The 70,570-nt window shown below is 42.1% G+C and overlaps 2 protein-coding genes and 1 non-coding gene across 10 annotated transcripts in view; all 3 read left to right on the top strand.

Moving 5' to 3' along the window:
• Positions 1-28,301: 28,301 nt before the first annotated feature.
• RBMX (RNA binding motif protein X-linked) lies at positions 28,302-35,655 on the top strand. 4 transcript variants are annotated; one of them, XM_043973908.1, is made up of 9 exons: positions 28,302-28,573; positions 29,524-29,649; positions 29,861-29,967; positions 30,664-30,844; positions 31,524-31,679; positions 34,000-34,114; positions 34,191-34,316; positions 34,463-34,548; positions 35,209-35,655. In XM_043973908.1, the coding sequence occupies exons 1-9, from the start codon at positions 28,534-28,536 to the stop codon at positions 35,511-35,513; spliced, it is 1,242 nt and encodes a 413-aa protein (XP_043829843.1). In that variant the 5' UTR covers positions 28,302-28,533; the 3' UTR covers positions 35,514-35,655. The 4 variants fall into 4 exon arrangements, with proteins under 4 accessions (XP_043829843.1, XP_043829847.1, XP_043829845.1 ...); XM_043973910.1 differs by having other exon boundaries at positions 28,303-28,522; XM_043973911.1 differs by lacking the exon at positions 28,302-28,573 and adding an exon at positions 28,705-28,770.
• On the top strand, positions 29,703-29,770 carry LOC122734241. The gene has a single exon (XR_006354042.1). It is a non-coding gene; the product is annotated as a small nucleolar RNA SNORD61 (small nucleolar RNA).
• A 32,712-nt stretch (positions 35,656-68,367) lies between the features above and the next one.
• Positions 68,368-70,570, top strand: part of ARHGEF6 (Rac/Cdc42 guanine nucleotide exchange factor 6) — a 121,455-nt gene continuing 119,252 nt past the window's right edge. For all 5 annotated transcript variants that reach the window (XM_043974317.1, XM_043974314.1, XM_043974313.1 and 2 more), the window contains exons 1-2: positions 68,368-68,644; positions 70,491-70,570. The exon at positions 70,491-70,570 is cut by the window's right edge and continues 4 nt beyond it. In XM_043974317.1, coding sequence (XP_043830252.1) covers positions 68,480-68,644; positions 70,491-70,570 — 245 coding nt within the window. In that variant the 5' untranslated portion in view covers positions 68,368-68,479. The remainder of the gene's footprint in view (positions 68,645-70,490) is intronic.

The following is a 70,570-nucleotide window of genomic DNA, read 5'->3' as shown; positions in this document are numbered from 1 at the left end:
GTTATACATGTGCAATTATGTAAAACATTTCCATATTAGTCATTTTGTATTAGAAGACTTGAATAAACATAGGGGGGGAGGGGGGGAGAAATAGCATGCTTCAGTTCACCATTTTTTAGAGCACAATAATCCATTAGATTCATGTCCTATAGTTTCTTCAGATGTTCCCCCATCAATGGGGAATCTATTGTTTCCAGTTCTATGCTACTACAAAAGTGCTGCTATTAATATTCTGCTCTGAAAGTTAAGTATGGGCCTTTTCTTTCTGTGGTGGACCTCCTTGGAGTATGTACCTATCAATGGGATCTCTGGGTCAAAGGGTATTTCAGGCATGATCTGTCCTTGAGACAGCTGGTTCTTTGGTCATTGATTATTTTCTTGATTCCTGTTGTCTCTGATCTGTTCTAGAATTGTCCTAAGAACTGAAGTCAAACACATATATAACCTCTATTGAGTTGTTTGCCTCTTCCATGAAGGGGCCTGGGGAGGGAGGAAAGGAGAGAATTTGGAACCCAAAGTTTTAAAAGCGAATTTTAAAATTGTTTTTACATGTCACTAGGGAACAAATAAAACACTAATTTTTTTAAGAGAAAGAAAAGGGGCAGCTAGGTGGCGCGGTGGATAAAGCATGGGCCCTGGATTCAGGAGGACCTGAGTTAAAAATCTGGCCTCAGACACTTGACACTTACTAGCTGTGTGACCCTGGGCAAGTCACTTAACCCTCATTGCCAGAAAGAAAGAAAGAAAGAAAGAAAGAAAGAAAGAAAGAAAGAAAGAAAGAAAGAAAGAAAGAGAAAGAAAGAGAAAGAAAGGAAGGAAGGAAGGAAGGAAGGAAGGAAGGAAGGAAGGAAGGAAGGAAGGAAGGAAGGAAGGAAGGAAGGAAGGAAGGAAGGAAGGAAGGAAGGAAGGAAGGAAGAGAGAAAGAAAGAAAGAAAAGAGTGAGGGAAGGGGAAGGAAGGAAGGGAAAGGAAAGGAAAGAATTGAAGTCAAACATTGGTATGTCGTGTGTAGCTTTTGTTATTCTCATTTTTGAAAATCAGAACAGGATTCCCCCTTCTCCATTCCTGTTGCCCTTCTCTTCTCTCTTTTCCTTTATTTCTTTCTCCACCTAACTGCCAAGTCTAACCCTCACTCTAATTCCTAAAGAATAGACCTAATCATGTCACTGCCCTTCTCAAAAAGCCTCAGAGCCTCCTTCTTTCCTCTAGGATAAAATGCAACTCCTCCTGGGGCAGCTAGGTGGCGCAGTGGATAAAGCACCAGCCCTGGATTCAGGAGGACCTGAGTTCAAATATGGCCTCAGACACTTGACACTTAGCTGTGTGACTCTGGGCAAGTCACTTAACCCCCATAGCAAAAAAAAAAAAAAAAGAAAGAAAAGGAAGGAAGGAAGGAAGGAAGGAAGGAAGGAAGGAAGGAAGGAAGGAAGGAAAGAAGAAAGGAAGGAAGAAAGAAAGAAAGAAAATGCAACTCCTCCAGCACTGAGAATCTGGCATCCATCTATCTTTCCAGGCCTTGTCTCTCATCACTCCCATTGGTACACTCTAAATTCCAGCCAAACTGGCTTACTTGCTGTTCCTTACAGGTGACATTCCATCTCCTAGCACCATGTCCTTGTATGAGCTGTCCCTTGTGTGGAATGTGCACCTATTTCACCTCCCATCAAGGTTAGCTCAAATGCCATGTCCTATAAGAGGCCTCTCTTAAATCTCAAAGTTAGTGCTCTCTATCCCCCCACCCCCGCCACCTCCACCAAACTACAGTACTGAGTATTCACCTACCTTTATATGTTCTTTCCTGCCAGGAAAATGAAGGATTGTTTGGATTTTGTTTTTGTATCCCTAACACAGTGCTTGTCACCTATGACAAGGGGCTTAGGACAGGACAGACATATCAAAGAGTCAAGGGACTATTAAAGGGACAGACACACCTAAAAAGTAAGGGGAGGGGGCATAAGATCCACTAAGTCTGTGATATAGGGGCAGCTAGGTGGCGCAGTGGATAGAGCACCAGCCCCGGATTGAGGAGGACCTGAGTTCAAATCTGACCTCAGACACTTGATACTTACTAGCTGTGTGACCCTGGGCAAGTCACAACCCCAATTGCCTCACCAAAAAACCAAAAAGTCTGTGATATTGGGGGCGGCTAGGTGGCGCAGTGGATAGAGCACCAGCCCCGGATTGAGGAGGACCTGAGTTCAAATCCAGCCTCAGACACTTGACACTTACCAGCTGTGTGACCCTAGGCAAGTCACTTAACCCCCATTGCCCCGCAAAAAAAAAAAAAAAAAAAGTCTGTGATATACTCCCCCATAAATACACATTGAATCCAGGGGAAAGTTGGCTCAAGCTTAGAGGGCACAAGTAGCGAAAACAAACTTATGGAAGTCTAGTCCTCCCATTTGTGGGGGTACTCAAGAAGTTCTACCGTGTAGAATTTGGTGTATTTTCTTTACTAGGCTCCTTGTAGAGCAATGAATCTACAGCCTATCTGGCAGTAACTCCCATTGCCATTGCCATTGCCGGCAGCTCATCTGGGAACACAGATGGAAAGATCTAAATCCTCCAAACCCTTTGAACTTCACAAGATCTTCCTTTGGCCAAAGGGGAATAAGATAGAAGGTGACCTAGAGCAAGGCCAAACCAAAAGTGGCTTCTTCCCCCTCACACAGTTCCTCCTCAAGGGTTTGATATCATTTCTGAAATGACTCAGGTTCTAAATTAGCTTGATAATTTAGAGACAATCCCTGGCATGTGATTGAATTTCCTTGGACCATCCAAACCCTTCTTTCAATGCAAGTCTTAGTCTAAAGCCTGTGATGGAATTTACTTGATTGGGTATTTTATCACCTAGTTTAAGTGGGGTAAGTAGATTGAATAAGTCAATAGACCTGGGGCAGCTAGATGGTGCAGTGGTTAAAGCACTGGCCCACGATTCAGGAGTACCTGAGTTCAAATCCGGCCTCAGACACTTGACACTTGCTAGCTGTGTGACCATGGGCAAGTCACTTAACCCCCATTGCCTAAAAAAAAAAAAAAAGTCAATAGACCCCCACATTTATATGTGTGTGTGCATGTGTTCATACATACATATGTGTATATAAGACAGAAAACAAAGTCGGAGACATTGAAGCTTCTGATGAATCTGAAAGGGGATCCAGAAGAAGATCATTTTATTTTGGTTTGCTTCATTTATTCTGCCTTGTTACATCTTAGGCGTTTCATATAAGATTTTACTCATGATTTTATATGTTCGATTTTTTGGTGAAAGTTATCGATCATATAATACTCTAAAAGAACTTTTTTAAGACTAGGTCTCAGGGTAGCTAGGTGGTGCAGTGGATAAAGCACTGGCCTTGGATTCAGGAGGAACTGAGTTCAAATCCAGCCTCAGACACTTGATGCTTACTAACTGTGTGACCCTGGGCAAGTCACTTAACCCTTGTTGCCCTGCAAAAAAAAAAGACCAGGTCTCCCCATCTTGCCCAGACCGGGAGTGCAGGGGCTAATCACTGACTGATCTTAATAAATTAATTGGCACAGACATTTTTGCCTGTTCTGTTTCTGACCTGGGCTCCTTCTTAGGCAACCTGGTGAGTCCCCAGGATCCCAGCTAAACTGAGGTCTTCCCCCATTCCTGGGGGTTTGCCGTCTTGATGCCAGGCAATGCAGATTCTGGATTGGCTTAGCCCATTACAGCTCAGAACTCCTAGGCTGAAGAGATCCACTAGCCTTAACTTCCCTTTCAGCTGGGATTGCAGGCATGTGCCACCACTCCTAGCTATACTTTTTTTTTTTAAAGGAAAAGAGCAAGATAAGAAGAGGGCACAGCAAGTAGTCTGGTTTTTTGGAAAGCAAAGTACAAGAAGCAGGCAGGATGCTATAAATCTGGGAAAGTAGGTTAGAAGAAGATGGTAGGAGAACCCTAAATCCCAGGCTTTTGTTCCAGTGTCTAGTAGAATGCCTTGAATAGAGTCAGTACTTAATGATTGTTTAATTGAATTCTTTTATTTGGAAATAATGAGGAAACCCTAAAAGTTTCTGAGAGGATCATCTTGTAATTAGGCCAGTGCATTCATTAACAAAATCACTGCTGCACTGGTGAGAAAGAAGGATTGGAGGAAGGGAGACACTGGAGCTGGGAGACCTATTAGGCCTCTATTACAATGGGCTAGGCAAGAGGTAATGGAAACCTGACCTAGGATGATGGTTGTTGTTGTTTGTCCTTCATTCTCTCTCTCTCTCTTTTTAAAAGAAAATTAATTAATTTTGTTTTGTTTTGTGGGGCAATGAAGGTTAAGTGACTTGCCCAGGGTCACACAGCTAGTAAGTGTTAAATGTCTGAGGCTGGATTTGAACTCAGGTCCTCCTGAATCCAGGGCCTGTGCTCTATCCACTGTGCCACATAGCTGCCCCTCCTGTCCTTCATTCTCAAAGAAGAGGACCATGGCATCAGCAAGGTGATATCTTCAGTTGTAGTGAATTGGATGTAAGTGAGGCAGGGGCTGTACAAAGTCACCTGCCTCACTCTCCTTGATCCATTTGGGTCCAGGGGCAAAGTATACATCAGGACCACTGGCAGTGGCCCCCAAGGTGATGATGGTGAGAGTGGGAAGAAAGGTTCTGATGTGGAAGAAATTGTAGCAATAGAATCAACAGAATGTGGCAACTGTTAGATGAGAGGACTAAGGGAAAGGAAGATTGAAATGATCTTAGGAGTTTCCAAGTCTGGGTGAGGAGGAGGATGTCTGTTTTGGGTTGGTTTTTTAAAAAGGTGGAAATTAGGATTTCTTCATAGCTGCAGAGTAACTTGTCAGTCAGGAAGGACCTTCCTCAAATTGGCCTATTTTTTATTTACATCAATTTAAACCTAAATGCTTTGGGAGAGGAGGAAGGAATGTAATTATCTAGCTTCAGAGCTGATAATATGGAGTTCAGGGCCTAGAACCGAGGAGAAAAGCAAAGATACCTACTTTTCTTAGGCTTTTCAAAAATGCTCACATTGTACAAATTTCTATTTGGTCAATCAACTAGAATTTATTAAATGCTTACTATGTACCAGGCATTGTGCAAAGTTGCTTTGGATACAAAAAAAGACAAAAACAGTCCCTCCCTTCAAGGAACCCACATTCTAAAGGGAGAGATAGGCATAAAAATAACTTGGTACATACAAGATATGGACAAAGTAGCTGGAAGGTAATCTCAGAAGAGAATACACCAGCAGCTTGGGAAACTGGGATAGGTTTCCTGTAGAAGTAGTCTTTTATTTTCGACATATGTTTTTGAGTTTCAATTTCTCTCTCCCTCCTTCCCACCCATCCATCCCATGCCCCACCCATTGAGAAGGGAGTATTTTTTACCGCATTATTTGGGGAGTGAGTGGATAGATTTATCTGGGGTTTGTGGGAGTCACAGCCTCTCCTCCACCATCTTAAGAAGGGGAGTGTTAAAGGAATCCAGGAAAAAGAAGAGGCTGAAGTAAGGAGGGCATACCAGGCATGAGGGACAGCCAGTGCAAAGAGGGGCCCAGGGGTGAGAAATGGGGTGTCATGTGCAAGGAACAAGAAATAGACCAGTATGTCTGGATCACAGAATGTGTGGAAGGAGGAAAAAGTGTAATAATGACTATGAAGGCAAAAAGGGGCCAGCATGTAAAGGGCTTTAAATGCCAAACAGAGCAGGGAGACAAACCAGGAGCCTATTGCAATAGACCAGATGAGATGAGAGATGATGGTTTGGCAATGCATTAGATCTGTGGGATGAATGGGAATGAAAGAAGTTTGCCATTAAAAATCCTAACCCAATCTGGCTGCAACCTGTTTTACGAGATGATTACACATTACCTCTCACACATTCTACAACTCTCCAGTCCAGACAACCTGGTCTACCTCCTATTCCCCAGATACACCTCCATGCCTTTGTACAGGCTGCTTCACAAGACGCTCTCCTTCTTCCCCAACATCTGTTGGAACCTCTAGCTCCCTTAAAGGCTCAACTGATGCCTTCTTCAAGAAGCCTTGCCTGATTCTTCCCTGCTTCCCCTGCTATCGCAGTTTTGGTTTTTTTACATATATACTTATCCATGACAACCCTGAGGGCAGAGATGGTCTTATTTTGGTTTTGTATTCCCAACACCGGGCACATAGTGGGTACGTACATAATAAACAAATGTTTTGAAGCTTCATTGATTGATGCAAATGTAAAATTGTAGGTTTTACTCAGAGGAGGCAAGGGAAATTAGGAGAAACAGGTTTGCGGAGGAACATGTGAAATCACTTTGGCACAGAATTGTGTTGAGGTGACAGCAGAAGATCCAGGTGAAGGAAACATTCAGTAGGCAGTTGAAAATGAGGGGGCTGGAGTTCAAAGGGAACATCAATTCTGCAATCATCTGCATAGAGACCACAAGCTGAGCTTGGGGTGTAGATCAGGTTGACAAGTGAGAGGGTCAAGAAGAAAGAAAAGAGTTTGGAGGAAAAGAGAGAGACAGGAACAGTTAGGGGAAAGAGGAAGGAGCTAGAAAAGGAGCCATCAAAGAGGTAGAAAGCCAGGCAGGGCAGCACAGAGCTGAGGAGCACCACAGCTGCTGAAGAGCTTGGAGCTGGGGCCGGGGCTGGGGCCTAAGGGCCAGTGTGAACACTCCACCTCTTTTGAATAGGACACTCTCACTCTACTAGACTAGGAGAGGCACTTCTCCCATAGATATATGTTCCAAGAGTCTCAGGAACTTGAGGCCTTTTCACTTTGGCAAGAGTACATCTTGGGGCAGCTAGGTAGCACAGTGGATAGAGCACTGGCCCTGGATTCAGGAGGACTTGAGTTCAAATCCGGTCTCAAACACTTAACACTTACTAGCTGCGTGACCCTGGGCAAGTCACTTAACCCCAATTGCCTCACCAAAAAAAAAAAAAAAAAAAAGAGTACATCTTGACAGATTGGACACCACCCACATCCCTCACAGGTCTGCCTTTGAAAATCAGATCATAAATAGCATGCCCAAGGAAATTGATCCTATCAGGAACATTTTAGTTCAAAGACAAGTATGCAAACTGTTCTTCCTCCAAACAGGAATTAGCTCAATCAGATAATGGCTTTGTACAAGGAACTAAGTTCTAAGGGCATACAACAATTATTCAGTCAGAGAAAACACGTGGGAGCAAGATGAACTGAGCTAAGGGGATTGAGAGAGATAGGATGTAGGCACACAAAATAGTAGGGAGGGACAGAAATGAAGGCTCCAATTTGTAGGGAAAGGATTTACCAGAAGACATGGCCAAACAGCCATGATACCTTTCCCAGGGTTACATCCATGTTCTTTGACAGAAAGCAAGCAAGAAAAAAAAATAATTAGTCCAAGGGGCAGCTAGATGGCGCAGTGGATAAAGCACTGGCCCTGGATTCAGGAGGACCTGAGTTCAAATCCGACTTCAGACACTTGACACTTACTAGCTGTGTGACCCTGGGCAAGTCACTTAACCCCAATTGTCTTACCAAAAAAAAAAAAAAGAAGACAGAAAGCAAGAAAATCTCGGAGCCTCTCAGCCCAGGAAGAACTCAAGAGAGAGAATGTGTGTACTTCAAGAGAAGTCCAGAGAGGGAGAGTCCTCCCAAGTCTATCTGCAAGTGCCTTTAGGGAGAGAGAAGGAGAGCAGGTGACCTCTGAGTTAATTTCCAAACCACAGAAAACCCAGTTCCTCCCCGCAAAAAAGAAGCCAGAGAGAGAATCAAACCTCCCTCTTTCATTACTTGTTCTCTTCAAACTCTAAAATACGTCGGCACCTCCTACTGTCTCATAGTAAGGATATACAAAAAGAATCCTTTGTGCTCTCATATCTCTGCTCCAATTTTGGCTACCCTTGCCAGCATTTGTTTCCTTTTTACTTATGCAGGAAAGCTAGCAACACAAATATTCAGTGTCGAGTAACTGAGTATCTTTTCTTCAAGGATCCTAAGAAAGTTTCTGCGGAAGGAAAAGGTTTTGCTTGTAGAGACATTTTTTTTGTTTTGTTTTATTTTTAATGTATAAGGTATTTTATTTTTTCCGTTACATGTAAAGATAGTTCTCAACTTTTGTTTATACAAGCTTTACAATTTCAGATTTTTCTCCCTCCCTCCCCTCCCTCCCCCCCTCCCCTAGACAGCAGGTAATCTGATATAGGTTATATCTATATCTGATATAGGTTATATCTATATCTGATATAGGTTATATCTATATCTGATATAGGTTATATCTATACATATACATATAGATATAGATATATACACACACACACACATATATATATATATATACACATAATAACATTAATCCTATTTCTGCATTAATCCTGTTACAAGAGAAAAAATCAGAGCAGTGATGCAAAACCTCAAAATAGAAAAAAAAAAACAACGGCACCCAAAACCAAAGAAATAATATGGTTCAATCAGCATCTATACTCCACAGTTCTTTCTTTCTTTTTTTTCTTGGATTTGGAGATCCTCTTCTATCATGAGTTCCCTGGATCTCTTCTGTACCATTGCATTGGTGAGAAGAGTGCAGTCCATCACAGTAGATCAACACTCAATGTTGATGATACTGTGTACAATGTTCTTCTGGTTCTGCTCATCTCACTCATCATCAGCTCATGCAAGACCCTCCAGGTTTCTCTGAACTCTTCCTGCTCATCATTTCTTACAGCACAATAGTATTCCATTGTATTCATATACCACAACTTGTCCAGCCATTCCCCAATTGATGGGCACCCCCTCAACTTCCAATTCCTTGCTACCACGTAAAGAGCAGCTATAAATATTTTTGTACATGTGGGTCCCTTTCCCTGTAGAGACATTTTTTGTCACAAATAGGTGGTGGGGGTCCTTAGGTATTCCTCTTTAAGGAATTACACCCTCTAGTACACAAATCCAATTAGAATAAAATAGACTTTTCTTTAGGAACTAGAGAAAAGGCCCAAGGCAGAAGTCAGAGACTTCTCTTAAGGGGAGAAAATGGACTCTTCAAAGTCCAGTGGCAAGGCAAACCTCAAGACAACTGGCCATCACTGGGGATGCAATGGGTGACCTTGGCCTTTCTAAATTAAGGTCTTTCCCAGGCCTCAGGTTGTCTGAGGCAACACCCTTTCAATGACTAAGGGTTAGCTAAGAATTGAGTCAAAAGGTGGTCATATTTTTTTTAATTTTTTTTGTTTTGTTTGGGTTTTTTTTTGTTTGGTTGGGTTTTTTGCAGGGCAATGGGGGTTAGGTGACTTGCCCAGGGTCACACAGCTAGTAAGTGTCAAGTGTCTGAGGTCGGATTTGAACTCAGGTACTCCTGAATTCAGGGCCGCTGCTCTATCCACTGCACCACCTAGCTGCCCCGGTCATATTTTTTTTAAATGGCCATAGCTGCTAGGTCAAGTTGAGGAGTCATAAATCCCAATCATTTGATAATCCAAAATTCACAAGGTCACCCTCAGGTCCAGGAGGGAGGAGAAAAAAGTGCTCTTCTCCCCACCCTTCGGAGATGCCCTCTGGGGGATGGATGGGACCTCTAATACCCCATAACCAAACAATGGAGCATACTAGCTTATTGGTTTTAGATGAGGTGTGGCTCAGTGTTCTCAATCAATCTTAAAGTACCTCTTATCACATAGTTAAAATGTCTTTGGTTGATCCATTGATACAATAGATTTACTCTCTTCTACCTAGTAGATTGATTCTATTCCCATACCCTTCTTACCACCAAGCCCCTTACACCCTAACTTCTTAAACTGTGGGCCAGCTAAATGTGGGCTTAGTGAAAATGTTGGTAACAGTAAAAGGTTATACATACCTATTTTATATACCTATATGCCTGGGGTCGTGTAAAAATTTCTCTGGTGAAAAGGGGTCGAGAGTGGGAAAAGTTTAAGAAGCCCTGCCTTTTACTAGTATGGGAATTATAGACTGCCTTTGCTGACTTTTTGTTGGGCCGGGTTTCTTTTAACACTGCTTTGATCCTAAGTAGAATCTTATTCTAAAATTCATTCACTCTGTCTTCATGCTACCTAAGGGATATGATATTTAGCCCTGTGGTGGTGTCCATTTCAAGGAAGGAAAAGAATTGCAATCTTCTGAAAAGTTCTGCCACAACATCTGTGAAGGCTGCTCCCCCAATCTTTTTTTTTCCTAATTTTTTTCTGTTTATTTAGAATTTTATTTTCCTCAATTACATATAAAAATTTTTGTTTGTTTGTTTTGCAAGGCTATGGGGGTTAAGTGACTTGCCCAGGGTCACACAGCTAGTAAGTGTCAAGTGTCTGAGGTCAGATTTGAACTCAGGTCCTCCTGAATCCAGGGCCGGTGCTTTATCCACTGCGCTACCTAGCTGCCCCCTTCAATTACATATAACAATTTTTAATTGTCCATTTTAAAAACTTCGTGCTCCAAATTCTCTTCCTTCCTCCCTGCCCCCCCCTTAAGAAGGCAAGCTATTCAATATAAGTTATACATGTGTAGTCATGCAAAACATTTCCAGATTAGTCAGGTTGTGAAAGAAAAGAGGCCAAAAGAAGCAAGAAAAATAAACTTAAAAAAAATATTCTTCAATCTGTATTCAGACACCATCAGTTCTTTCTCTAGAGATGGATTGCATTTTTCATCCTAAGTCCTTCAGAGTTGTCTTGGATCATTGTATTGTTGAGAGTAGCCAAGTCATTCGCAGGAGTGGTCTGGTTACTGAGCTGTTTCACCTATGGTCACACTGTCAGTGTGAATCACAGGCAACACTTGAACCCAGATCTCCCTGAGGCCAGAGGTCTATCTACCTCATCATTCTGCTTCTCACCTGGGCAGTGTACAGCATTTAGTTTGGGAAACTCCTCCTGAAGAGTGTCACCCCCTGCTGGCAGCCCAAGCAGAGTCATTCCTCCCTCCCTTTTCTCAGAGTAGTTAAATGATCTTTTTAAAATGACCCCCCTCAAATTACTTGTCTAAAAAAATGACCCCCTTGGAAGCAGCTAGGTGGCGCAGTGGATAAAGCACCAGCCCTGGATTGAGGAGGACCTGAGTTCAAATCCGACCTCAGACACTTGACACTTAGTAGCTGTGTGACCCTGGGCAAGTCACTTAACCCTCATTGCCCTGCAAAAAAAAAAATGACCCTCTTGACTAGGATCTCCACCCCCCCCACCCGGGGGGGAACATATCTTTGAGGTGCTGAGACAAGACCAAAAAATCACAAGTGGCCCAGAGGATGAAAAAGATAGCATAGCTAGCCCTAGTTTGCCTGCTCCTCCTAGTTGTGGCAAGTATTAAACATTTTTTTAAATGTTGCATTATAAATTTATAAACACTCTAAGTAAATGTTAATGAACAGGACATGAGATTGACGACCCCCCCCATAACCATTGAATCAGAATTCCTTCTATTTTCATTTCTAAAATTATGCTATTAAAAGCCCTCCTCTGAAAGCTCACTACAGTATATAGGTACCCCCAAGCTCTCAAAAGCTGTGCCAGCAGAGCTCCAGTACTGCCAAGGTAGAAAGGCTTCTTGTCCAGTCCCAGGGACGAACCACATCTCTTTCTTGAGGACCAGCTGAGCAAGAGAACTGACAGGAGAACTCTGCACAGTTTAGTGAAAATATAGGATTCCAGGACCCTAGGTCTAGAGCCAGAAGGGACCTCAGAGGCCTTCAAGTCCAACCCCTTGGTTTGACAGATGAGGAAACTGAGGCCCAGATGGTTTCAATTACTAATAAGTGGGACAGAATTTGAATCTGAGTCTTCCTGATTCTAAGTCCAGTGTCCTATCCATTGTGCCATGCTGCCTATACTTGAAGTTAGGAAGACCGAAATTCAGATTTAACAAAGTAAGTCAGACTACTATAAAACATAGATAACATTATATTTTAAAACTAAGTCAATGTGCAGCCCACAGGGATCCTTAGGTATAGTTTAGTGGCCCCATTTCTATTTGAGTGTGACCCCACTGGGCTAGTCTAGAGAACCCGTGCAGTTCTACGATTGGTCCTAGGCCTTTAATTAGGTCTGGCCAAGAGCCTGTTATAATGATAGACCAGTGAGTTTGACTTCAGTTGCTGTTAAAATGTCTTATTAAAGAGATGATTATTAATTGTCTAGAAAAGGAGGCAATGATCCCAAAGAGCCAGCATAGACCCCTCCAGATCAGGTCATATCCCATAAACCTTCTGTGTGTGTGTGTGTGTGTGTGTGTGTGTGTGTGTGTGTCCCCATCTCCTCTCTCTGTCTCTCTGTCTCTATCTCTCCTTTTGACAGGGTTATTAGACTGTTAAAACAGGGGGTGTGGGGCAGCTAGGTGGCACAGTGGATAGAGCACTGGATAGAGCACTGGCCCTGGATAAAGGAGGATCTGAGTTCAAATCCGGCCTCAGACACTTGACATTTACTAGCTGTGTGACCCTAGGCAAGTCACTTAACCCCAATTGCCTCACTAAAAAAAACAAAAACAAAACAGGGGGTGCTATAGATGGAGATTACCTAGATTTCAGCTACACCCAAGTATATATTTTAAATCAATGACTTACATAAAGGCATTGGGGCACATTTATCTAATTTGCAGCTAGGAGGGGTAACTAACACAATTAGTCAAGAGAATCAGGCAGGGCAAAGGGCAGCTAGGTAGCTCTGCAGTGGATAGGGTGCTGGGCCTGGAGTCAGGAACACTCAGCTTCCTGAGTTCAAATCTGGCCTCAGACACTAGCTGTCACTTCAGCTTGTCTGCCCCAGTTTCCTCATCTGTAAAATGAGCTGGAGAAGGAAATGGCAAATCACTTCAGCATCTCCGTCAAGATAATCCTAAATGGGGTCAGAGAGTCAGACACAACTCAGTAACAACAGCAGCAACAATGGTGACAGAATCAGGATCCCAGAACATCTAGAATGCTGTGCTGCCTTCATATGGGATCGCAACAAAAAGAGCTTTTCCTTCCTCTGATAACAAGTGAATGCAGGCCTGCTCAGCCCAGTGTGTGAGAAGGTAGAGGGGGAAGACACATGAGTTGATGGTTTGAATTATAATATATTTGCTGTATTACCTTGATGCAATTTGCCAAATCTGATACTGTGAAAAAAAATTGATAACTTTTCTATCTTATGACAGACTGCTCATTCATTTTTTTAAATTAATAAAGTATTTTATTTTTTCCCCGTTACATGTAAAGATAGTTCTCAACTTTTGTTTATACAAGCTTTCCAATTTCAGATTTTTCTTCCTCCCTCCCCTCCCTCCCCCCTCCCCTAGACAGCAGGCAATCTGATATAGATTTTATATATATATATATATATATATATATATATATATATATATATATATATATATATATACACACATAATAACATTAAACATATTTCTGCATTAGTCATGTTATAAGAGAAAAATCAGAGCAATGAGGAAAAACCTCAAAATAGAAAACATCAGCACCAAAAACAAAAGAAATAGTATGGTTCATTCACCATCTACTCCACGGTTCTTTTTTTTTTTTCCTGGATTTGGAGATCCTCTCCTATCATGAGTTCCCTGTAACTCTTCTGTACCATTGCATTGGTACAGCTCATTCTTTTTTTTTTTTTTTAGTGAGGCAATTGGGATTAAGTGACTTGCCCAGGGTCACACAGCTAGTAAGTGTCAAGTGTCTGAGGTCAGATTTGAACTCAGGTACTCCTGACTCCAGGGCCAGTGCTCTATCCACTGCGCCATCTAGCTGCCCCAACAGCTCATTCATTTTTTTTGTTTGTTTGTTTTGTTTTGTTTTGCAGGGCAATGGGGTTTAAGTGACTTGCCCAGGTTCACACAGCTAGTAAGTGTCTGAGGCTGGGTTTGAACTCAGGTCCTCCTGAATCCAAGGCTAGTGCCTTATCCATTGCACCACCTAGCTGCCCCCTCATTCATTTTTAAAACATGTTAATTCTTTTAAAATCATAAGTACTTTTGTTTCATGAACTTGCTCAACCCAAATCCAAAGGATCTGAGACAAAAACTGTGTTATTCTCTTTCTCACTATCCGATTAAAAAAGTAGAACGATGTTTTGTTTTAATGGGATGAGTTATATTCTTATTGATTGATATAGTAGTAACCTCTAGATGACTTCACTAATTTCACAAAATAAAGCTTTGTAAATTTTACCAATTTTTAGTTCAGAAGTTACTTAAAACTTTTACAAAATTTTCTAGAACTTCTGCCAGCCATGTCAGATAATTTCTGATACAACTTTTTCATTAGTTCTAACTTCCTTTGCTTTTGACTTTTAAAAGAATGTTAGAAATTAGCATCATTTGCATACAAAGGCTCAACTATATATCCGTTTAAGCTTCCTAAATTGTGAAGTTCAAACAGTTGGCCTTGTGTAATAGTTGAAGCAATTTGTGCACAAAGCTGAATTCTAAATAATTGAGTGATTATTCATTTTTTAACAAATCAGTACCAGATGTGGCAAATTATCAAGTGACTTTGTGTTCCCCAATTTATCAACTCATTCCTTCTTACATACCTTCACAGCTTTGAAGTCAAAGGTCAGCAGTAAAGCTCAGTAAGTACCTCCATGGTGACTTCATCCATCACCTTGTCTCAAACTTGGAAATGATTTTTAGTTTATTTACTATGCAATAGACATTCATCCCTTTATGTTCAGCTAGCTTTTGTTTAACGTGCCATTGCTTTGTCTTCCTGTTACATATGCAGTATTTTGATTTCCTTACAATATATGCTGTGCCATTTTGATTTTGATTTTGGTTGCTTGAATAAACCCACAACACTCAAACATTTGAGGAGAGATTTGCTAAAATGATACCAGTATTTGTTCCAGTTTCATCTCGACTATGATAAACCTGGACATTTTAGATGTTTATCAAAGTTCTTTTATTGGGAAGAAAGTAAGTGTATCAAATAAATATGTGACATTTATGAGTAATGTTTGCTCTAAACAAACTTTTGAAAATTTAGTTGACAAAATTTTGGATCAACTAAAAAGAAGTATGACTTTTGAAATCTCTGAATGCCTTGGTTCTCAGTATTATCATTCTTTATTTAATTTATTTCTTATTAAAATATGTAGTTTTAAAACTTTTTTCCGACAGTATTATGTAATTTTTTTAGAGTGGGTAGATGGGAGTGTCGCTTGTATGCTACTGTACAGCTGACATGTATTTTGTCTATTCTTTATTATCTTAGTAGTTTCATGCTATGTATATACCATAACCAACCTATTGCCTATGAGAAACATGTAAGATAATGTATTTACAGCCATTGTTATAAGTTTATAATGTATTTTTCTATCTTGTTTTATATGTATGTTATATAACATTCAAAAAAAGAATTTTTTTCCTGATTGAGAAAAGGATACAAAATGCAAAACCCACAATTTTAATAACTGAAAATTGCCAATTGTTTTGCAGTAAAAAAAAAAAGAGCTTTTTTTTCATTCTTCTTCCTTAACTTTCTCTTGCCCTTTAACAATCTTGGCATTGTGCCAGTGACTGGGGATGATAAAGTTGAATGAAAAATAGTTCCTTCGGGGCAGCTAGGTGGCGCAGTGGATAGAGCACCAGCCCTGGATTCAGGAGGACCTGAGTTCAAATCCAGCCTCAGACACTTGACACTTACTAGCTGTGTGACCCTGGGCAAGTCACTTAACTCCAATTGCCTTACTAAAAAAATAGTTTCTGCCTTCCAGGAGCATACATTCAAATGGGGGAATACATCACGTAAACACATACATGTGTATGTGTGTACACAATTCTGTTCCAGGAATTGTCCTACATCATTATTTTGTGTACACAATTCTGAGGTCTCTTTCTGCTCTATCTATGGCTGAAAAGGGAGAAAGCACAAAGAACTAGGGTTAGAAAAAGCTTCTCCTTAATGAGGGAAGCACATGAGCTGAGCCTTGAAATGTCTGCCCTCCAGACCACTGGGCCTGCTTCCAGCCCAGCTCTTGGGGAATAAAATGTGGAGTAAGGGCTTCTTCCTCGGCCACCATCTATGCCAACTGCCTATCTATGGCTGTCAATGGGGCAGGTGAATCTGACTAGCTGGAACCTCTCTCCCTGGAGAGAGAGATGGAAGGCAGCATGGGCCAAGAAGGGCAAAACACCCCTAAGACCTCAGAAAAAACAGTCAGGCCCATTTATCCAAGAGCTCTGGGAAAAGCATCAGACCCCAGGCCATCAGCTCGGCTTCCAACCTGCCCTTTCAAGGGCAACTAGCTCCTTTCCATCTTCCAAGGGAGCAATTGACTGGTAGGGCTCCTTTGGGCTCTAGATCTATGTTTTAGACATATAGAGATTCAGTTGCCCAAAGGATGTGCAGGTAAAGATGCCCAACAGGCAGTTGGTAAGATGGGTCTAGAGTTCAGGAGACAGATTAGGGTCAGAATTTTAAGCTATTAAAGGCTAAAACTGCACTAAGACTTTTAGGACACCCTGTATATAGATCTAGGGTGTCATTTACACAGGGATGATCATTGACATCATGGCAAATGATGAGATTCCCTCAAGGAAAAGAGGTTGAAGAGAGAAAAGAGAAATCACGAGACAGAGTCTTGGGGGCCAGGATAAGTAAGGATTTATTAAGCACCTATTATGTGCCCTGGCTAAGAGCTTTACACAAATTTGCAATACGCAGGTTTGACTTTAGTAAAGAATTTTGGAAGAAATTCATTTTACTTTACAGTACTGTGCTCTTTTCCTGCTTCTTCTCCATGTTGCTCTGCGACCTCCCACCCACCCCACCCCAAAACCTTAAAAACCAAACAAAAAAACAACCCTCCAAGTGAAAGCAGAAGAACTGAGGCAGAGGCCAGAGAGACAGCCACCACTGCTGCCTCTGTAGGACAGGGGGCTTAGCCCACCCATGCATGTGTCTGGCTCCCAAGTGTCTACCCCCTGCATGTTTTTCCTCCAGTTCTTGCTTCTCTGTATATAGCTCCACCTCATCCTTGAACTGTGTGACGGCCTCCTCCCTCCACAGGGCACTTCCCCCTTCCTGCCTCCCTCCCTCCCTCCTTCCTTTCAACTCCTTCTCCTGGCAAATTCCCATGATGTAAAAATCACTTTACATAGAGGTCTGCAGAATAGTCAGACCACTTACTTAAAGTGAAAACTGTCTGTATTATCTCATTTGATACTCACAACAACCCTGGAAGGTGCTATTCTAATCTCCATTTTACAGAGAAGGAAACTGAGACAGACAGAGGTTAAAGTGACTTGCCCAGGGTCAAACAGCTAAGAAGTATCTGAGGCTAGGTTTAAAGCTCAAGTCTTTCTAACTGCAGGCCTGGAATGGTTTTAGTTGAGTCACTTACTCAGATGCCAAGTTGCAAAGAGTTGAAAAGTGAGTGGGAGGGGAAGTGGAGGTAAGGATTATGGACATCTTATTCTAGGATTTTGAATGGGAAAGATATAGGATAACAGTCTGAGGGGATGGCAGGGTCCAGTGAAGGGCTTTTTTAGGGATGAGGGAGACTTAGAAATGTTTATATGCAACAGGGAAAGATCCTGTAAATTGGGAGAGACTAAAGATTAGAGAGAGGAGGAATGAACGAAGGAGCAAGATCCAGGAGCTAGTGAGAGAAGACAGGATCAAGGGCCCTGCCCAAAAGAATGGGTTACTCTTGGTAAGAAAAAGGGTCACCTCATCATCAGAGATTGGAGCAAAGGATATGGGAAATATTGAGGGATTCTGAGATGTAGGAGACAAGGAGATGAAGCTCCTGACAGATGGCCTCTATATTCTGGGGAAAGTAGGAAAAGTCATCTGCTGAGCCAGAGAGGAGAGGAGGTGGTGTAGGAGGCTTGAGGAGAGAAGAGAACGTTAGGAACAATTGCTGCAGAGAGTCAATAGCCAAAGAATAAAGATTGCAGTGAAGGTCTTGTTGAGATTAAATGCAACCCATTGCTAGAAGCTCCAGGTGACACTTTTTCAGTATTCAGCGCTAAGATCAGAGATGGAGGTTGCTGGGAGTAAACCTGGTAAGTGTTTAACAAATGGCTCACTGGATGGGTAGATGGGGGGAAGTAGGCTTAACCAGGACTATGCTGGAGCTAGCCCCTACCCCACCTCTGGAGAGCCAATTGTTACATTTTCAGTATGAGTATTTACACCTTGGAAACCAGCAGATCTACAAATCAGGGCTTGATTTGCTGTTTTGTTGGTTGTCTCTATACTTAAGAAAGTGATGGAGAAAATAGCTAATAATGCAGAGTAAAGTTAAAAATGGGTTGTGTGTACTTCTCCCCCCTCACCCCCTCCCAGCTAACGGGTTGTTGAACATTTACCAACACACTCCTTTGCATGACACACTTTTAAGTTTAATCTGCATCGAAATATGTTTAACGTTATTGTACATATATAACCTATATCAGTTTACTTGCTGTCTTGGGGAGGGAAGGGAGGGAGAAAAATTTGAAACTAGAAATCTTATAAAAACAAATGTTGAAAACTATCTCTACATGTAACTGGAAAATAAGAAAACACTTTTATAATAAAAAAGTTTAATCTGCATCATTTACATTTTTCCATCTTTTTTTAAGTCTAGAGAAAATAAAAAAAACAATAAATCAAGCCCTGATTTGCGTCCTCTGCTAATTCCCAAGGCCTTCTCATACTGGAAATTGGACAGTTGGCTCTCAGGAGCCAGTAGGAGCTCTTTCTAGCACACCACTAAACCCAGCATTGGTGTTTGGCAAATCCTGAGCAGTGATAGGATAAGGTACCAAGGGACCAGAGAAGAGAGAACAGTGGTTAACTAGAGCAGCTGTGTCAAAAACTCCCCAGTGAGGACTGACCCACATTAAAATGTCATTGAGAAATGGTTAACAAAAGAAATCAAAATACAATACAACATAGATAATGTTAATGTGTTGTTTTTCTAAGTCAATATGCAGCCCACAGGGATCCATTTTTATTTGAATTTCATACCACTGACCCAGAGGACCAAAACTGTGAAGGTAGAAAAGTGAGTCCAAAGCAGAAGTGTCTGAAAGAGAAGGGAGGTATGGGAGGTATGGAGTGACTGGAGATGGGAGTGAGAATGATGAAGAGCCATAGTAGTCAGAGGAATTTTAGGGTTCTAGATCATGGACACAGAACACTTATGAGGTATGGTAAGATCAATGAATCAAGCAACCTCCCATCAGGGCAGCCAGGTGGCACAGTGGATTGAACACTGGTCCTGGAGTCAGGAGGACCTGAGTTCAAATCCAACCTCAGACACTTACTAGCTGTGTGACCCTCCCATGTGCCAGGTACTGGTTTAGGCGCTGGAAATACCGATCTAAAGAACAAAACAATCCCTAGTCACAATGAGCTTCCCTTCTAACAAGGGAGACAAGTCCAAGTATATAGAGAAGAAATATTAAGTATAGGTCACTTTAAGATTTTCCAAATGCTCAACATTCATTATCTCATTTGATCCTCATAACAACCCTGAAAGGTAGGTGCTATTATCATACCTATTTTGCAGACGAAGAAACTGAGGCTGAGTGGTTCAATATATGACCATTCCTGTGGTTAGCTGAGTTGGAGTTCAAAAGGTTAATGAACTTGGAGGCCAGACTGTTTAAGGAGATATCACCATGTACATCGAATGCCAGAAGAGCCAGAGGAGATACTGAGTGATGGAAGCAAAGGGAGGCTCTCAAAAGTAGCAGTGAGGAGCAAAGATTATGCCACCACCTCTTCCCCCTCAGGGCCCAGGGTGCCAGATGGCATGAATGAATACATGCATGAATATATGGATGGATAAATGAATAAATGAAAAAAGCATTTATTAGGCACTTACTATGTGTCAGGTACTATGCTAAGAGCTGGAGACACAAATAGAGCAGTTTCTGCCCTTAAGGAGACAGCATGGATAGGAAGAAATTGATTTCCCTGCCTTAAATTGCTCGCCACTCTGATCCATCTTCTTTATAGCCTCCAAAGTGATTTTTCCTAAACTGTAGATCCTACCATAGGACAGCTAGGTGGCAGCACAGTGGATAGAGCACTGTCCTCAGGAGGATCTGAGTTCAAATCTGATCTCAGACACTAGCTGTGTGACCCTGGGTAAGTCATTTTACCCTGTTTGCCTCAGTTTCCTTAGCTGTAAAATGAGCTGGAGAATGAAATGGCAAACCACTCCAGTATTTCTGCCAAGAAAACCCTAAATCCGGTCACAGAGAGTTGGACATGAGTGAACAACAAAAGATTTGACCATGTCAGATACCACTCCCCACCCCACCAATCTCTTGCTCATTAAGCTTTAGTTTTTGTGTTTTGTTTTTTTCTTTTTTGGGGATTTATTGATTTGTTTGGAATTTTCCCCAAGTTACATGTAAAAAAATAATTTTTTTCACATTGATTTTTTAAAACTTTGCGTTCTGGGCAGCTAGGTGGTGCAGTGGATAGAGCACCAGCCCTGGAGTCAGGAGTATCTGAGTTCAAATCCGGCCTCAGACATTTAACACTTACTAGCTGTGTGACCCTGGGCAAGTCACTTAACTCCGATTGCCTCACTAAAAAAAAAAAAAAAAAAGCCAACTAAAAAAACCAAACAAACAACTTTGCGTTCCAAATTTTCTTCCTCCCTCACCACCCTAAGAAGTCAAGCAATTCAATATAAGTTATATATAAGCAGTTGTGTAAAACATCTCCACGTTAGTCAGGTTGTGAAAGAAAACAGGCAAAATACCTTTAGAAAGAAGAACTAACAAAAACAATTGTGCTTCAATCTGTATTCAGATACCATCAGTTCTTTCTCCATAGATGGACTGCATTTTTCATAAGTCCTTCTGATAGCATCCTGCTCATCATTGAGCTTTAGTTTTTTCCCTCTACCCTCAGGGTCAAAGATAAAGTCCCCTGTTTGCTGTTTGAAACTCTTTCCAATCTAGCTCCATCCTCTACCTTTCCATTCTTTTTTTAATCTTACAAGTATTTTATTATTTCCCAGTTACACATAAAGATAGTTTTCAACATTTGTTTTTATAAGATTTTGAGTTCTAAATTTTCTCCCCCCTCCCCAAGACAGAAAACAATCTGATATAGGTTATATATGTACTATCACATTAAACATTTCTGCATTCATTAGTTATGTTGTGAAAGAAGAATCAAAATAAAAGGGCAAAACCTCAAAATAGAAAAAAATAAACAAAAAAAAGTGGAAACAATATGGTTCAACCTGCATTCACATTCCACAGTTCTTTTTTTCTGGATGTGGGGAGCATTTTACATCATGAGTCCTTTGGAAATGTCTCGGATCCTTGTATTGCTGAGAAGAGCTAAGTATTTCACAGTTGATCATCACACAATGTTGCTGTTACTGTGTACAATGTTCTTCTGGTTCTGCTCACTTCATTCAGCATCAGTCCACTTAAGTCTTTCCAGGTTTTTCTGAAATCTGCCTGTTCATCATTTCTTATAGCACAATAGTATTCCATTATATTCATATACCACAATTTGTTCAGCCATTCCCCAGTTGATGTGCATCCCCTTGCTTTACAATTCTTTGCCACCACAAAGAGAGTTGCTAGAAATATTTTTATGTATGTGGGTTCTTTACCCTTTTTTATGATTTCTTTGGGATACATATCTAGTAGTGGTATTACTAGGTCAAAGAGGATGTTCCAAATTGCTCTCCAGAATGGTTGGATCAGTTCACAACTCCACCAACAACCAGCTACCTCTTTATTGAACTATCTCCCATTAGAATGGGAGCTCTTTGAGGTGATAAGCACAATTTTTTTTGGTGGGGCACTGAGGGTTAAGTGACTTGCCCAGGGTGACACAGCTAGTAAGTGTCAAGTGTCTGAGGTCGGATTTGAACTCAGGTCCCACTGAATCCAGGGCCGGTGCTTTGTCCTCTGCATCACCTAGTTGCCCCCTGATAACCACAATGTCCAGAGAACTGCTGGATGCTCACCTATTCTCCATTCCCAGGCCAATGGATTGCCTGGGGCTGACCACTCTGTCAATTCCAGACTCTTGATTTGTTTTATCCCCTCCCAAAGATACCCAAGCTTACTTCCAGCACTTTAGGTTAGTATGTAAAAGGTTTAATTTACATTAAGTAGTTTCTATTTGTGAGAAACTTACTTTTTCCAAGGGTAGTCTCATAGCTCTCTGTGTCCTGTTTTCCCATATAAACCCTGTCCTCAGTCTCCACATTTGGGTATTCCTAGAAATCTGCTTTTCCATACTCTGAGTTACAGCTCCTCTGCCCGAATTAAAAACTTTAATTCTCCTATATTGATTGTTTCGTTAATTTTCTGGTTGACCGGGCAGGGAATGTCTTGTGTATTCATATGTGTAAACCCTCCACCCACTTGGGTTGGACCCTAAAGGGCAACCCTATGACCAGTCTGAGCTCTCTATGTGTAAGGGTCAGTGGCTCTTGTTGGCCTGGCAGATCCCTGAGCTTGTGGTAATGTATATGTAAGGGAGAGGTTTTCAACCAAAGCTGTTGAGAGAGGCAGGCACAGATTTTTTTGAATGGCTGCTGGTGGTCCTCAGAGCCTAAAACCAGTAGGGAAAGCCCTCCCCTAATAAGTCCCACCTCCTCTATATTGTTCTCTCTCGGTTCCTTATCTCACTCCTTAGCTGAAAAACTCTTTTACTCTTTCTTTGGTCTATTGTAATCTGTATAATTCCCACAATTTCTGTTTACTGCTTACTTTGATAAAGAGGTTTATTAGCTATTCAAGATGGTCTTTTGTCAACATGTTGCTAAGTATTATCTCTTCTCCTGAGAGATCAGAAAAAGTAGCCCCAAAGGATTGTATTCCTAGACTATTAATTAGGGGCAACAAGGTGGTTCAGTGGATAGAGTGTCAAGCTTGGAGTCAGGAAGACTCATCTTCCTGAGTTCAAATCTGGCCTCAGACACTTAGTAGCTGTATGACCTTGGGCAAGTCACTTCACCCTGTTTGCCTCAGTTTCCTCATCTGTAAAATGAGCCTGAAAAGGAAATGGTAAACCACTCCAGTGTCTCTGCCAAGGAAACCCCTAATGGTGTCACAGATAGTTGGACAGGATTGAATAACAGACTACTAAGATTTGTGATGTGGCAGATAGGTAGATAGAATTCTAGCCCAATACTTCTCTAGGTAAGGAAAGGAAAAGTACCCAACCATGTCCTTCTACTCCCCATAAAGGCCAAAGCTGAAGTCTGCCTTGGAGAGCTGTAGGCCAGATCCCAGGTCAGATATTGATCCATGCCACACATGAGTCAAGCCATCTTTGATATTAGGCAGTCCACCAAATATAAGTGTGTGGATCTTACATGTTTTGTGTTCCCAGCCTTGAGCACAATGCCTGGCACAGAGTCAGGACTGAATACTTGATAATTGTTTACTAGTTGGAACTGGGATGGGGATGGAGAAGCATTTCACTGGGTGGGGTTCTATCCTCAGAGGTCTTGTGATGGCAAGGTTCTCAGTTCTCTCTCAAACACAGGGGAGATGGGAGATTAGTTATCTAAATCTATAAATAACCTGGTGATCAGGACCATCCCTTCTGCTCCCAGCCCCTTTCCCCCACTGTAATTCGAATTCAGTGCCAGCTTCTTAGCATCATCCCAAGATGAGGGGAAATGATGCATCACAGCCAGAAAATTCCCTTCATGTGGAGCCAAGCATTGTTCCTGATGCTAGAGTTCCTACTCCTGGATGAGATCCTGACAATGAGATGAGAGCCACTTCCCAGGCATCCCCACGTAGCCCACGGCTCTAGCTTCCTCACAGAATTCAGACTCCCACCCTGAGCTCTGGCACCAGCAGCCTCTCACCTGCCCTACACTCCTACATGAGTTGTCTTCCCCTGTTAGGAGGTATGTATGATGGCGAGGCCTGCCTTCCTGGTTTATATTTGTATTCCCAGACCTTAGCTCAGTGCCTGGCACATAAAAAGCTTCATAAATACTTTGTCATTCATTCAGTGACAAGAAGCCTGGTGTCTGAGGCTCAGATCTTAGGCTCAATGCTGGAATAAACAACTCCTCCTTCCATCCAGTTTCATGGCAGTGGAGGAATATAGCCTTGTTGTGGTGAGTTAGGCCAAATAGCTTGAGATTATCTGCCGAGAGGAAGCGGGAAGAAGCCTAGGGAGCCCACTCATGTTGATCAATGAACAGCATAGTCCTCCCTCTGCTTCAAGGAGGAATTCCTTCTTTGGGAGCCTTGAGGTCAATTTCCTACCTCCTGGAGTGGGGTTTACTCTCTGGGAGTCTGGCCACTTTCCAAGGTCACTGACCTACAATTTAAGGCTTGCAAAGCATTTATACATTATATCATTGGAGCCTCCAAACAGACTTGTGAGGAAGGCACTATAGGTCTTATTTCCATTTCACAAATGAGAGAAATAAGTCAAGATGCAGAAATGCATTAAAAAATATTTCTATTAACTGGCTCTTATAAGTGTGAAATTCTAATATAATATCATTTGGGGGGTGGGGTGAGGCAATCGGGGTTAAGTGACTTGTAAGTGTCAAGCATCTGAGGCTGGATTTGAACTCAGGTCCTCCTGAATCCAGGGCCACCTAGCTGCCCTCTGGGGCATTAGTTTGAAATTTAAAAAGGGCTGAATCTTAGAGCGCCTCATTGGCATATTAAAAGGCATGGGAGGATTAACTAGTCCCCATCCCCACCCTTGTCCCTTTGTAGTAGAAGCAAAAATCTGTTTACTGGAAATATTTGGGTAGGAAAACAACGGATTCTATTCCTGTGTCGGTGGGTAGACAGGCTTTGGGAGGGGAAGTCAGGGAAAGAGCAGACCTTTCTGCTTAATCCAGGGATGAGTCCAAAGGGGTGATTTCTGCCCTGACCTGCTCATCTAGTAAGATCAGATAAAATCACAGAAGTCCAAGTTCAAAGGGCTCTCAGTAGTCTCATCTGAACCCCCCTCTGAGTGAATCTCCAGTCTGCACTTATCTCCCAGGAGGGGGAAGCAAGCCCTTCTCAAGGTAGCCCATTTCACTTTGGGCCTGATCCAATTCTGAGTAAGCTCTTTTGAGCCTCAAACACAAAGGGGCTGTTTTCCAGATTTCACCCATCAGCCTTGCTTGGTTCTGTACTCTGGGGCAAATAGATCAAGTCTCACTATCTAACCATTCCTTCGACCTTCATGAGTATCCTTCAGATACTTGAAGAAAGATATCAAGGCTCTGCTGAATCTTCCCTCCTCCAGGTTGTACAGTTCCTTCCAGCAATCCTCCTCATGTGATGTAGGCTCAAGGCCCTTCACAGTCCTAATCACCTTCCTCTGGCTACTTTCAAGTTTATCAACATCCTTTTTAAACTGGGATTCTCAGAACTCAACACAACATACCAGGTCTGTTCTAATTAGGGCAAAGCACAGAGGGACTCTCACCTCCCTATTCCTGAAATTGATGCCTCTCCATATTGCATGTGTAGCTTATGCTCATGAAAAGGTTTTCTATAGATGGGAAAACAGGCATGTGTGGGGCAGTAGATATTGATGCTTGGTTAACAGTCTTTTTGGTGAGGTACTAGCTAATAAGGCCCAAGCTTTTTTTCTTTTTTCCCCCTACCCTCATGGTATCTTTCCTTCAGAGACATTATTTTTGTTGTTGTTGTTGTTGTTTTTTTTGCAGGGCAATGGGGGTTAAGTGACTTGCCCAGGGTCACACAGCTAGTAAGTGTCAAGTGTCTGAGGCCAGATTTTGAACTCAGGTACTCCTGAATCCAGGGCTGGTGCTTTATCCACTGCGCCACCTAGCTGCCCGCTCCCCTTCAGAGACATTATGAATCAATCTCTCAACACTTTTAAAATTGAGTAACCTTGGCAGTGTTGGAACTCCCAAGCCAAATTGGAAATGACTCCACACTCCAACGGATCTGCGATCTCCTCACTTCAGGAATTCCCAGGCAACAATGCAGAACTCACTCCATCTAAGCTCACAAGTTTTCCGCAGAAGGTTCATTTAATATGCTATCAGTGTTCCTTCCTTGGGCTTTCTTGCCATTGTAAGGGTATCAGTGGAGCATGCTGGCTAGTCACCTGTCACCCCTGTCTTTCCATGACCAAGTCATCTTCATTTTCTGTTCTGTAGTCCCTTGATGAAATCCTCACTGGGTTTCTGTTGCAGTCTGCTCACATTCACCATTGACCTTGAGATGGTGAGAGGAGCTGGTTATAAAATGTTAGTGTACAGAACCAGGAGAACATCCTACACAGTAACAGCAACATTATACCATGATCAACTGTGATAGACTTGGCTCTTATCAGCAATACAATGATCCAGGACAATTCCAAAGAACTCATGATGGAAAATGCTCTCCATATCCAGAGAAAGAACTGTGGATTCTGAATGCAGATTGAATCATACTGTTTCTACTTTTGTTTTTGTTTCTTTTTTTAGGTTTTCCCTTTTGTTCTGATTCTTCTCTCACAACATGACTAATGCAGAAATATGTTTGATGTGATTGTACACATAGAATCCATATCAGATTGTTTTCTGTCTTGGGGAGGGGGGAGAAAAGGGAGGGAGGGAGAAAAATTTGGAACTAGAAATCTTATAAAAACAAATGTTGAAAACTATCTTTACATGTAACAGGAAAACAATAAAATATTTTTAAGATAAAAAAAATAAAATAGTAACAGGAAATCAAGCTGGTTAAGATAGGCTGAAGCCATATTTAGGAAGGCCTTAAATGCCAGGCTGTGACTTTGAATTTTATTCCAGAGACCATAGGGAGTCATTCAGAAGTTTTGAGCCAGAGAGTGACATGGTCAGGTCTGAGCCTGGGAAATTTGATTTTGGCAGCTGTGGAGAGGAGAGAGACTGACAGGAAGTAGGGAGAGCATCTGAAGCCTAGGCTCAGGGAGTTGTGAGAAAAAAGGTCAGAGAAATTGGGGAGGGAAGAGTGGAAGCAGTGATGCTGGACCCTTTCATTTCCTTTGTAACCTAATATTTAGTTCAGTTCCCTCCACACAATAATTGCTCAGTAGATGCTCTTGAATGAGTTGAATTCAATATACACAGGATCATGGATCATAGATTCAGAGCTAGAAGGTACCTTAGAGGTTATCTAGTTGAACCCTTTAATTGTACAGACAAGGAAACTGATACAGAGAAGTTATGTGAATTGCCCCTGGGCATGCAATCAGTAAGCAACTACATAAACGGTCACCTTCTTAGAAATTGGTTGAATTGATTTAACATGGGCCTAACAGTGTAAAAGCTTTGAGGGGAATTTCTATGATATTTTAAAATCAGAGATTGTTGAACATTTTTAGGAAGAAAATTGAGATCCAGCTTGGAGACCTAGAGCTGGTAGGGACCTCCCAGGCCTACTATTCCAAACCTCTCATTTTACTGATGAGGAAACTGAGTTTCACAGAGGGGGAGCAACTTGCCTAAAGTCATAGCAGCAGCAGGATTCAAACTCAGGTCCTTAGACTAGCAATCCAGTGCTTTTTCCACTGACTCTAGTGATATGCTACTGAATTACACTTCCAGTCATTATGAACTTCTGAAAAGTTCCAAAAGCCTCTTACAGCAATCCTGAGGCCCAGAAGGCTAGTCTACCCCACAGCGCCCCACAGCCCACAGGAATGAGGCTGGTGCATTCTCTTTCATGGTTAATGGAAGACTATGTTTTCTTTAGGTTCACCCTGTATATCATTTCAAACTTCTACAAACTCAGAAACTACCTTCTTTTTAATCTAGTCCAGGAACTACGATTACTAGGAACTTTTTACCAACCAATTCTAGGGAAGATTTTTATTTCCTTATCCTCAGAAACGTCACCCAAAACACTCCTTTCTCCTTGAGGGTCTTTAGGGGGAGCACCTAAGGGGGGAGCACGTGGGAAAGAGACCTTGGGCAAACTGCTCCACTTCCCTGGGCCTCCGTTTCCTCCTCTGTAAAATTTCGGAGTTTAGACTTGATGGTCTCAGAAAACCTTTCCACGTCAAAAGGTATAAACTCTGAATTAAAGAGCTTTTTACTCTTGACTTCCCCCAAAAAAGGAACCGTGGCGCCGTGGAAAGCCTGCCCGATGTGCAAACATTAGACCCGTCTTTAGTCTTCACAACTGGGCTCTGCCCTGCCTGAAAACTGGACGGGTAAAGTAGCAGGAGCCTTTAAAGCAGCCCAGGTAACTTGGCCTCGTGCTTTCCCAGGCAAGCCGGCGCCCGAACGGGCGGGGGGAAGTTCGCTAAGGTTTGGAGTAAGTGGGAGGGCGGATTAGCTTCAACCTCGGCCCCAACCCCAACGGGATTGGCGGAGTCCGACTAAAGGGGGCGGGTCTGCGATTGCGGCACGCCTCCATCCGGGTCCTTTAGCCTCGTTCCCGGGCTGTATAAAGTGCGCCGGCCCCTTTGTTCGCTCTCATTGCGTAGTTGCGTCTGTCTCCGTCCCGTCGTTTCGGCAGTTCGGGGGCCTTGGAGACCGAGGGGGGGCGAGAACGCGTGCGTACAAAGCCGACTCCTAGAGCGCGTGGCGGCGGCGGCGGCGGCGGCGGCAGCGGCGGGAAGCCAGAAGTAGCCGGATTGTCCAGCGCCTTCGTTTGTCCCTCCTGCCTAATCGGTGCGTAGGAGATGCCCAGCGGGAGGCTTTCGCTGCACTCCCCCCAGTTAGGTTGGTTTGGGCGGCGGTGGCCCTGCACTTTACTTAAAAAGATGGAGGGAGTGGGCGCCATTTTAGGCAGCGCTCAGGGCTGTGGAGGGAGGAAGGGAAGGGGGAGTGGGGGGGGGCAGGCCTAGCAGCGGCTTCTCCCAGGAGCCCGTCCGACTAGGCTCGGGCGTTGCTGTCCGGACTCCAGAGGCTCCACCCTGGTCGGAGGGGTGGGGGGGATGGGTGGGAGTACGAGGCTGGCGGGGAGCGGCGAGAGGCCCGCTTTGGCCTCCGAGGCCGCTCCCTGGCCTCTGGCGCGGGGAAGGGGGAAGGGGGAAGGGGGGGGAAGCGGGCTGAGGCCAGGTGCCGGGCTGTTCCCGAGATAGAGGTGCCGCCATTTTGTCTCCCAACCACGCGGTAGCCCCCGCCGGCCGGTCGGGCCTCACTTTGGGGGAGGGGGGAGCTGGGAGGGAGCTCGGCCGCTCCTTCATTACCCTCCCCCCAGTCCCGGCGGGGCCTGCGCGGCCTGCGACACTGGGGCCTTGGCTGCTTTGGGGAAGCCGATTCGGGCCCCTTCTTCTCCTCCCCCCAATTGCCCAGGAGGGAATCTAGTCCTGCAGGGGCTGGGCGCAGCCCTCGCCGAGTCCTTGGAGTGCCCTTGAACGGCTTGGCTGCAAGCCTTTTAATCCGGCTCAATTTGGGGCAGCTGAGGGAGGTGCCCCATGAGCCTCCCGGGAAGGGGAAAGGAAGGGGGGGGGCAGCAGTGCTGAGCCAGAGCAACAAAAGATGAGGGGGGGGCCAGCCTGAAGTTTGGGAGATTTGTTGGGATCGTTTAGCGAGTGAATGAGTTGCACAGGAAACTTTGGAAAGAAACATTTTGTTAGGTCTCCAGAGAAACGAGTGATACCAACCACCCTTGGGATTTACTCTCCAGTCCTGAATTGTATTGTTCTTGGTTTTTCTTTTGCGGACAGAATATAACAAAGTCAGAATGGTTGAAGCAGATCGTCCAGGGAAACTGTTCGTAGGTGGACTCAATACAGAGACGAATGAGAAGGCTCTGGAAGCTGTATTTGGGAAATATGGACGGATAGTGGAAGGTGAGATATACCTCATTGGAAATACTATTCCTTGTTTTCTCCCCAAAGGCTGGGCAATGATGAATTCGATAGCGTTGAACATATAAAGTGATGATTTTGTCCTCTAAGAAGTTCTGAGCTGCTCCTTTGCTGCCTTTTGGGGGGAGGGGCACAAAAGTTTCCTGGGTTAATATAACAAATTAGAACAAAACATTTCTCTTCCTCCTTGTAGTACTCTTGATGAAAGACCGGGAAACCAGCAAATCCAGAGGGTTTGCTTTTATCACTTTTGAAAGCCCTGCAGATGCAAAGGATGCTGCTAGAGACATGAATGGGAAGGTGAGATTACATATCCCTGGTCAATACTACAAAAACCCCATGTTTGGTATTCTAACTAGCATTGTATAGTGGTTCGTATAAACTGCAGAATACTTTGCATTTCACTTTACAGTTGGCTAGGTTTGTCAGTTATAAATGACCAAAGCTAGGAAATTCAACCTATAATCAAAGCGTGTACTATATTTTCCTCGACTTCAGAATTCAGGTTTCCAATATAGCAAGTGGGATTGTGTGTATTTCCTGTACAGTAAAACAAACCTTGTGTTCCAGACCACAAATGATTTAGGATGTGGGAGGGAAACTTTGATCTGCTTAGTTATATAATCTAGGTTTTATGTGGAGGGGAAGATACTGATGAAGTCACTGGTTTTATACTTAACTAGTTCTATAAAGTTAGCACTACTTCTGCACTTGATTGAACAAATGTTGAAACCAGATTATGTCGATGTTAGGAGCGCAGTCTCATTTATTGAGACTAACATAAGTCTGAGGGCAAGTTGAGCCCAATGTAAGAACTTTGAAAATGCATGGGTGAGTTTTCTGGGTGGATTTCCTTGTCCCGACTTCTTTTGGTTAGCTGCATGGAGTGGGGGAAGAATAGTTTGGTTCCCAAGTATTTGTCTCATTAATGCTAGCTCTACTTTTTAGTGTACATGTGTTGGTGTCATACTGCTCATAAACCCATTCTTTTTTTAGCTCCTAGATGGAAAATCAATTAAAGTTGAACAAGCCACCAAGCCAACATTCGAAAGTGGTGGTAGACGTGGGCCTCCACCTCCACCAAGAAGCAGAGGCCCTCCAAGAGGTCTGCGAGGAGGAGGAAGAGGAGGAAGTGGTGGAGGAACAAGGGGGCCACCTTCACGTGGAGGACACATGGGTAGAGTTTCTAAGCTAACTTAAATATAGTATAAGGGCAAAATCTTTTGCTTGGAAAATTTGCAGTAAAATTCATAAATATACTTGGGTTTAAGACTCCCAGTCTTCCAAAAGTATAGGCATAAACCTAAACTGTTTCTTTTGGGCAAGTTCCTTATCTAACTGATAAGGTCCAGAGTGAACAAACAGTTCCCTTCAACACAAAAACAATTCAAACTTAAAGGGCTCAATAACACATCTGTGTGAGTCTTTGGATAAGAAAGACAAATCAGCCTTATTATGCAGCTGGAAAAAATGGCTAGCATTCACCAAAGGGAAACAAAATTTTCCTTTTATACTCCTACTATGAGTCTTCTCTCACACACATATACCCCATTAAAACTATGTTCCCTTTTTACTTAAGCATGCTTTTAAGGGAGATTGAAGATTTTGGTAACTAAGGTGCCAAAAGTTATTCTACCACTGCATGCAAAGTAAATGGCTGAATTAATACAGAACGATATCTAACACCCTACCAAGGGAAAGCTCTTTATTGTTCACTTAGAATAGTTGATATTTGGTGGTTGATACCCAGGATCTAAATGGAAAGACGATGTAGACTCCTTGGACGTTATTTGTGCTATATCATAACCTATGGTCATTGTCAACTGATATAACACTATTTTTTTTCCCTAATATAGACGATAGCGGATATTCTCTTAACTTCAACATGGGGTCTTCCAGGGGACCTCTTCCAGTAAAAAGAGGCCCACCACCACGTAGTGGTGGGGGTCCTCCACCTAAAAGATCTGCACCTTCAGGGCCAGTGCGCAGCAGTAGTGGAATGGGAGGAAGAGGTCAGTTCTATAGGTTGCCTAGCTATAAATTTTGTTTCTTCAAATAAGTTTGGAGTGGGGTATCATTCAAGTAATGCATGGTACTTTCACAGAGTGAGGCTCTTACAAAACAAGTTCATGAAGTTGGTTGGCTTAGAATCTTCACAATAGGAAGGGATCTTGGCTCATCTAATCAAATTCTCTACCTGAGCAGGTATCATGTCTATAGACAGCAGAGATAAATACTTGTAGAACATTCTATTTTTGGACAGCTTTAACTGTTTTTCCTTATTGAGTATAAAAGTTGCCTCCAACTTCCATCCTTTGTTTCTAGTTCTGCCCTCAGGGGCCAAAGAAAACAAGGCCAAATCTTCTGGATAAAAATTTATCAAATATTCAAAAGACTACCATATAGGCAACACCCCATCCCTGAAGACTAGGCTACATATTAGATGGTTCAATGGATCCTTGTTTTGACTTTGCTCTTGAACAATGTGCTTCTATTAATAGCCTCTTAAGATCTCAGTTGGCTGCCACATCCCCTTTGAATCACATTGGCTTGAGTCACATCATATCCCCATCCTGTACTTTGTTGTAGTTGACCACAAGTATGAGACTTGAAGTGTGCCTACTGTGTGCCAGGCAAGATAAGGGGAAAATAGTGATCTGCCTTTGAGGACCTTTTTTGGGTAGTAATTTATTTTTCTCCCAGTTAGATGTAAAGACGCTTTAACGTTTTGTTTAACCTTTTTTTTTTTTTTAAATTTTTTCTCTCCCTCACCTCCCTGAAAAGACAGCAAGCAATTTTGATATAGGGGTTTGTGCATATCAAGTTAGGTAAAAAACATTACCATATTAGTCATTGTGAAAGAAGACGGACCCAAAGGGGGAAAACAACACAGAAAGTGAAAAATAGTATGCTTTGATCCTGTAGTCTTATCAATTCTTTCTCTGGAGGTGGGGATAGCTTTTTTCTTCCAGTCCTTTGGAATTGTCTTGGCTCTTTGTATTGCTGATAATAGCTGAAAGCATTCACAGTTGATCATAGTATAGTATTACTGTTGCTGTATACAGTGTTCCTCCTGGTTTTGCTTGCTTTGCTTTGCATCTGTTCATGTTAAGTCTGCGTTTTTCTGAGATCTCCCAGCTCATCGTTTCTTATGGCATGGTAATATTCTAATAGTCAAGGATGGGAGCCCTCTTTAACTTTAATAGCTACTCTTTAGGTTGAATTCAACCAGTTTTCAATTGACTGTCAGTTGTCTTCTGAAGCTGTCAAACAAGGTTATATTATCCCTCTGACAGTAATCTAATCTGAAAAAGAAAGTTATTCTGTCCCAGTTCCTTTGCTCTTGATACAAAACCATCCATTCACAACTTAACCTCTTTAAGACTTGATAGGAATTAAAGTCTAAACTTGCTGGCCCATGTCTTGAAGCTTCTTTCACTGGGACACCAGTGACTTTCCTGGATAGAAACTTGACAAACACTTTTGGTGTAGTAGCTGGAATTGGTGTGGTAAGAATCATCAACCATCTTGCTTGAGAAAATGGAAGCTGCCTTCTGAAGCTTTCTCCTTATAGAGAAAATAAGTAGTGGAGGTGGTAAATAGGACTTGAGCAGTGCTTCTCATCTTCTGACAGTCTCTTGCTCTCTCTACATATAAGGCCCTCCACAAAGTCCCACAGCATAGCTATATCTGTAAAATGCAGATGAGGGAACTATAAAGTTTAGAAATCCATGACTTTACTGCTTTATTGTCCATGATCTCATATCAAGTTATCAATGGCAGGATTTGAAACCAGGTTTCAAAATTTCGGTCTCCATATAAATAGATATTTATATTTATCAGGGTCTTGGCAATGTGCAAAAGACTTAGTATTAGGCATCAAATTAGGGAAAACATTCAAATGCTGCTTAACTATTTACCAAAAAATAGGCCCCAATTCTTAGTAAGTACATTGGCCACACCTAGAGGTCATCTAGGCCAAATGGTTTTTAGAAAATAGAGGAAACTAGGGTTGGGATAGCAACCAAGATTAGGCAAGAGAATTAAGTGATTAACATCTAAAATACATGCTTATTTTATATACCTGGATATGTGGTGGCCTTTACGGAAATGAAACAGTTTTGTTGGTGCACTTACCGCATATTTCTAATGCCTAAGTCTTACTGGAGTATATCTCAAGGGGATCTAGGGATATTGAACTTCCGGTGAAACTGGCTTTTTAATTAGGAAGAAAAACTAAATGAAAATTTAGAAACCATTTTATATTTTATGGAGCATTGCTGTCTGGTTTGTTATACTGCCACTGTTTTAGATGAAGTTTTTTGTTTAAAGCTCCAGTGTCACGTGGGAGAGACAACTATGGAGGTCCACCCCGAAGGGACCCGATGCCATCTAGAAGAGATGTTTATATGTCACCAAGAGATGATGGCTATAATACTAAGGACAGGTAAAAAGAAGTACCAGAAATAATTTTGAAAAATGTTTTAGGAACTCGGATAATAAATAGTTCTGTCTCTTTTTAGCTATTCCAGCAGAGATTATCAAAGTTCTCGAGACAACAGAGATTATGCACCACCTCCAAGAGATTATGCATACCGTGATTATGGTCATTCCAGTTCACGTGATGAATATCAATCTAGAGGCTACAGGTACTATAATCATAACACACATACAATGTCCCAAAAGTCTTAATGGAGCCATTAATCTTTAAAAGCTTAAAACTGCATAAAGACTTGACTTGTAGAATGTGGTATTTCTGAGTAGAGTCAATATTTTGCTTTCTCCTTAAATCTAGTGATCGTGATGGATATGGTGGTCGTGATAGAGACTATTCAGATCACCCCAGTGGAGGCTCCTATAGAGATTCATATGAGAGTTATGGTAAGAATTCAGTTTGAGGGTCTCGTAAGTTGTTAATCATGCTTCTGTAGGCCATGTGAACCAGTTTCAGGCTGTGCTTGCTTTCAAGGGATTTTTATTTGCTTTGTGGGGTGAATTGGCAAATTGACATCTTTTTTGAGTTTTAAGGGCTTTGAAGTTTTGCTTAAGGAGTTGATCTTCAGGCTTTTTGCTTGCTTGGAGGGGAGGAGAGAAGGGGGGTGCTTGCTTTTAAGGGTAAATTGGCAGTATTATGTGTTTTCCCCCCCAACAGTGAAAGTACCATTTAAAATGTTAATTGACAAGATCAAATATTTACCATTACAATATGAAGCAAAGTCTACAGTTGCAACTTACCACTGGACAATATGGCTGAGTTTCTACTGTAAAATAACAAGCTGTTCTGGAATGTCCTTAAAAAGATGCCTCTTGAAATACACTCTTCAGTTTTTTTTTGTTGTTTTTTTTCAAACAAACATAAACCATTCACTATTTCAGCAGATGAGCAATCCCCACTATAAATTACCAGCAGTGGCAGATTTTACACCTCCATTCCAAAACAAAGTAAACATGTAATAACAGGAATTCTTTAAATTCAATTTAACTATTGTGTATATATAAGATTTATAGTGTTGCCATATTACCTGACCATTGACCCTGCAGGTAACTCACGTAGTGCTCCACCTGCGCGAGGGCCCCCGCCATCTTATGGTGGAAGCAGTCGCTATGATGATTACAGCAGAGATGGATATGGTGGAAGCAGAGAAAGTTATTCAAGCAGCCGAAGTGATATCTACTCAAGTGGTCGAGGAGATCGTGTTGGCCGACAAGATAGAGGGCTTCCCCCTTCTATGGATAGGGGATACCCTCCTCCACGTGATTCATACAGCAGCTCAAGCCGCGGAGCACCAAGAGGTGGCCGTGGAGGAAGTCGTTCTGATAGAGGAGGAGGCAGAAGCAGATATTAAAAAGGAAAAACTTAAGTTTTTGGACCAAACCCCCTTTCAAAAAAACAAAGCAAGTGGAGCTTGTTCTTATCTTTACTACCAGAGGACTACTGAAAAGGAAACAAAATTGTTGTTCCTTTTATTGCCTGTTAAGTTCCCCTCCATGATTTTTATGCTTTTGTGAAGAACAAGTTAAAGCAATGTTTAATTTCGTTTCAGATTTGTTTATTTCTTTCCAAAAACCAGATGTTAAATGTGTGAAATTTGAGCTCTGTGTATACCAGTATTGTAAGTTCCAAAGTAAAAGTTTTCCCTGAAAAGCTACTTCCCATCTGATTTCCTGACAATTGAGACAAGCAGTTCTTAAGACCTTCCACAAACATCCAACCATCTAAAATGGAAATGGATCCTTCTACTTGTTCAAACCTATCATTCTAAACCAATTAGCTGTTTTGGAGGGTGGTTGGGGGTTATGCATCTCCTTAAGATTTCAGATTAACCTTTTTGAAACTGAAATCTATTGCAAGATTTCCCAGTATATCACATGCTTAGGAAAAAATTCAGTTAAACACTCAGTAAACTTGAAACCACAAAATGGATAGTCATGACTGTACTTTGCCTTTCTACCATTTTCTTGTGAATCTGCAAGACCTTGTCCCCCAAATAAAAAAAAGCATTTACATGTATTAAACAACTACAGAATTCTAAATAAAAGGTTTGACCAGTTCCAACAACCGAAGCTTCCAAATGATGCTTGCTCTTACTGTTTCAAATTTTTGCAACTCTGTAGTGTCTCACTTTTAAAGGAACAGCTTGATTCCAAAGGCAAAGGAGAAAATAGATAAGCAAAGAAGTTAATCTTCAACTTCTCAAAGGCTTATGACTTCTAAAAAGTGACTCTTTCAGCATTCCACTTCAGATATAAAGCATCAAATGCCTGTGAAACAGCAAAGATGGTAAGCAAAGCAAACTAGTTTTTCCGTCTAAGTCAAAATTGAACAAAGTATCTTCCTCATAGTACAGCAAGACATGGCTGTACGTCATGGCAAATGGAAGTGCTTTCTAGATAACCTTTGGAAAAGCAATATTCAATAGTTAGAAGTCCTTCCAATTCATCATTTTCTTCTTGGATTTTTTTTAAAAGCATGTATAACACTTAAAGACATTTACAATGCAGCTCTTGTAGACAGATAACATTCTGGGTTGGGGAGGGGGGTTGTTTTTTTTCCTATATGTTTTGATGAAGACAAAGGCTGCATATGCAATTTATTTTTTTCCTAAGATTTATCTTTAGTCATCACAAATTGGCTTAAAATTGGTTTTTTTTCCAAGAAAGCCGTTGCAAACATAACATTTAGTTGGATGCCTGACTTGTTTTAGTTTCTTTGAAACTACACTGTTATGGGGAAGAGTAGTCTTTAAAAAAAACAACACAAAACCTGAGGCAACATTAGCCAGGTCCAGCCGTGAAGTTGAATCGATGCTCTTGAATGTAGTAAACTTGAAGACTTCCAACTAAAAATCCAATCTTTACACTGCACTATTCCTTCACAAATAATTCAACTTAATGGATTTAACATGGCAGTCCACCATTGGAAAGGAATGACAATCCATAAGCCATGCAACTTACCATTAAGCCAGTCCAGACCAGTGAATCTGCCACCACTTAAAGAGTAAAACTTGAAATAGTAAACTTCGAGTCTGAACTTGACTTAAGCATTCTGGAATCAAGGGCAGTTATAGGCTGGCAAATTCAGTGTTTTCTTTTGACAATTTCAGGAGAGATAAGTTCTATATTCTATGTAATTTTTGCAGGCTGATAATTGCTGTCAGGAATGCTGATGTTAAATGCTGTTCTCGGTTAAGTACTAGACGTGGAAAAAGCAGCCAATATTTAAGGTAAGCAAATACACAGGATCTATAAGGACTCTAAAAATTGGAATGGATTCTGGTCTATTGGGATCATAAGCTCAGCTGTGTAAAGGGTGTTACTGAGGAAAAGATTAGTCTCAAGAGATCTTAAGCGATAGAACCAGGTTCCAAAGCCATAGATGTTCATTTCCTTGGGCTACCGTAGCACAACTGTAGGCTCAACCTTAACCTGTAAAAGTTGGTAGGTGAGAATAATTGTTACCTATGTATGTATAGGATTAAAACAAATAGTGATTACTAAAAGCTTTTTTTCCTTTTTACAGAGTTGCTACAGAAGCAGGATGCTGAAATATCACTGAAGTCAATTGCCAAGTTGTTTGGGCTACACTACAGTTTTTGCCTTGGATGATTTCCTCTGAGCTGAGCAAAGAGAAAGATGTTGGCTACTATTAACCTTTAACTCTAACACAATCTTGGAAATGTTAACAGTTCAGGTGTAAAGAGAAGGTGGCAAAGCTGCCATTTTGAGCAATAATTGAGCCTTACATACCCACAAGGCAGTATGGTTTTGCAATTGGATTTTTTTGGGGGGGGTGGATCATGCTGGGTGTTGGTGAAATTGTAGGATTATTGGTAGAGAGTTAATTTGCCATTTAAATCTCTAATTTTCTCCAAAACAATGTTTGGATTACGGTTTGGATAAATGGAAGATAAATAGGGCCGGCGATAGGGAAACAATTGGAATAAGAAATTTGTTATCCAGTGCTTTTTTAAATGACAACTGAACCATTCACATAAATAAGCTTACTTTGAAATCTTCAAATTGGAAAGTGAATTTTTTTCGAAGTTGCCCAGCAGTAATTGTGTGTATTTTGTTTTAACTGTTGCATTATGTAATTTCCCTTCTCCCCCTTCCCCCAAAATACCCTATAAATTGGAAAATTTAGTAACTTGAAACTAGCAGAAACAGGCAACTGCTACTAAAGTAGATCATGGAGGTATTTTTGTTTTCATAAGATATTACATGTGACATTAAATTCAGTTTAGGTCCCCTTTTCCCTAATGTACTTGGGAGTACTGTCAAAAAAAGGGAATTCCTAGGGGTAGGCTATTTTTCCAGAGCTCAGTAGTGAAACCTAAGCTTATATTTAGAAAAACTTTATCAGTTTTTGGTTTTATCTTGAGTTGTCAACAACTATGTTCTACTTCCTACTTAGTCTGTGTCCAGAAGGACAAATTTAGAGATTTTTTTGCTTAAACTGATTTTTTTCTGGTTCATCCTACTAAAAACTCAATAGCTTGCATTACTATAGTGCTTTTGAGGGGGAGCACTAATTACTTTTTTATATATATAAGTTTTGATTTCTTGAGTAGATTATCTGTGTGGTAGTAGACCTTAGAAAAATGAGCAGATTAAACAGGGAGTACTAACAAGTTTAGTCTAGTTTAAAGTAGTAAAGGATAAAGGATTGTTGTATTCGGGAAAGCAGAATAGTTGGATCCAGGTTTCCTTTTCACTTTTTGATTTGAAAGGTCAGTCTTTGATCCACAATAATTTGAGGAAGTAAAGGAAGTAGAAAACACTTTTGACTACATTATTGAAACAGGCTTGAAGTTTCTAATAAAACAATGTAATAAACGTGACTGTGCTATCACTAGCTGGAATGTTTGTGTTCAGAGCCTTTCATCTCAGTTTATTAAAGTGTTTATATTGTATATTCTTGGTTTTATTGAATAAATGTACGGTTTTCTCTGTTTCCTGGGTCTGTTTAAATCTAAGGGGCCTGCTTCCTTCTCATGACTCAGCAGGTTTTTGATTAATTGGAATTGGAACTAGTTGCAAAGGTGAAGAGAAGACAGATTTATCCCAGATCTGCTTCAGTGAAACCAGGAGATCTGGCATGTGTTGAAGCTGCCCTTAGTTACTGTTGAACCTTATAAATCTCACCTCCCAAAGTCATTCTAGTAAATGATAGTGAGAGAGCTTAACTTGGGCTATTGAGAGTCCCAATTTGTACCAACTAGTTAAGTCTAGTTTATACGATATGTATCATTTTTCAAGAAAGAAAACTTGGGAAAGTTGAACATATTGTTGGACGCAGGTTCCCTCTTGATTTGAAAGGTCACTCTGCCCCGTAATTTGATGGGAGAAAACCACTTTTTGACCAGGTTTACACAGACTTGGCAACTTATAAGACTTGATTGTGCTATCGCTCTCTGCCCACATCCAGGTCTATAGCTAGTGGCCCATTTCCTATCCCTAATCAGACTTAATGCTCACTTCCTGCTCTAGGTGACTGACAAACTTGGAGAGCTTTTGCATTTGAGGGTCTCAATATGCCAGTTCAGTCTCTGGTATGGTTTTTTATTCCTAGGAGGGATGCATACTAATCCTTAGCACCTACTAGTACTTAATTGCTAGGATAGGGGGAAAGTATTGGCAATAATGGGAGCTTTTGTTATTTTGGGGTTTTTTTTGGTGGGGCAAGGCTCACACAGCAAGTGTCAAGTGTCTTAAGGTGAATTTGAACTCAGGTCCTTCTGAATCCAGGGCTGGTGCTTTATCCACTGCGCCACCTAGCTGTCCCCAATAGGAGCTTTTAAATGTGAAGGTTATGAAACCTTCGCGCTGCTTCCAGGCCCCAGCAATTGGGCTTATTTGTATTTACGTTTTTTTCAGGGTTTTCTAGTAAAACCTGAGTTGGACAGACTGGTGTTTCTATTCAGGGTGGCACTTCTGCAGACCAGTTCATACCCATCAGGGTTCTAAATGACTCCTGGCCATCTAATTCCACACTGAGATCATGCTATATAGTTCTGGGGCCATCCTGGACACCACAGCACAGGAGAATACATCTGTCCTGACTTCCTTCCTGCATCCTTTGGAAGGCTAATCTCACCTGTGCTTTCAATTTTAGCCTATCACATTTTCAAATCCATTTGGGATTATTCCCCAGAGGGAAACTAGAGGTTTTCAAAAGCTGAGTAGTATAGTAAATGGCATAGTAAATCTTCCTAGATTTGAGAATATTGGAGTACTAACCTATTGCCATACTCAACAAGCAAGAATTTGGAGAAGCTCATTAGAAGATAAGCCTGGTTTTAGTTACTCAAGGAACCATTTTAAGAGGTGGTTGAGTTGTGGTCTGTTCAGAAGGAGGGTCCGTAACATGAAATAGTATCCTGGAAGTAAGTTTACACAGATGTATTTTCTCTTTTCTCTACCTTAGAAGCAGGTTCAGCTTACAAGGGTAAATCTTCCTTGCTCTTCTCTCAGCTTTCCTATCTTTCCTCTTAAACTTGCTGCATTAACATGAAATTTAGAATTACCTGATCCATTAAAATTGCCCCCAAAGTGTTTGATACAGTATTACTATAATTTCTATATGTCCTGTCCTAGCTCCTTTAGCGACCACACCTTACTCAAATTTGTAAATATGGGGCAGATAGGTAGCACAGTGGATAGAGCACCGGCCCTGGAGTCAGGAGGACCTGAGTTAAAATACGGCCTCAGACATTGACACTAGCTGTGTGACCCTGGGCAAGTCACTTAACCCCAATTGCCTCACTACAAAAAATTTGTAAATATACTTTATATACACACACACATGCCCCTTATATGCTATATCCCATAAATGTTTGTGGTTCTAGCCAACACTTCCCTGGACTAAGTATAGTTTGCAACATAAGTGTTGTTTGTTAGACTTAAGGATAGTCTGATGGATTGCTGGGCTAGCATTGTTAGTGAAAACCAGCGTTTCTGCCCATCTCCATGGGGAATGGGTTATGACAGTGGAAATGATTTATTTATATTCCCTTACCCCCAAAACGGATAGCTCTAGCTTGTAGGGTTCTTAACAAGGATACTTGGCTGAATTCATCTACCCTGTTGTCACACTGGAAAGCCCAAGGAGATAACTAAGGTCTGATAGAATCCTCAGTCCCACTCTGGCTTCTTGAGTATCACTTACATTTAATTTCTTCTCAAGCTTAAGTCTGGCAACTCCTGTGACCTTAGGCAGCATAGAAACACAAGACCTGTTCACTGGGGCTACAAGAATTTGATTTTGACAATTTCCCTGTGTGTTAATGATAGATTATTCTTCCTGCAAGGATTTGGATGCGTGTATTGGGGGTGGGGGGAAGTATAAAATCCCCTTCAAGGAAATATTACTACAAAACTGAATGGCTATTCAGTTTGTATGTTTTTTACCATATCAAAACACACCTTAACTGAGATAAAACATTTATATTATACCAGCACTTTTCCCAGTGCAGTATTCTCAACCTCCAGTTAAACTTGGAAAGGAATATGCTATTGATGTTTCAAAGATGTATTTTATATGTGCTTTTCATTAGTCTTTGAGATTAACAAATGTCAAGCCAGCTCCAGAATGCTTAAAAGTGAGAGAGACTGGCCCCTAGCATGCTAGTTTACTGCAAAGTAGTAATAGGCTGCTTATATACCTCAACCTGGCAATCCCATTACTTGACACATACCCCACAGAGATAAAAATCAAATCTGTACTGTATAGCAAAATATTAGCAGTACTTTTTGAAAAAAGTACTTGCGGGGTGGGGGTGGGGGGAAGAGAAGCAGCTGGGGGGGGGGAAAGAGAAGCAGCTAGGTGGTACAGTGGGTAGTGGACCTGAGTTCAAATTCTGTCTCAGACACTTGACACTTACTGGCTGTATGATTCTGGGCAAGTCACTTAACCCCAATTGCCTCATCAAAAAATAAAAAGAAGTGAGGAATAACTGACCAAACTGATAGAGGAATATTAAGCATGACATAGTGGCCTCAGAGCCAGCTAGATTTGGATTCAAATCTTACTTCTGACAGAGATTGGCTGTGAGACATTGGGCAAGCGCCCTGGAGAACGGATAATGAAGCATGGTGCCTCCCTTTCCTCAGCAGAGAGAGAAAGGCAGAATGTTGCCTACATTTTCAGATAGTGGCTGTATGTTTTTTGCTGAACTTTTTCTTTATTACAAAGGATAGTTCAATTCCTTAGAGGTAGAGGGTAGGGTATAACAAGAAAAGACTGTTAAAACCAAAGGCATCAATAATATAGATTGTCTGAGAAGGAGTCTTTTTTTTTTTTGGTGAGGCATTTGGGGTTAAATGACTTGCCCAGGGTAACACAGCTAGTGTCAAGGGTCTGAGGTCAGATTTGAACTCAGGTCCTCCTGAATCCAGGGTGAGTGCTTTATCCACTGAGCCACCTAGCTCTCCCCCACCTCATTTTACAAAGGACTAAACAGACCCAGAGAGATTAAGTGGCTTGCCCCAGAGTCATACAGCCAGTTAATTTCAGAGGTGGGATTTGAACCCAGCTCTTTCTATCCACTACATCATGCTACCTCTCATATTAATTTCTTTCCTATCTTAAAAGAGAAGAGCAGGGGGCGGCTAGGTGGCGCAGTGGATAAAGCACCAGCCCTGGATTCAGGAGGACCTGAGTTCAAATCCAGACTCAGACACTTGACACTTACCAGCTGTGTGACCCTGGGCAAGTTACTTAAGTCCCATTGCCCCGCCAAAAAAAAAAAAAAAAACCAACAAAAAGAGAAGGGGAAAGAAAACAAACCCTTTACTCCATCCTACTGTTCCATCTAGTTAGCTAGTTTCTTTCTTTTCCACTGCTAGCAGATCTGTAGCTACTGCCTCCCTCCTTACCTTTCACTCGTTTTCCAGTTATGTATGACTCTTTGCGACCCCATTTGGGGTTTTCTTGGCACAGATACTGGAGCGGTTTGTCCTTTCCTTCTCTAGCTCATTTTATAGATGAGGAAACTGAGGCAAACAGGACGAAGTGACTTGCCCAGGGTCACACAGCTAGTAAGTGTCTGAGGCCAGATTTGAATTCAGGAAGACACATTCTATCCACTGCAGTGCCACCTAGCTGCCTTCCTTACTATCTTATTCCTATTTGCTTTCAGTTCCTTGCTCTCTGTCTTCCATTCCACCCCACCCCACCCCCTTCTAAGGTAACTAATGACTTCCTTATCATTAAGTCTGTTTTTTTCCTAAGCATTTTTCTTTAGCCTCTAGAGCATTTGACATTATTTTTACCTTCATGAAACCCATTCTCTTGCCTTCTGTGACAGTCTATTCTGTGAATTTTAGAAGGAGAGACATAGAGGCAAGAAAGGATAAGTTCAAGAAATGGAGAATAAGACAGTTTGTCTGGCACATAGTATTTGATCAGTGGGTGATTCATGGGAAAATAAGTCTGAGCCCGATTATGGAGGGCCTTGAATGGCAAGCTAAGGGGCTTGGACTTTAATTTCCCCAATGCACAACTCTGATCATCTGCCCAAATGGTCCATATGAGAGACGATGAAAGCTTGGAACTGGACTGTTAGCAGTGGGAAGAGGAAAGAAAAAGACCCTTTTGGGGCAGCTAGGTGGCACTGCAGTGGATAAAGCACTGGCCCTGGATTCAGGAGGACCTGAGTTCAAATCCGACCTTAGACACTTGATACTTACTAGCTGTGTGACCCTGGGCAAGTCTCTTAACCCTCATTGCCCCACAAAAAAAAAGAGACCCTTTTGAGAGCTTTGTAAGTGAGGATAGATAGGATTTGGCAACTGACTAAATCCTCCTTTTCCCTTCCCTCTCACATCCAAAACTCATGGGGCAAAAGGGACCTGGAAAGATAGTCATGGGCCAGTAGCTCTCAAAATTTTTGGCTTCTGGACCCCTTTATAAGTCTTGGAAATTATTGAGGGCCCCCCCAAAGAGCTTTTGGTTATATTATATATAGTTATCCCTTCTGCATCACAGCACCCTCACAATCTGGAAAATCTGTGTAAACATTTTTGGCCCTCCCTTCATACCAGAGAAGTCTGAAGGATTATGGTATTAAAAGGTAAAATATGTTGATATGATACAATACTATACATATATTTTACACACTTCTGGGTTTGTAAACTTTCTGTGTCATCTGTGGCTTCTGCAAAACTCCCCCCAAATTCCCATTTAATTTCTTATGCCAACCCATGATATATCGAAACCTTGGTGGGGAAAGTTACTATGTGGGAAGGATAAGTGTATGTGGGCATCTGTGTGTATGTATGTATGTATGTGTGTATGTATATCTATTTATATATACACACATATATATATTTACTGTATTAGAAATAAAGATGTTTTAGTATTATTATGACAATAGTTTTGACCTTTTGTACACCCTTAAAGGGTCTCAGGGATCCCCAAGATCCCCCAGACCATACTCTGAGAAACACTGGTGAAAACCGTGGGGAATGGCTGAGATCCCTGAGGGACAGAATGTAGAGAAGAGATGCAAGGATGGGATCTTGTAGGATGCTCAGGTTTCACAGGTCAGAGGAGATGGAAAAACAAACAAACAAACAAGACAAAACAATAGCAACAACAACAACAATAGAGAGCTGGATCAGCCAAAGGAGGGTGGGGATGAGGAGCTGAGGGTGGTTAGACAGTGTCAAATGCTTCAGAAGTCAAGGAGGATGAAGACTGGGAATAGGACTTGGATCTGGGCACCAGGTCTGCCTTTTTCAGGCTCTATTTTTGATTTGAATTCCCTCCCCCTCCCCCAAGAGTGTTTAGACATTTAGTGCTGCCTTTCATGAGCAGAGCACGTTTCTTTTTTTGCAGTCATTATTGTTTTAAAAAAAAAAACTTAAAAAGAATCTTATTTAAAGTCATATGAATAAATGTATTTGGCTTTTAGCATTTTCTGGCACAGTTGAAGTTCCCTTCATTGTGGGTGTTTTCCCGAGTTCCTGCTGGTTTGTTCTTCCCCTTTGGTGTTGCAATAGCCATTTGTTTTCAAACTTGGTCATTGTTTTAAGGATTATATTGCTGGCCTTTGGTTTTTGTTGAATGAATATGGGGCACCTTGGAAAAAGGGACTGGATTTGGGGTCAAAGGGACCTGAGTTCAAATCTTGGCTTACTATCCATGTGACCCGAGGGTAAATCACAATTCTGGGCCTCAGTTTCTCAGGTTCCTCCTCTTTAAAATGAGGAGGTTAGTCTAGATGACCTCTGAGGTCCCTTCCCACTCTAGATTTGTGTGGTAGGGGTGTGTGTGTGTGTGTGTGTGTGTGTGTGTGTGTGTGTGTGTGTGTGTAAAACCCCCCACAGAATTTAACATGGGCCCTTGAGCCCAGATCCTTAATAAATATTTCTCAACAAAGATGAACTTTTGCCTCCAAGGGAGCTCAGACTAGTTGGAGGGAATGATATGACAAAAATACCCATAATGCTATGTACATGGGGAGAAATGTTAAAGTGATAAAGTGCAAAGGAATGAGATCCCATTCAGGGAAAGGTTCAGAAGGTGGGGCATTTGGGCTGGACTTTGATAGATAGAAAGATTTTGACAGGCTGGGATGAAGGAAGAGGTATGCCTGACTGTAGAAGCACAATCACAGAGGTACCTTAGAATGGTTATAAGTAGTCCATTTTACAAAATAAATATTTATTGATCTCTCTTGTTTTTTTAGATTACCTATATTTCCCAAAGTATACTTCTCTCCCTCCCAAGTAATTTCTTTTTTTTTTTTTTCAGGGCAATGAGGGTTAACTGACTTGCCCAGGGTCACACAGCTAGTTAAGTGTCAAGTGTCTGAGGCTGGATTAGAACTCAAGTCCTCCTGAATCCAAGGCCAGTGCTCTATCCACTGCGCCACCTAGCTGCCCCCAATTTCTTTTTCTTTTATCCTTTTGTTTTGTTTTGTTTTCATGTGTGTGTGTTTTTTTTTTTTTGGCGGGGCAATGAGGGTTAAGTGACTTGCCCAGGGTCACACAGCTAGTTAAGTGTCAAGTGTCTGAGGCCACATTTGAACTCAGGTCCTCCTGAGTCCAGGGCTGGTGCTTTATCCACTGTGCCACCTAACTGTCCCCCAAAGTCATTTCTTATAATAAAGAATGAAAAAGAGGAGAAGAAAAACCCAGTTTAGCAAAATAAACTAACACATTTGAAAAGGTCTGATACCTGGTTAAGATGTTATTTGGAGATGATTTGCCTCAAAATGCTGGCATGAAAGAGAAAGTGATACAGTGGAAAGAATACCAGTTCTGAAATCAGAGGACCTGAATTCAAATGCTTCCAGCAATACAGAATCCAACCGATCCACCCTTATTTGTAGTGTATAACCCCTTTCTCCAGGGACACTCCAGCTACTCCTCATGGGGTAGATACAACACGGGATGTGGCAGTTACCCGTTACAAGTCACTCAGGAACTGAGGCTCCCGTATTGGACTGCACAGCCACACTGTGGCCTGTGGCTCTTCAAGGCACTGATCCATGGTTGTCCGTGACTGGTGGAGGCCTACTACTACTACTACTATGACCCCTTTCTCTCATTAAGTTCCCCTCAATAGGTCCACCCAGTGCATTGGAAGCCTTGATTTATTTTGGTACATTCAGGATGCCAGTAAGATACTGGGGATGGGGCAGCTAGGTGGCACTACAATGGATAGAGTACTGGCCCTGGAGTCAAGAGGATCTGAGTTCAAATTCAGCCTCAGACACTTGACACTTATTAGCTGTGTGACCCTGGGCAAGTCACTTAACCCTGATTGCCTCAAACATCCAGGGCCATCTCTATTCATCCTAACCTATGTCTTGCCACTAGACCCAGATGACTCTGGAGGAGAGAGTGAGGCTGGTGACCCTTGCTCAGCCCTCCCTCACTTCAATCCAATTCATGGCAATTCATGACATCATTTCCTGATGTCATGGTCCTCTTGGAGGAGGAAGGACAAACAACAACAACAACAACAAGACACTGGGGGCTGTTCACTTGTCATCCCTTGACCCCACCGTGTGACTGACACATCTTCTTTTTCTAGTGCCCCTTTTCAGATTGCATCCTTAACACTGTTTTTCGGGTGTTCTATGTTACAGCCAGCTCACATTTAGCATACACCTACCTCACTGTTGACTGCTGTGAGATGCTCATCCTTAGTTCCTGTCATGCTCCACGCCTTGCACCCACGGAATATCACAATTAAAAAGATGATCCTTTGTTTCTGGGAGTTTGCTCCCCATTAAGGGAGCTTTATAATTTCCTGAAGACAATTCAGTTCCCTCTATTCTTCTTGCTTGTATTGCAACTTTGAACTGTCTGTCTCAGACACACTCATGGAAAGAAATCTAGGAGCCAGAATGGGGTGGGGGTGGGGGGGGTGAAAAACAAAATTGAGAGTATTTGAGTGAAGACCAACTGAGGCAAAAGTAGAAATAAGATTGTCATTGGAATCATGATAGATCACCTGGACAGAAACAGGAAATAGATAGACAAGAAATTCAGGAAACAGACCCCAAATGTGGTATGGAGGCATAACATAATGGTGATGCATAATTTCAATTCTCTGGACATCTGCTAGCATTCTCTCCACCAAAAGCAAAGCAACTAATGAGTTCCTGACTTGCTTTAATGGGTGTCAATGGCATATTAAGACTAAATTATCTGGAATCTTAAACTGCTTCATGAAAGCTATAATACCTAAGTCTAGGGGGATTAGAGTCTTGTTGCACTTTCCCTAATGACATCACATCTAGAGTACTGGGTTAAGCTCTGGACATAATATTTCCAGAAGAACATTGATAAATTGGAGAGAACAGGACTAAGACAGTGAAGTTCCTCAAGATAATACTAGATTCAGGATCAGTTTATAGAACTAAGGATGTTGGGCCTGTAGAAAAAGTGTGGGGTGGGCATGGTAGGGAAAGAGAGGAATCCTATCTTCAAGTAGTGTAGGATTGCCCTGTAAAAAAGGGGAATGATCTTGCTCTTCTTGGGCCCAGACAGCAGAACTAGAAACAATGTGTGTGGGGGCAACTAGGTGGTACAGTGTGTAACGATTGGAATGACGCCACCTGCTGGAGACTTAGTGTAGAAAAGCTGCGCCATGAGGTGAACATCTCCGAGGGCAAGACCATGTGTCTTTTCTTTGGCGTCAGGAAGTGACGTTTGCTGGTGGGATGAAGAAGGGGGAGCCGGGCGCTCTGACTTGCGTTTTCCTGGGGACTCTGGCGGAGAGCGGAGCTAGAAATGCGCTCTCCCTTTAATAGATAGATGAATGTAGGCCTTTCTCTCTCTCTTTACCAAATTCTTATTCTCCTTAATAAATGCTTAAAAGTCTAACTCTTGCTAAAGCTTATAATTTATTGGAAACCACTCATTAGATTTTAGACAGACTAGCTAGAATTTTAGTCCTTAACAAGTGGATAAAGCATTGGCCCTGGATTCAGGAGGACCTGAGTTCAAATTTAGCCTCAGACACTTGACACTCACTAGCTGTGTGACCCTGGGCAAGTCACTTAACCCTCATTGCCCCGCAAAAAAAAAAAAGAAAAGAAAAAAAGAAAAAGAAACAATGGGAGAAAGACTGAGTTTGTATGTTAGGAAATGTTTCCTAACAATTAAGGCTATATGCAATTGGAAAGGGTCTGTTTTGGATGGTAGTGGGCTTCTCCTTCCCTCTAAAGCAGTGTTCCCCAAAATACATTCTGGGTCCTCCTGGAGGTGTTGTGGTAGCCCATGGAGGCCATGATCTGACTCCAAGTGGAATGTAATCAACCAATCAGAAGGGGAAGACATGCCATATCCCAATCTCCCTGTGACAGCCAATCAGAGCTTCTGTCCCCCACAACATTTATCCTTGTCATCCCTCCCTCCCCCGACTATTCCTCCCTTCCATCTGCTGTGCTAGCTGCCCACCTTCCCCCATTATAAACCTAGTGCTGCCTGGTAACTGCTAATTAACTACTACACACAGTAGCATGGGAGGGGCCACAGGGACAATTCTATCTTCACCCCATGCCCTCCCAGGTGGCTATAGCAGGTGCCCTAAGAGAACAGACTCTGCACTGGATAGTAGTGATGAATGAGTAAGAGCCTCACCGGCTGCCCCCTTTTCATTTTATGTGAGCCAGAGTAAGTCACACAGGATAAATAAGCATGGATGGATGGATGGACAGACAGACAAAGAGTGGCATCTCTGCTTTCATTATATGATCTTTCTCCCCAAACCTACTTCTTTTTAGAACTCCCATATTCCGGTTTTTAAATTGAAATCAAATAGGTTTTTTTTAGTGAACAAAAATCTGTTTTATCTCTCTCCATCCATTTAAAAAAGAAAACCCTTGTGACAACCATTAGCCATATATATATATATATATATATACATATATATACACACACACATTCATATATACATGTATATATGTATACATGTATTTGTGTGTATAACCTATGTTACATATAACAACACAATATGATATAAATTAATATAATATAAAATACAATACATGCTACACCCCACATATATACACATATATATATACACACGTGTATATATACATGCTCACACAGGCATGTACACACATATATACACATATAGTATTATTCTGCATCCTGAATCCATGTAACATGCTTTATCATAGGTCCTTTGGAATCATGGTTGGCCATTATGTTGACCAGAGTTCTAAAGTCTTTCACAGTTGTTTGTGAACTTCCCCTGTTACTGGTGAGGGGGCACCATTATCCTTCTGGGTATCCAGATTTGCAATAAATTTGTTGTCCTCAGCTCCTCAGTCTTCCTCATGCCATGAAGCCAATCCATATCTCTCACATCTGTGCCCTTCTCTTTCTGTCCATGACTACCACCCCAGGACCCTCATCACCTCAAGCCTAGACTCTTCAGTGGGAAACTTCTCAGTGGTCTCCTTTGCCTCAAGCCTTTCCTCATGGCTATTCATCCTCTGTTCAATTGCTCAAGTGATTTCCCTAAAGTGCAGCTCTGACTCATGTCGCTCCCCTCCCCAGTGGCCCCCTTTAAAGTCTAGGATCAAATGTCATTTCCCTTTTTAGCTCAGTCTTTTTCAATGTCTATTTCTGTGCAAGTTTTATAATGTATGTAATTATTGGCACTGGACAGCTAGGTGGCACTGAAGTGGCTAGTGTGCTGAGCCTGGAGTCAGGGAGACTAATTTTTATGAGTTCAAATCCCAGCTTCAGACACTTACTAGCTGTGTGACCCTAGGCAAGTCACGTAACCCTCATTGCCCTGCAAAACCTCCCCCCCCAAAACCCAAATGGGATCACGGAGTGTTGGACACGACCAAAGCAACTCAACCACAACAACAACAACAAAATTATTAGCACATCAGTACATGTATATAATTTATAAATAAATAAACATATTGGTAGATATGTTTATTGGTAGATAAGTTTGAGCATCACTGCTCTACAGGTCTTCCAGTGCAGATAGGGTGATTCCTTATCAAACAGGGTTTTGTTGTGTTTTTTTCCTCTAGGTACTGGGTAGCCTAAATGCCCTCTGAGACTCCATGCCCACTAAGGTCCCTTTCAGCTCTAAAGTGGGTTCATTTTGAACTTGTAGGTCACTAAAATCCTGAGATCTCCCCCCCGCAATATATTATATATCTAGGGGCAACTAGGTGGCCAAGTGGATGGAGCACTGGCCCTGAAGTTGGGAGGATCTAAGTTCAAATCTTATCTTAGACACTACTAGTTGTGTAACCCTGGGCAAGTCAACCCCAGTTGCCTCAAATATCCAGAGCCATCTCCAGTCATCCAGATGTATATTTTTCCACTGGAACCAGATGGCTTTGTTTTTGTTTTTGTTTTTGTTTTTTGGTTGAGGCAATTGGGGTTAAGTGACTAACCCAAGGTCACACAGTTAAGTGTCAAGTGTCTGAGGCCATATTTGAACTCAGGTCCTTCTGAATCCAGGGCCAGTGCTCTATCCACTGTGCCACCTAGCTGCCCCTGTTCCATTTGATTATTTTCTTTTTCTTTTTCTTTTTTGTTTTGTTTTGTTTGGTTTGGTTTGGTTTGGTTTGGTCTGGGCAATGAGGGTTAAGTGACTTGCCCAGGGTCACACAGCTCATGTCAAGTGTCTGAGGCCGGAATTGAACTCAGGTCCTCCTGAATCCAGGGCCATTGCTTTATCCACTGTGCCACCTAGATGCCCCCTGGAACCAGATGGCTTTGGAGGAGAGACTGAGGTTGGTGACCTTGCACAACCCAGGGGCCTCACTTAAATCCAATTAAGTGCAAGTCATGACATTACCCTGATGTCATGGTCTTCTTCCAGAATGAATGTGCAATCTCTTTTTCTTCATCCTGTTCTTGTGAAACTGATTTAATTAATCAATCATTAGGTACTCTCCAAAATACTCCGAATCCCCCAAATGCCTCCTGAACATTCAAATAAGATTTTTTTTTAATTTGGTAAGATCGAGTCAGATATTGTCATATGTTTTTGGCCTCAAACTCATTAGTAAGAATGTGAGAGTCTTGGGGGAGCTAGATGGCGCAGTGGATAGAGCACTGGCCCTGGAGTCAGGAGTACCTGAGTTCAAATCCGGCTTCAGACACTTAACACTTACTAGCTGTGTGACCCTGAGCAAGTCACTTAACCCCAATTGCCTCACTAAAAAAAATAAAAGAATGTGAGAGTCTTAAAGAGATAGCAGCAAAGTTCTGACCTCCTATTTCCTTGTTACCAGGTCAAGGTCTAAGCCTACCTGCTGAAATTAATGAAAAGGAAAGACAGGGGCTAGTGTTCCAAAGTATCTCAAACTCAGTGTGTACAACATAAATTTCCTTTCTGCTAATTATTCATGGGCATAATTTATCAAGAAAAGGCAGTGTGCCATAGTGGATAGAGAGCTGGCCTTGGCTTTGGACTCAGGAAGATGAGAATGCAAGTCTAGTCTCTAATTCATAATGGTTTTGTGACCCTGGGCAAGTCATATAACCTCTTGTGTCCTCAAGCAACTTTCTAAGGTTATAATTTGCAGAACTGCCTCTGATCTGCCTTGGTAGAAGAGTTTACTCACTAGGAGTTCCTTATACCAATGACCTTACAAGTCTGAACCTCTCCCCTCTCCCTCCAAGATTTGGGGGATATGTGATTTGTGAGGTATAGCTTCCCACTCTCCATTCACTGACAGATCACAGCCCCTCTGTAACTTAGTAAATAGCCAGGCCCCTGTGGTCAAACTGGTGGAAGGCTTCTCTGAGTTGAGCGAATCTGGGCCTCGGGGCCGTAGTGGGTCCTTTTCAGGTTGGGACATGCTCACAGGGCATGGAGTCTGTTGCTGTGGTCTTGGAGAACTTGGGGTTACCCTCACTCCATAATAAGACAATAGAATAGGACTTTGAGCTGAGTGGGAATGGAGGGATAAAAACCAGTGTCATCTTTGAGATTGTATGCTCTCCAGTTGGGCAAATCTCCCTTTCCCATCTCTGCCCTGGGAGAGCAAATAGCCCACAGTAATCTTCCAAGCATTCATTCATTCATTCATACATTCATTCATTCATTCCTCTTAAGTCCCTTTAAACTCTTTTGCGGTGGTGCCACAGCAGCTACTTTTTTTTTTTTTATTTTGCAGGGCGATGGGGGTTAAGTGACCTGCCCAGAGTCACACAGCTAGTAGGCGTCAAGTGTCTGAGGCCAGATTTGAACTCAGGAACTCCTGAATCCAGGGCTGGTGCTTGATCCACTGCACCACCTAGCTTCCCCCCCCCCCCCAGCAGCTGCTTTGAAGGGGGAAGGCCTGCTTTTCCCAAGTTTCCACTGTACAGAGCCCATGTGAAGCTGCCCAAGTGAATACCGTTTCCTTATAACTTAATACATTATAGCCCAACTCTCACCTTCATGTTGTAAAAGCGTATTATAGTTTTGTAGACTCTCCAAGCTCTGGCCCAAGGCCTGTTCCTGCCCTGCCTCTTCCCCCAGTGGCTCCACCCCCATTCCTCTGGCTCGCCAGTACCACCCTACTCCCATGAGACCCAATGAATTCCGTGCTGATTATCCCCTGCTCTGCCCTCTGGTCTCTCTGCCCCTTGCCTCCCTCTGTGGGGCCATTGGGCGTCATCCTTCACCCTCATCCTTCCTGACCTCTCTGCAACTTTGGACGATGTTGACCACCCTTTCCTTCCAGACACTCCCCCTGCCTCTTGGTTTTGCTGACACTTCATTCACTTGGCTCTCCTCCTATCTGTCCCATGGCTTCTCAGTGTCCTTTCCTGAATATTTGACCATATCACTAACCTTGGGTATCTCCCAAAGGCTGTGTCCTTCACCTTATTCTTTTCTCTCTCTATACTCTCCTTGGTGATTTCATCAGCTCTCATGGCTTCAATTTCATCTTTGTGCAGATGCTTCCCACATCTGCATATTCAGGCCTAGTATCTCCCCTGAAGTCCAGTCTTGAAACACCAACTACCTGAACATTTTATATATATATTTTTTTAGTGAGGCAATTGGAGTTAAATGACTTGCCCAGGGTCACACAGCTAGTAAGTGGCAAGTGTCTGAGGCTGGATTTGAACTCAGGTACTCCTGAACCCAGGGCCGGTGCTCTATCCACTGTGCCACCTAGCTGCCCCTACCTGAACATTTTCAACTGGCTGTCCCACAGACTTTTCAAATTCAACCTCTCCAAAACAGTATTCATTATCTTTTCCCCTAAACCATTTCCTCTTCCCGACTTCCCTGTTACTGGTAAGGCTACCACCAGGACCCCAGTCCTCCAGGCTCACATGTTAGGTGTCATTCTCAACTCTTCAATTGCATGAGCTCCACATATTGATTCTGTTGCAAAACTTGTTTTTTCTACTTCCACAACGTCTCATGTCCCGCCCTTTCTCTCCATTCACACAGTCACCCTCGGTCTGTCTTTATCCCCTTTCACTTGGACTATTGAAGTCTCCTAACTGGTCTCCCTGCCTCATGTCCCTCCTCTCTCTCTTTTGTTTTTTTGCAGGACAGTGAGGGTTAAGTGACTTTCCCAAGGTCACACAGCTAGTAAGTGTCAAGTCTCTGAGGCTGAATTTGAACTCAGGTTCTCCTGAATCCAGGGCCGGTGCTTTATCCATTTCGTCACCTAGCTGCACCCCCTCCTCTCTTCAATCTACCCTGTTGCCTAGCTGATAAAGTGCTGTGTCTTAAGCACAGACCTGACCATAGCATTCCTTTGCTCACTAAGTATTGCCTCTAAGACTCAAATATAAGCTTCGCTGTTTGGCATTTAAAGTCATTCATAACTTGGCTTCAGCCTATAGCTTTGTTGTTGTTTAGGCAATTGGGGTTAAATGACTTGCCCAGGGTCACACAGTTAGTAAGTGTCAAGTGTCTGAGGCCAAATTTGAACTCAGGTCCTCCTGACTCCAGGGCTGGTGCTCTATCTGCTGCACCACCTAGCTGCCCCTCAGCCTATATCTTGAAGCCTATTTAAACACCTTTCTTCATGCAGTTCATGATCCACAAAAAAAGCAAAATGGTGCTCTTTCTGGTCTTCACACATAACATTCTATCTTCCCTCTCCATGCCTTTGCTCAGATCACCTCCGTGCCTGGAATACCCTCCCTCCTTACCTCTTTGAATCATTTGTTTGCAAATCTCACCTCCTACTTCCAGTCCTTTCCTGATCTTCTCAAAAATTGCCTTACATTTACTTGTGTGAAGTTTGTAGCTTACTTCTAAGTGTCCAGGTTTTCTCCTATTACAATGCCAGCTTCTTGGGGTCAGTAGCTATCTCATTTTTGTCTTTGTATCTCTAGCAGCTACCACAGTGTTTGGAATTAAGCACAAGCTTAATTAAGGCTTGTTGATCCATTCATTGATTGATAAGTTTATTCCTACAATGGTTCACCTAAAGAGATGTTTTTGTGGACCTATCACCTCTTCCCTATTCCCATTTATAAGTATACTTCCATGGAACTTAACACCCATGTAATATTGTTTCACCTTAATTTGAAGGGTCGCTATAGACACCAATAACGATTAATGGCACCAAAACCCCCACAAAACCAAAAACAATCAATGATACCACCTTTCTTTTTTTGTGAGGCAATTGGGGTTAAGTGATTTGCCCAGGGTCACACAGCTAGTAAGTGTTAAGTGTCTGAGGCCGGATTTGAAATCAGGTCCTCCTGAATCCAGGGCCAGTGCTCTATCCACTGCACCACCTAGTTGCCCACTTTCAACCAGTAAGCCACTGTGGCTGTGCCTCCTTCCAAGCCTGATCTATACCAGCCTAGCACTTAATCTCTGCATCTCTGAAGTCACTTGTTTGATTTTCCTATTAACCAATACGAAGAACACCTGGACAACTTTAGCCAATTGTGATTGTCTCTGAAGCCAAATATATATATATATTTACATCACTTTTACTTCCTCATGTCTCCCTCCCTTGTTGTCTAGAAGAGTTGGACACATTAGATCATTCCAGTAACTAGCCTGCCTAGCTTTTCTCAACCCTTCTAATATTTCCTATTTTTTTCTTCCACATTTGACTGGAAGCCTTCTTTCATATGATCATTGGTAGTTTTCTGTTTTTGTTTTTGGTTTTTTTTAAACGGGGCAATGAGGGTTAAGTGACTTGCCCAAGGTCACACAGCTAATAAGTGTCAAGTGTCTGAGGCTACATTTGAACTCAGGTCCTCCTGAGTTCAGGGTCAGTGCTTTATCCACTGCACCACCTAGCTGCCCCTAGTTTGCTGTTCTTTTGAAAACTGTCTGGTCCCATCCTTGGATGCCTATCTGTTGGAAAATGGCTCTTAAATATTGATTTTAATTCATTCTCTTGTGGATATAAGACCTTTATCAGAGATCTTTGCTTTGTGCAAAGATCTGTTCCCATTAACAGTTCCTCTTTTAATTCTAACTGGTTTGATCCGTGCCCAGGAAAGAACTATACAACTTTAGATAATCAAAACTTACCATCTTCTCATCTATGATCGCATTCTTTGGAATTAAGGATTCTTCCTTCCGCCAGAGTCATGCGAGGCATCCCCTTTCATTCTTCTTTTTCTGGTTTTTAATAGTGTGACCTTTCCTACAGAGTGTATCCGAGAATCTAAGCTATTAAAGCTTAAAACTGCTCAAAGACTTTTGGGACCACCCTGTATTTTTCATGTGTCCATTTAGAGCATCTTGGAGTATATGATGTTCACATAAATTTCATTTCTGCCAAACTGCATTCTACTTTTCCCAGGAGCTTTGTTGAACAGTGAGTCCTTACCCTAGTAATCCTAGTAGAAAGTGTCCTTGGATTTATCAGTCTCTAGACTACTATGTTCCATTGTTTCTGGGGCTCGTTTATCTAGTTTGTTCCATTTATTAACTTTTCTATTTTTTAATCAGTACCAAATAGTTTAGATTATTCCTGCTTCATCATGTGCTTTAAAATCTGGGACAGTTAGACCCTCTCATTCCTGCCCCTTTTTTGGGTAAAAATGATTTTTCTTGACACCTTTGACCTTTTGTTCCTCTACATGAGGAATTCTTCACCTTTTTTTGTGTCCTGGATCCTTTGGGCAATGTGGGGAAGCTTGTGGACAGTTTTTCGATTCATGTTTTTAAATACATAAAATGAAATGCAGAGGATTACAAAGGAAACTAATTGTATTTAAATATACATAATTATCAAAATATATTTTTAAAAAACCCCAACCAAACAGGGTCAGGGACCCCCCCCCCCAGTTAAGAAGCACTTCCCTAGATGGATTTTGTTACTATTTTGTCTAGTTCTATCAAGTAACCTCGTTGGTAGTTTGATGAATATGTCACTAGAGCTATACTTTAATTTAGCTAGTGTTGTCTTTTTTACCCCACTTGAACAAGTCAGCCATAAACAGTCACTATCCCCCCAAATATTTGTCTTCCTTAAAGTCTTCGTGTTTGGTAGTTATAGTCATAAATCTCTTGGGTGTGTCTTTGTAGGTTGACTCTCAGTGATGTTATACATTTTGTAGTTACTTTGGATGAAATTTTAAAAAAATATATTCTGTCACTGAATTTTCTTAGCAACATACAGGAAGACTGATGATTTCTGTTTTCTGTGGTTTTGTTAGATACTGTTTAACATATTAAGGAAAGATTCATTTGTGATTCTGAGGTTTAAAAAAAATAGAAAACAAGTTGTATTTTATGAGCCACATTTTCTGCATCTCTTAATATCATCTTTTATATCAATAAAAATAAAACGTACAATAAAATTATGCAATAAAAACAATACACTATAATACATAGAAAGAAATATAATACAATAATGTTATAATCCAATCTAATATAGAAGACAATATAAGATATATAATAAAAATTATAAAAGAAATATAAAAATAAAACCAAAGTGTATACTTTTAGTTGTTTTGTTCTTAATAGCTTGTTTTATGTGCCCCCTGGCTTCCCCCCAAGCCTGGGGTAGCTTGCAGCCTGTTGCATATATAGAGGGAGCCTTGACTCCTGATTATTGGCTAATGGAATCCTGAACATGGTGTGGTGTACCTGTGTTAGGGACTTAGTTGGTTCTGGACAATCCTTGGAGAGAGACAAATGCCAAGATCTCCCTAGAGCTGCAGACAGAAGCTAGCACCCCGGTATGTCGGAGCTTTGGAAGCTTGCAATTCAGAGAGGATTCCCCTTAGTTGAGACCATTTTCTTTCTCCTGATTGGAACTCATTTGATATCATTTCCTTCCCAGCCAAAGATCTCATTCATTCTTGTGTCCCCCAGAAGAATAACAATGGGGAAAAGGGACACTGAGGGAAACGGTGGACCTGAGATGATGGAAAGCTCCTGAGTTAGATGAAAGTGATGAGAGTAACCAAGAGGGCCAGCCTCAGTGGCAGTGAATAACCTCTGTGATTATTGGCCAGACATCACATAGTGAGAACACACACACACACACAAGTGAACTTTAGCTTTAGTTTGTGCTAGTTTGATCTCTATATTATACATCACAAAGGGAAAAAGTCTGTTAAGTTCTTCCTTAGGACAGAGGCACTATGCCTATGAGCTAATAGGCATGATAGATCCTGAGAATGAAGATGAAATTGGAATGTGGTGATTACGTCAGGACTAAGCATCTGATCCTCATTCATCTGAAGTTGCTGCAGCTATGTAGACAAAGAAACCACCGCCAACAATGCCAGCACTGAAGCAGGTATTTCTGGCCTTAGGGGTCAATCTAATCCAAAGGCCTTGGTTCCATCAGTTTTGAGGCCCTCTTCTTGAGCGTGGGCCACGGGGTGGCAGCTAGGTAGTGCAGTGGATAAAGCACCAGCCCTGGATTCAAGAGGACCTGAGTTCAAATCCAATCTCAGACACTTGACACTAACTGTGTGACCCTGGGCAAGTCACTTAACCCTCATTGCCCCACAAAAAAAAGATAAATAAAAAAAATGAGTGTGGGCCACAGAAGCAAACCAAAAGAATGGCACCAGCAGTGCAGAGTTAATCAGGTGTGAGATGGAACAGTACACAGAATTATCTTTCTTGGAGAGGTAGAGAATCAAGAGAATGGAGGCTATGAAAGCCTGACACAAGGACACCTCTATCTAGGAATCACCAGAGTAAAAGAATCATCATTTGTTATAATTGTGAAGCAGGGGCCATGTACACGTTGATTATACTAGTGCCAGAAACGCAGAATTAGTTGCATAAAAACTGCCTTCTTTTCCAGCTTTAGGAAACTGAGGCATAGAGGGAAGGAATTCATTCTGGGCTCTGAAGACATTGACTTCATCCTCAATTCCTAATAGATCTCTTCTACCTGGATGCATAGGAACTTATAGCAAAAGCTGAGAATATGGATCGCCTCTGAAATGAACTAGCTATGTCACCTTGGGCAAGTCACTTGACACCTCTTAGCCTCAGTTTCCTCATCTTTAAAATGGGGATAATAACAGCATTTCTCTCACAGGATTATTATGATATTCAAATAAGAAAATACTTATAAAGTGATTTACAAACCACAAAGCTCTATATAAATGTTAGCTAAAACAAAATAAAATAATAAATATGCAGAGGGGGGCAGCTGGGTGGTGCAGTGGATAAAGCACTGGCCCTGGATTCAGGAGGACCTGAGTTCAAACTTGGCCTCAGACACTTGACACTTACTAGCTGTGTGACCTGGGCAAGTCACTTAACCCCATTGCCCTGCTAAATAAACAAACAAAGGAAAGAACGAATGAATGAACAAACAAACGAATGAATGAACAAACAAATAAATAAATATGCAGAGGGAAACATGGCTTCTGAATGGTCGAGAGAAGTCTGAGCATGATGCTGCGTACCTGCAGAAGTAACTTAATCAATTAGTTCCAGATAATCTTGGAGAGAGATGGTCTCAAAAGATCAGCACCACAAAGTACCTAGAGCAATAGATATGTGGAAGAAGCTGACACCCCTGCATGTCTGGATTTTCAGAGCCTATAATCCAGAGAGGACTCCTGGGTGAGACCATTCTCTCTTGCCTAATTTGAGTTGAGGGGTGGCTAGGTGGCACAGTGGATAGAGCACTAACCCTGGAGTCAAGAGGACTTGAGTTCAAATCTCACCTCAGACACTTACTAGCTGTGTGACCCTGGGCAAGTCACTTAACTCCAATTGCCTTAAACATCTGGGGTCATCTCCCGTCGTCCTGATGTATATCTTGCCACTGGACCCAGATGGTTCTGGAGGAGTGAGTGAGGTTGGTGACCTTGTACAGCCCTGCCTCACTTAAATCCAATTCACTGCAAGTAAGGACATCACCTCCCAAAGTCATGGTCGAATTTGAGCTGGTCCTCTTACCAGATGAATGACAAACAACAACAACAACGTGAGCTGAAATATTATCTTGCTCCCAACTGAAGAACTCATTTGTTCTTTTTTTAAATCATAAAAGTATTTTTATTATTTTCTAGTTACATGTAGAGATAGTTTTTAACATTTGTTTTCCTAAGATTTCTAGTTCCAAATTTTTCTCCCTCCCTCCCCAGGACAGCAAGAAATCTGATATAGGTTATATATGTACAATCACATTCAACATATTTCTGCATTAGTCATGCTGTGAAAGAAGAATCAGAGCAAAAGGGAAAAACCTCAAAAAAGAAAAACAAAAAAAGTAGAAACAGTATGGTTCAACCTGCAGTTCTTTTTTCTGGATTTGGAGAGCATTTTCCATCATGAGTCCTTTGGAAATATCTTGGACCACTGTATTTTCGGAGACGAGTCAAGTCTATCACAGTTGATCAACACACAATGTTGTTGATACTGTGTACAGTGTTCTCCTGGTTCTGCTCATCTTACTCAGCATCAGTTCATGTAAGTCCTTCCAGGTTTCCCTGAAATCTGCCTGCTCATCATTTCTTACAGCACAATAGTATTCCATGACATTCATATGCCACAACTTGTTCAGCCATTCCCCAATGGATGGGCAACCTCTCAATTTCCAATTCCTTGCCACCACAAAAAGAGCTGCAAATAAATATTTTTGTCCATGTGGGTCCTTTTCCCTTTTTTCTGATCTCTTTGGGGAAAAGTCCTAATAGTGGTATTGCTGGGTCAAAGGGTATGCACAGCTTTATCGCCCTTTGGGCATAGTTCCAAACTGCTCTCCACAATGGTTGGATCAGTTTACAGCTCCAGCAACAATGCATTAGTGTTCCAATTTTTCCACAGCTTCTCCAACGTTTATTATTTTCCTTTTTTTGTCATATTAGCCAATCTGATAGGTGTCAGGTGGTACCTCAGAGTTATTTTAATTTGCTTTTCTCTAATCAATAGTGATTTAGAGCATTTTTTTCATATGGCAATAGATAGCTTTGATTTCTTCATCAGAAGACTGCCTGTTCCTATCCTTTGACCATTTCTCAACTGGGGAATGATTTGCATTCTTATAAATTTGATTTAATTCCTTATATATTTTAGAAATGAGGCCTTTATCAGAAACACTGGCTATAAAAATCGTTTCCCAGCTTTCTGCCTCCCTTCTAAATTTTTTTTTTGTGAGGCCATTGGGGTTAAGTGACTTGCCCAGAGTCATACAACTAGTAAGTGTCAAGTATCTGAGGTCGGATTTGAACTCAGATCCTCTTGAATCCAAGAGCGGTGCTTTATCCACTGCACCACCTAGCTGCTCCTCCTCCCTTCTAATTTTGGCTGCATTCCTTCTGTTTGTACAAAAACTTTTTTGTTTAATGTAATCAAAATCATCCATTTTGCATTTCATAATATTTTCTATCTCTTGTTTGGTCATAAACTGTTCTCCTTTCCATAAATCTGAGAGGTAAACTATTCCTTCCTCTCCTAATTTACCTATGAGGTAAAGATGACCTTTTATGTCTAAATCATGTACCCATTTTGACCTTATTTTAGTGTAAGATGTCATTTGTTCTTATGTATTTTCTTTTTTTTTTTTTTTAGTGAGGCAATTTGGGTTAAGTGACTTGCCCAGGGTCACACAGTAAGTGTTAAGTGTCTGAGGCTGGATTTGAACTCAGGTACTCCTGACTCCAGGGCCAGTGCTCTATCCACTGTGCCACCTACCTGCCCTGTATTTTCTAATTTATATAATTTCTCCAAGTTCAGTTTGCTTTTTGCTTAGATTAATGGGTTTACTTGATATTCACTATTTGTCTCTTGTGTAATCAGCATCTGGTAGGAAGGAGATAAACTGGTGAGCAAGGGATACTCTCTCCCTTAAGAGCAACTAGGGATAATGACTCTTTTGTTCTGAACTTCATAGCCCTTAGACTATATAAAGTGTTGGACTTGGGAGTCAGGAAGACCTGAGTTCAAATCCCATCTCAGACACTAGTTATGTGACCCTGGGTATGTCAGTTAACCTTTCTTAGTCTTAGATAGTATACGAAATGCACTTTGCAAATCTTAAGGTGCGATATAAATGCTAGCTATTATTATTAATATGATTTTTTTTTGGTGAGGCAATTGGGGTTAACTGACTTGCCCAGGGTCACACAGTTAGTGAATGTCAAGTGTCTGAGGTTAGATTTGAACTCAGGTCCTCCTGAATCCAGGGCCAGTGCCTTATCCACTGTGCCACCTAGCTGCCCCTATTAATATGATTTCTGAAGTGAGGCAGATAGATCCAATTCTAGACCAATACAGACACTAGAGAAGAAAGTGCCCAGATTAGTAGTACCCCTGTGACCATCTTGACCTCAGCTTTTTGTTGTTTTTCCTTTGTTCTGGAAGAGGACCAGACATCGGGAGGTGATGTCATCACTTGCAGTGAATTGGATTTAAATGAGGCCCCTGGGCTGTGCAAGGTCACCAGCCTCACTATCTCCTCAAGAGCCAGTGGCTCAGAGGATATACATTAGGACAACTAGAGATGGCCCCAGATGTTTAAGGCAATTGGGGTTAAGTGACTTGCCCAGGGTCACACAGCTAGTAAGTGTCAAGTGTTTGAGGCTGCATTTGAACTCAGGTACTCCTGAATCCAGGGCTGGTGCTCTATTCACTGCAGTGCCACCTAGCTGCTCCATCCCCAGTATTATGCCCAGGGTCTCACAGCTAGGGAATGTCTCAGTATTTTAGTATTATTATGACAATAGTTTTGACCTGATGTGACATTTGAATTTAGGTTCTCCTGATTCCAGGGCCAATGCTTCATCCACTGTGCCACCTAGCTGCCCCTCTTAGCTAGAGTGACGGTGGTGCGGGCACTACCCTTGGCTCTCTTCCTCTGCATGGGTGGTGCAGGTCTCAGATCAAATCTATCCATGCTCCCCCAAGAATCCCTTCTCTACATTTAAATGACTCATGGGTATACTGAATTTTACGTGTGGACACACCTAGCTCACATATGCTTATAGTTTTCCTAAAACTACTTTGCATTTCTGGTATAAATATCATCTGCTAATATTTTATTCACTATTTCACATCAATATTCATTACCATATTTGACTCATAGAAGGAGTTTGGTAAGGTGCCTTCTATCTCTATTTTTGCAGACATTTTGAGAGTTAGTTATTCTTTGAATATTTGATAGAAGTCTCTTGCAAGTCCATCTGGACCTGTTTTTTTTTCTTTGGGAATTCATTTTCTTTCTGAAATTGGGTTGTTTAAATTCTCTATTTCTTATTCTGTTAATTTGGGTATTTCAGATTTTAAAAATATTCATCCATTTCATTTCAGTTTTCATATTTTTGTAAATATTCATTTAGGTTTTCAGTTTTGTTGGCATACAATCGGGTATAATATTTTAAACAATTGCCTTTATTTCTTTTTCATCACTTGCGAATTTCCATTTTTCATTCCTGATTTGGTAATTTGATTTTCCTCTTTCTTTTCTTTTAATTGGGGGGAGGAAGGGAAAGGAATACACATTTAGATAGCACCTACTTTGTGCTAGGCACTGTGCTAAATGCTTTACAAACATTATCTCATATTATCCTCACAAGAATCCTGGGAGGTAGGTGCTATTGTATCTACAATTGAAGAGACTGTGGCAGATAGAGGTTAAGTGACTTGTCCAGGGTCTCACAGCTAGGGAATGTCTCAGGCCAGATTTGTTGTTTTTTGTTTTTTTTGCAGGCAATGGGGGTTAAGTGACTTGCCCAGGGTCACACAGCTAATAAGTGTCAAGTGTCTGAGGCCGGATTTGAACTCAGGTACTCCTGAATCCAGGGCTGGTGCTTTAAACACTGTGCCATCTAGCTGCCCCTCAGGCCAGATTTGAACTCAGGTCTTCATGACTCCAGGCCCAGTTCTCTAACCACTTTACCACCTAATTGCCTCATCAAACCATTAATTAAATTAATTAAACCATTAATGAGTGGTTTATTTGATTAATCTTTAAAAACTTTCCCGTTTACTTTCTTTTTTCCCCATTTATTTTCAGGCATAAGTGTGCAACATGAGAAGAGCTGTGGACTTGGAGTCAGAACATTGGAGTCGGCATCCTGACTCAGTCATTTACTAGCTGAGTGATCATAGATAAGTCACTCAACCTCTATGAGACTATATTCTTTCATCTATAAACTGTAAATGATAATAGGGCAGGTAGGCGGCACTGCAATGGAAAGGGTGCTGGCCCTGGAGTCAGGAAGACTCCTCTTCCTGAGTTCAAATCCAGCCTCAGACACTTGCTAGCCATGTGACTCTGGCCAAGTCACTTCATCCTGTTTGCCTCAGTTTCCTTATCTGTAAAATGAGCTGGAGAAGGAAATGGCCAACCACTGAGGTATCTCTGCCAAGAAAACCCCAGATGGGGTCACAAAGAATCAGACATGACTGAATAACAACAATAACAGTCTCACAGGGCTTTTTATTTCTTTTTTTTTGATTGAGAATGCTCCGTAAACCGCTATTGTGACTTGTGTCAACACCAGTTTTAATTCTCTCAGATACATGGACCTTGGTTCATTGGTTCATTAAAATCTATGAATAATATAATATTACTTGTCTGCCAAGAATATTTGGAAGTGGTGAGTCAGGGTACCTGGATCCTCTTCTCGATTCTGCCATTTTGTTGTTTGTGACTGAGCTGTGCTTGCCTGAGCTTCCGTTGAACCATCTGATTGATTGTAGAGTTGGTTGGATTTTTTTAAGAACTTTAAACTAATGCCAAGCCTGCCACAGTTGTGAGGATGGGTCAAGATACCATATGCAAAAAACGTTTTGTAATTGGGAGATTGGCCTGGAGAGGTAAACCCTCATTTTATAGGGGACAACCATTTGTTACAAAGTGATAGTTGTGTGTTTTGTATGACTTCACACGTGTAATCGAGATCATTGCTTTTCTTCAGTGTGTGCGGGAGGGGCTGGAAGGAAGCAGAGAATTTAGAACTCGGCATTTCAAAAAATGAATGGTAAAATAAAGCATACATTTTTTTTTTGTTTTTTTTTGCGGGGCAGTGGGGGTTAAGTGACTTGCCCAGGGTCACACAGCTAGTAAGTGTCAAGTGTCAGAGGCTGGATTTGAACTCAGGTCCTCCTGAATCCAGGGCCGGTGCTTTATCCACTGTGCCACCTAGCTGCCCCTCAACATTTTTTTTTTTTTTAGTGAGGCAATTGGGGTTAAGTGACTTGCCCAGGGTCACACAGCTAGTAAGTGTTAAGTGTCTGAGGCTGGATTTGAACTCAGGTACTCCCGACTCCAAGGCCAGTGCTCTATCCACTGCGCCACCTTGCTGTCCCTCAACATTTGTTTTTATAAGATTTCTAGTTCCAAATTTTTCTCCTTCCCTCCCTTCCCTCCCCCCTCCCTAAGACAGAAAACAATCTGATATAGGTTATATATATACAATCACATTAAACATATTTCTGCAGTAGTCATGTTGTGAAAGAAGAATCAGAACAAAAGGGGAAAACCTCAAGAAAGAAAAAAAACCAGAAAAAGTAAAAACAGTATGGTTCAATCTGCATCCAGATTCCACAGTTCATTTTTTTTTTTTTTTTTAGTGAGGCAATTAGGATTAAGTGACTTGCTCAGGGTCACACAGCTAGTAAGTGTTAAGTGTCTGAGGCTGGATTTGAACTCAGGTACTCCTGACTCCAGGGCCGGTGCTCTATCCACTGCGCCAACTAGCTGCCCCTCCACAGTTCATTTTTCTGGATGTGGAGAGCATCTTCCATCATGAGTCCTTTGGCATTGTCTCAGATCATTGTATTGCTGAGAAGAGCTAAGTCTATCACAGTTGATCATCACACAATGCTGTTGATACTGTGTACAATGTTCTCCTGGTTCTCCTTATTTCACTCAGCATCAATTCATGTAAGTCTTTCCAGGTTTTTCTGAAATCTGCCTAAAGCATACTTTATTTAATTATTTTTTTTTTGCGGGCCTAGGGGGGTTAAGTGACTTGCCCAGGGTCACACAGCTAGTAAGTGTCAAGTGTCTGAGGCTGGATATGAACTCAGGTTCTCCTCAATCCAGGGCCAGTGCTTTATCCACTGGGCCACCTAACTGCCCCTAAAGCAGACTTAAAAAATACAACAACCCAGGGTTATATTTATTATACACCATGCATTGGTCTTTGTTTGTGTGCGCGTGCTCACACATGCATGTGCACACATGGTGAGGCAATTGGGCTTAAGTGACTTGCCTAGGGTCACACAGCTAGTAAGTGTCAAGTGTCTGAGGTCGGATTTGAACTCAGGTCCATCCCGATTCCAGGGCTGGTGCTTTAACCACTGTGCCACCTAGCTGCCTCCGTGCATTAGTCTTTCAAGAGATTTCTAAACCATATAGATAGTGGAGATTTCTTTTTCAGAGAATCAGTTTTAAAGGAAGGCATTGCTACTTTGACAACAGAGTAGAGGAGGAAATGTCTTGGCTTTGGAGGTGGCAACTTGGGGTTTGCATCTTAGCAGCTTTATTTCCAGTCTGGGTGACCTTGATTAAGTCCCTTCACTTCTGTGGGTCTTGGTTTTCCTCACTGTAAAATGAAGGGGTTGGACTGTACTGTGGTGGTTATCTTTATTCAATGTCCATGTGGGCCTATTGTTTTTTTTTTTTTTTTTGGCGGGGCAAGGAGGCCAAGTGGAAGCCACGGCAGTTGTCCAGGTACGAAGGGCCTAAACCTGAGTGCTGGAGATGGTGTGAGTGGAGAGAATAGTTAATTTCCCATTTTTCCTGATATAACAAGAAAAATCAATGAGCAGTCACTTGTAGTTTTTGGAAAGAGCAATGCTAAGGTATTCATTTCCCACATTCCCAGGAAGTGACTGTTTGGAGAGATTCTACCGTGGTGCCAATCCCATACGATCCAATGCAAGTCCAATGGACATTGATTAAATACCACCTAGGATCATGGGCTTTGAGCTAGAAGGGACTTTAGAGATCACTGGTCCAAGCCCTCCCTCACCCCCTTCTTTAGAAGAAGACAGTAGGGGGCAGCTAGGTGGTACAGTAGATAGAGCACCAGCCCTGGATTCAGGAGGACATGAGTTCAAATCCGGCCTCAGACATTTGACACTTACTGGCTGTGTGACCCTGGGCAAGTCACTTAACCCCAATTGCCTCACCAAAAAAAGAAGAAGACGGTGATGTATGGAGAGGTCAAGTGACTTGCCCAGGGTCACACAGCTAGTAAGTGTCTTGAGGTACAATTTGAACCCTACACTTCCTAATGCTCCATCCAGCTCTGACGCCTCTAAGCTAAATATCAGCAACAGCTTTCATTTGCCTAGTGTTTTCAGGTTTGCAAAGTGTTTTTTCCCAACCATCGAATGAGGTAGAGCTGGAAGACCCCCAATTTCCCAGTGTGTGGTATAGACTCCTGGCAAATGCTATTTTGTTTTCCAATTCTTCCTGTTTTTGTCATTTTTTTCTATCCCCCCAATCCCTTCTTTCCTTGCCACCCCCAGACACATTTAATCTTAAAGCAACATGTTCTGGCCTGTGTTACTGTGTCTCAGCCTTTGGCGTGAGTCTTGCAGCTGGATGGAGCAATGGTCTTCAGGTCCAGCAAAAAGAATGAAGGGATGCGAGTAAACAGGGTGGCAGATGTTCTTCTCCTATTTCCCTCTTTGCTACGAATGAAAATGCCATCCTCCCCGCTTCTGTCATGGCTGGCAGCACTGCCAGTCTTTCTGCTTCTGGCTCCTCCTCCCCAGGCCTCTTAAAGAGTCGCCCAAGAAGTTGTGTCACCCAATGTCCTTGGGTGAGAACTTGCAGCTGGCCAGCCATTCCTGGGATCCATTTCCTCCTTCTACCTTCTTGGAGCCCCACTGTCATCTCCATTGATTCCCCGAGAAAGCCCAGATCTGATCTGTTGGACATCAAAGCCAGTTGGCACCCGCTTCCTGACAGAAGCCAGATTTGTTCACTGGGCCCCAGACTATTGACAGCTTGTGCCCAGGCTGGCCCACTCACTTTCTCATTTGTGAGGTTTCCTGCAGGGCTGGCTCACCTCTCTTTTCCAAGAGCCCCTACTTCCTTCTGTCCCCTCCCTCCCCAGCATCCTCTTCACTTCCTTCCCTTGCCGCCCTGGCTCCTTCAAGTGTTTGTCAGTATGAGCTTGTTTTTCAGTTGGGGGTGGGGGGGTGTATGTGTGTGTGTGTGTGTGTGTGTGTGTGATGTTCGTTGAAAAAAACACCATCATGCTCGTACCCGGTTCTTGCCCTTGCTCTTTCTAGCTTTGCATCACTGAGTGTGGTCTCTGTGGTTAGAAGATCCCACTTTGGGAGTGGAGGTCCTATTGTGGCCTGAGAAGAGTTGTCTCCACTGTTTGCTCAGCAAGCCCCAGAAGAGAGCCCAGAAAAAAGGAAGACAGCGCCCGATGCAATCACGGATGTGGGTAAGACCTTGAAGCTGCTTTGGGTGCACAGTCCTCGGCAATGAATCCTGAGGAACGCATCGTGACGTGGCTTATCTCTTTGGGAGTTTTAAATTCCCCCAAGAAGACCATCTGTGATCCAGAGGAATTCCTGAAGGTGTCTCTGAAAAATGGGGTAGTGCTATGCAAACTGCTAAATCGGCTCGTCCCTGGAGCTGTGGAAAAGGTAACTGAAATGGGCATGGGCTGTTTCCTTGGCCTACTTGGCCGTTCCCTCACCCAGGCCCCTCCACCTCCTGCTGCTGGGTCTGGGCCCTGGTTTTACCCCAGGCCTTGCCCCCTGCCTCCTCAACTCTGCCTCCTGGAATGCCTAGCTCTGTCTTTGAGGCTCAGCTCAACTGTCCTCTCCTCTATGAGGCCTTCCTTAATCTCCTGAGTTGTTCGGCCTTCCTTCTTCCTCCTTGTTAGGTTGTGTTTATGCCTATCTGTTTACATGTTGGCACCCCTGGGTGGAATGCAAGCTCCTTGTGGGTAAGGAGCAGTTGTTATTTTTGTCTCTATCTCTGGAGCACATTAGCACAGTGCCTGGCACGCAAAAGCAGTTGCTTAACAAATGCTCGTTGGACTTGGACTGCCTAGCCCACATAGCCTCGGAGTCAAATACCTTGGTGTCTTTCCAGTAGCCAGAAACGATTCCTCATCATTCATGTCCCAGAAGGATGAGAAATGGCTTACGGGGCTCCTGGTAACAAAGTTCAGTGAGGCTGTGCTAAGGACTGGGACAAGGACACCATCCATGGGAAAGGCATTCCTTGTTACGGTGTGTGAGAAGTAGCCGGCCTCCCCATGTGCTAAGGACACAATTTAACTAGAGGCTGGGAAATTGTAGGATGGTTAATCTTACACAGCTGAGCCGAATGTCTGTTTTTCTCGAAAAGTTTACTTTTAGCAACAAGGAGAAGCAAGCTAGGATGCGTGACTTGTGATAACAACTGAAACTAAATGGGATTTGAAATGGAACACATGATTCTAGGAAGATTCAAATGTAGGCATCCCCCTCCTCCCCCATCCTCCTTTTTAGATGAGCACAGTTCAAGTTTTAGACCCTCCCTTGAGGATAGTGCTTTGCTTCCCACTAAGGGCACTTTTCTAAAGGAGAACTTCAGTATTTAGGGGATGTGCCCAAATCAACCGAAGGCTGGGGTGCAGAGTAGGGGGGACCTAGTATGCCTCGGACTTGCTTTTCTACAGCCAGTTTGGAGCAACTTTCTGGGCTGGAAAATCATATATTAAACTACCGTGCAGCATGCATTTGGACCTGGGGCTTGGGTCAAGTGTCCAAGAGGGGTGTGGTGGGAAGATTTCTATTTGGAATTAGAGGTCCTGGTTTTGAATCTCAGCTTGGTCACTTATTAGCTATGAGACACTGGGAAAGTCATTCTATTTTCCTGGGTCTCGGTTTCCCCAATCTGTAAAATGACGGGGTTGAACTAGATGGCCTCTGGAGTCCCTTCCAGCTCTAGAGCTAGGATCCTATGTATGATCTTGGACCAGTCCCTTCTCCTCCCCTCAGTTTCTTTCTGTGTTAAATGAGGGGGTTGGACCAGATGGCCTCTGAGATCCCATGAACCCTAAATCTCTTATACTATGAAAGGTCCTACAAGGCTGTAGAAAAGAGCAACGTGGAAAATGTGCTTTTTATACATCTGAAAACAAGAAAACAGTTTAAAAAATCCAGACACATCAGAGTACCTTGGGATGGGGACAGGCAATGAAGAAATACATGTAGACCAAATGACTTTGGATTCAAAGTTGGGGGACCCATCAGCGGGTCCAGGGCTCTGTTTTGAGACTGACATTTGAAACAAAAGATCGTTTGAATTTTTACATCATTTCCTTCAGTGGTTATTTCTCTTCCTGGTTTGACAGAGGCCTTCCCCTCTGCCTTAATAAAAAAAAAAAACCAACCTAAACCAAAACCAAAAACCCTACTTAGTTCTCACAAAACATGAGGCATACTGGGTCTTCTTGGGAAACCCAACTTACAGAGGTTCTCTTGATCATTTCTTTAGTACCATCAGGAGCCCCAAACGGAAGCTGACAGCATCAGCAACATTAAGGACTTCCTCAAAGGATGTGCAGGCCTACAGGT

This window comes from Dromiciops gliroides, chromosome X (genome assembly GCF_019393635.1).
Source record: "Dromiciops gliroides isolate mDroGli1 chromosome X, mDroGli1.pri, whole genome shotgun sequence".
NCBI classification, from domain to species: domain Eukaryota; kingdom Metazoa; phylum Chordata; class Mammalia; order Microbiotheria; family Microbiotheriidae; genus Dromiciops; species Dromiciops gliroides.
The sequence above is the reverse complement of the archived record's forward strand: the minus strand, read 5'-3'. Positions and strand labels throughout refer to the sequence as shown.

What these genes read in the sequence shown, in the direction of transcription:
- RBMX (XM_043973908.1), top strand. Translation starts at nt 28,534, where the DNA reads ATGCCCAGCGGGAGGCTTTCGCTGCACTCCCCCCAGTTAG. An exon ending in TTCACGTGGAGGACACATGG is followed by an intron (nt 30,845 to 31,523) that starts GTAGAGTTTCTA and finishes TCCCTAATATAG; the next exon opens with ACGATAGCGGATATTCTCTT. An exon ending in GGCTATAATACTAAGGACAG is followed by an intron (nt 34,115 to 34,190) that starts GTAAAAAGAAGT and finishes GTCTCTTTTTAG; the next exon opens with CTATTCCAGCAGAGATTATC.